The sequence below is a fragment of the Thalia democratica genome, chromosome 7 (assembly GCF_965202585.1).
Source record: "Thalia democratica chromosome 7, ktThaDemo2.hap1.1, whole genome shotgun sequence".
In the NCBI taxonomy this organism is placed as follows: domain Eukaryota; kingdom Metazoa; phylum Chordata; class Thaliacea; order Salpida; family Salpidae; genus Thalia; species Thalia democratica.
In genome coordinates, this window is record NC_139171.1 from 33,097,588 (window position 1) to 33,169,676 (window position 72,089).

General features: G+C 26.3%; 5 protein-coding genes across 5 annotated transcripts; 4 read left to right on the forward strand and 1 right to left on the reverse strand.

Moving 5' to 3' along the window:
• The first annotated feature begins 859 nt into the window (after positions 1-859).
• On the forward strand, positions 860-8,131 carry LOC145840354 (outer dynein arm-docking complex subunit 3-like). The gene is made up of 12 exons (XM_082947592.1): positions 860-973; positions 1,334-1,455; positions 1,884-1,988; positions 2,524-2,664; positions 3,370-3,474; positions 3,763-4,008; positions 4,296-4,445; positions 4,798-4,958; positions 5,709-5,865; positions 6,715-6,870; positions 7,126-7,210; positions 7,523-8,131. Exons 1-12 carry the CDS (start codon positions 871-873, stop codon positions 7,660-7,662), a joined length of 1,671 nt encoding a protein of 556 aa, XP_082803718.1. The 5' UTR covers positions 860-870; the 3' UTR covers positions 7,663-8,131.
• A 10,122-nt stretch (positions 8,132-18,253) lies between these two features.
• Positions 18,254-25,388, forward strand: LOC145841266 (somatostatin receptor type 2-like). The gene is made up of 6 exons (XM_082948632.1): positions 18,254-18,302; positions 19,252-19,446; positions 20,791-21,123; positions 22,337-22,409; positions 23,712-23,821; positions 25,228-25,388. The coding sequence occupies exons 1-6, from the start codon at positions 18,254-18,256 to the stop codon at positions 25,386-25,388; spliced, it is 921 nt and encodes a 306-aa protein (XP_082804758.1).
• A 2,350-nt stretch (positions 25,389-27,738) lies between these two features.
• Positions 27,739-42,439, reverse strand: LOC145840773 (uncharacterized). Its single transcript, XM_082948102.1, has 11 exons — positions 42,381-42,439; positions 42,221-42,318; positions 39,783-39,820; positions 39,309-39,402; positions 37,927-38,039; positions 36,089-36,179; positions 35,457-35,562; positions 34,562-34,595; positions 34,102-34,231; positions 33,753-33,890; positions 27,739-28,127 (listed from the first exon to the last, which is right to left on the reverse strand). The coding sequence occupies exons 1-11, from the start codon at positions 42,397-42,399 to the stop codon at positions 27,999-28,001; spliced, it is 990 nt and encodes a 329-aa protein (XP_082804228.1). The 5' UTR covers positions 42,400-42,439; the 3' UTR covers positions 27,739-27,998.
• Positions 42,440-53,164: 10,725 nt separating this feature from the next.
• On the forward strand, positions 53,165-53,734 carry LOC145840886 (succinate dehydrogenase assembly factor 3, mitochondrial-like). The gene has a single exon (XM_082948232.1). It carries the CDS (start codon positions 53,172-53,174, stop codon positions 53,502-53,504), a length of 333 nt encoding a protein of 110 aa, XP_082804358.1. The 5' UTR covers positions 53,165-53,171; the 3' UTR covers positions 53,505-53,734.
• Positions 53,563-65,778, forward strand: LOC145840885 (heme A synthase COX15-like). The gene is made up of 10 exons (XM_082948231.1): positions 53,563-53,907; positions 55,729-55,845; positions 57,084-57,241; positions 58,091-58,165; positions 58,514-58,625; positions 59,228-59,313; positions 59,373-59,539; positions 62,101-62,261; positions 62,594-62,714; positions 64,602-65,778. The coding sequence occupies exons 1-10, from the start codon at positions 53,830-53,832 to the stop codon at positions 64,727-64,729; spliced, it is 1,203 nt and encodes a 400-aa protein (XP_082804357.1). The 5' UTR covers positions 53,563-53,829; the 3' UTR covers positions 64,730-65,778.
• The last annotated feature ends 6,311 nt before the right edge of the window (positions 65,779-72,089 follow it).

The window sequence follows — 72,089 nt, forward strand, 5'->3', positions numbered from 1 at the left end:
AAAACATTTTTGCAGTGATTTTTGATTCTAAATCTAGATATTTGATAATTCTTTGTACTATCTTTACTATTTATTAAAAACTTAGCTATTTAGGAACTTTAAGCCGTGTTTTTTGTTGCTTTTATGTTTATTTCAGCCTTTTCTTTATAAACTTCAACACATATTTAGGTAAATGTCTTTGATCCTGTCACCTAAAAGTTAAGGAGTGTTATTTATTTATGTCTTGTGGTAAAAAAAAGACTTATGTTTGAAGTTTAAAATAACAGTTGCAAAATTATATCTTTATTAAATTTTTTTCTACTTAAATATCTGTTTCAAAGGAGAACCGCTTAGTTCTTACCCGCAATCATTTCCATCACCCAAATACGACTCCCACCAAATTTACCCCAAGAACAGTTTACTGACCAAGGGTAAGGGTTAAGGGTGACAGTGATAGTAAAAAATTAATAAGTAATAGTTAAAAGAAGACAATGAAAAAACAAAAAGGGTAGGAATAGTTATTGTACCGCTTGAAAGAGATGATAGCTAAACTTTTATAAATATAAAAACTTTTTTCGATAGGTAATAAAGTTCAGACAAAATTCTAACAGTTAGTCATAAAATAATAGTATGACAATTATTTATTATATAAAAAAAAAAAGTTCCTGTATAATTACATTAACTAAAAATTAATTTTACGCCTTAAACTTTTAAAAGATAATTTTAGTTCTCTAACTATGTAAATTTTAATTTTTGTTACTACATTTACTAACAAAGTAATGAAATATATTTTACCAAAAATGTTGATGCTGTATTTTGCATGCAACGTAACTATTTACTGTTTGTATATAACTTAAGTACCTAAAAACTTTACAGGTATTTAATATTAAAATGAAAATAAAATCAGGAAGGAGACGGGGAGACTCTTCTGATTTGTACAAGCCTCCGGTGCAGGAACAAATCAGCGAGTGGCAGAAAAAAATCCAACTGCTAGGTTTGTTTAACCAAGAGTTTTGTGTATATTTTTATTAAAAAAAAAAAGCTTGTTTTTACTTGTATGTTTGTTTTTGTATTTTAAGATTAACAATGTATCTAATGAGCTAAAAAACTAATTGAGCGATTTTGTTTTTTAGAAGATTTAATTTATACTATTTTTTCAATGATAGGGTTTTAATTATGTTGACTGAGTTTTAAAGTTTGTTTAACAGAAAAGTATATTGTTTTATTAATAAAAGGAAGTAAGATGGATTCATTAAGGTTTTATCATTATTTTTGATTACTTATATAATGCATGTACATTTTCAAGCTATTAAGTGATATAAAACAAAGTTGTATAAAGAAACAACTTAAACAGAGGGAGACAGAAAAGCGTATTATGAGTCCTCCCAATGGTCGATCAAGCGGAACAAAGATCAAATTGATAAGTTGAGAGAAGGAAATAAGGAGCTGCATAAAAATCTTGCAGTTGTTTGCGCTGTATGTTGATGTTGAAACCTAACTAACTTTTTTAATATTGATTGCCCATGCTCTTTTCATTTTGAATAAACTAAAGTGCTTGTAGTCCAAACTTGTTTAATTACTTTACTTTTGATATAGCTTTTCTAACGTTTTATTTGGTGTTTTTAAAAAGTTTATCATAAGACGCAGTAGTAGTTATTTTACCAACTTCATAAAGGTTTAATCGTTTATACTTTTGCAAGAGAATAAAATATACTAAAGATATAATTAAACAACATGTTATAAATCTCAGTAAAAACTTAAATATATAATAAAAATCAAAAGACTTATAAACATTTTAGGGTTATTAGAAAGTTTTACTGGTATAGTAAGGAAGTATAGCAAAGTAGAATATGTAAAAATCACTTGAAAATAGTGAAATAAGACTTACATACAAATGTACGTAGGGTGATGATCGCGTGTTGGACAAAGCATTTGAAGGAAGACACACGGAGAGGATCGCTCTGAAGAACAAAACAAGTGAGTTTGCCATCGACATCATGGATACCAAGGTTTGTTTGCAAGTTCGACTGGAAATATAAAACTAAAAGTTTTGAGTCATACATACAATCAATCCTAAAACAATTTCAAAACAAAACATAAACACGTTTATAAACAAACTTTAAACAACAGTGAGCATGTTTGAAAAACAAACTATAAAAAATGCAGTTCTTTGGAAAACCATTTAGTTATCTACGTTTTTATTGAGCAACACTTGTTTTAACAATACAAAAAAGCTATATACATGTTTGTAGTCTTTTGTTAAACTTTTATTGATAATATATAAAGTTTTAATACTGAATAACTTTTTGTGACAATTAAGCATAGTTTTTAAAGCATCAATCAACTATTTTAAAAAATTAGAAATTAGGAAATATTTCACTCAATAATATTTTCAACTGTTTTGGTTTATTAATGTTAACTGCATAAAAAATAAAAATAGATAAAACAATCTTTATTTATGTTTTTTTTTTGAGCAGTATTGTATTTTAACTTTTTATAAAAATAATACTCTGCTTTTTTATTTTCTAAAACTTTTATTTTTAGGTTTCCGAAAGAAAAAAGAAGCTGAATTCGGTGAAGGCTGCTTCTGAGTCGAAAAGAAAAAGGATCAGAGATCTGCAGGTTGGATTGCAGCTGTTGCAGAAGGAAGCAGCTAAAATAACCAACGTTGAAAAGGGAGACACGGTACGTTTTATCCACATAGGCTGCGTTACATAGTTTAAACTACCTTAACCATAAAAACTGTTTCACTTTTATGAGAGGCTTACATAAAGTTATTCATTTGTAAAAATATTAAAATGATATTGCTATCAATTTGTTTATAAATTTTTAGATAAGAAAACAATTATAAAGATTTATATCAAAATGTAAGGAAAAAATTAATAAGGCTAACTTTATAAAAGTACATCTAGAATATTAGTTTGAAAAACCAAATAGTAGAGAAACAAAAATTTTAAAGTTTATTACAACATTAGTTTACAAGTATGTTTTTCTTTGATTATGTAATCTTTTCTATACTTTTTGGTTATTTCATTATACTTTTGCACTATTGTTTTTCAAAAATATTAGTGGCCTGCGAAAGACTTTTATTTTTCAATGTGGTCAACGAAATTGTTATTTTTTGTATATCTAACAAATGTCTCATAAAGGGCTACGAGCCCTGTTAGATAGGTTGAAAACTGTTAAGAAAAATATTACTCGTGTTTTTTTATGTAGACTTTACTCATAAAAAAAAAGTTTTTAAATTGGTAAACAAATATTTTATAAGATAAAGTAGTACTTGTTCGTTTAATCAGACTTGGTGTAACCAAAATTTGCAAGATTTATATCTAAAATTAAATTTGTTTTCCAACTAGAAAACCAACCTTAACACACTCTGATACTTTTTAGGAACTGAGACTGCTGGAGAACAGATTGGACAAGCAGAAGCTGAAGGCGGAGGAAGCCGAGCACATCAGCAAAGTTTACACGCAAATAAAATCCCACCTTGAGTATGTTAGTTATCACCTCACTATGTACTAACAAAACCAAAGTACATTTACTGCAGTTTTGATTGATGAAAGTTAAACTAAAGAGTTTTACGTATCTGCTTGTCTTTTGAGTAGTAATTTTTAGTTTGTCTTAAGCACTGACAAGCTCTTTGAGCGAAAACCAATCTGCTAAAAAAACTTTTGAAAATAAAAGGACATTTACAATTTTGATCAAGCTGTTTCTCACACGAACTTACAACTTTTTAAACTCTTCCTATTGGCTCATTCAAACCACGTGACACCTCGCACACAGGAGCAGCAGACGTTCAACTGCCAGCTGGACGGTCTGGACGGGGAGATCGTCAAGGCCAGGGAGGAGCTGGAGGAGGTGCGGCAGATGCAGAGGGACGCGGAGAGGGCGCGGGAGGACGCGCGCGAGGAGCTGGGGAAGCATGAGGGGCGGGTGTACAAGGAGCGGAGGGAGCGGGAGCAGCAGCTGAACAAGCTGAAGAAGCTGGCCGAAGAGAAGAAGGCTCACGCCGAGAGGGTCGAGAGAAGGGTTGGTGGTAAAAAACAACTTAGTTTCAATTGTTTACAATTGATGTTGAAATCTGTCTAAACTATTTTTATACCATTTGTAGGGTAAAAGTTGCAATAGAAAAAAGACAGATTTATGTTTTTTAAACTTAAATATAAATCAAATCAAATGCTTTCAGAGTGTAATTAGAAAATAAGCTAAGAGTATAGAAGAACCAACTGCCTAAAGAAAAAATGTATAATTAGAATTAAAAAATAGTGACTAGGGAAGAAGTTTGAATCCATGTACTTATTTTCAACAAACTGCAGAACTTACGAGACCAGCAGAAGGCTCAAGAGTCGTTGCAAGACACTTCTTCAAACGCAGAGATATCAGTTGAAGATCAAGAGAAGAAGATCGATTCTTACGAAGAAGCTTTCGTCAGGATCAAGGAAGCCACCGGTGTATCCGGCATACAGGTGAAGTTATTAAAACTTTCTAATGATTTTTAGAAAGAAATCGTTTTTAGTCTTTGAAATTTATGTTAGTTACTTTTTTTTAAAGCGATTTGGTTATAAAAAATAAAAATAAATTTTCAATTTTTTTTTAAATTCAAACGATATTTTTTAGGTACTGCAAGTATAGATTTTTTGTAAAAATAAGTTCTACTCTATATAAACTATTAAAATTGTTTTAAATCAATAAACTTTCAAAATATTTATTTTAATAATTAATGTTTAAATATATAATGTATCAACAAAAAATGCATTATAAAAAATCCTATGCTAATCTTTACTTGTTATAAAAACGTGGAATTTCCAACACATACAGGAAGTAGTGGCAAGGTTCAGAAGTCAGGGAGAAACTCAAAAGCATTTGGAAAAATTGAAAAAGGACAACGTAGCTCAGATACACAAAATTCAGGAGGAAAAGTTCAAGTTGCAGCAGCAGTTTGAAGAAATGAAATACTCAGGCGAAGCAAAACTTTCAAGGTGATAATGATGACTTTATAGTGTTTTATGTAGTTCATAGTTTTGAGTTTTTTATTACATTGCTTTTTTTACAAAATTATTTAGATACTTTATAAAACTCACATAGAGGTTATCGTATTATAAGTTTGCAGAAAGTTATGCAACTTTATAAAACTAAAACTATTTTTTTATTAGTTTTTATGATTTTATATTACATTACAATATGATTTAACAGCCACTAAGTTAACCTTTTTTAAAAAAAATTTTCACTAGAGAGTATAGTGCTGAAAACTTAACTTAAAAACTACTGATTAATATTTTTATGTTGTATATAAGTTTGCTGCGTGTTTTTTGTTAACTAAAAACTAAGTGTTTTGATGTCAACAAAACAGTAATATATATAGTACAGAATGAAGTAAACTAAGTGCATATTATCATTAAAGGTACAAAAACAGTTCAGAAAAATTACAGCATCATTTTTATACAATTTTTGTTGTTGTTTTGACCGTATAAAACTATCTCTTTTTCCAAAAGTAGGAATTTATTTTAATATACTTTTCTTTTGCTTGTTGTAGAAATAGAAAAGTTTCTGCGTAAAGTCGATCCGATTCGTAGATACAAGCTTTACAAATAACCATTAAAAAGTTAGCAAGTCTGAAAGTTAACAAAAAATACTTCCTAAAAACACCAGCTGCATGAGAATTATAAGTCGAAGCTTATAAGAAACGTAACATACAAACGCTCTTAATAATAGTTTCAAACTTTATTCAGCGGTCAGAGGATCTTGGAGGAGTTCCAGGCTCACTTGGACGAGAAGAAGAAGGAAAGAGACGATTCGGAGGCGAGGCTGGAGAACGCGTCGGGCGTCCTGGTGAAGGTGAAGGCGGGAGTTGAGCACCTGGCGGATAAATTGCAGCACCTCAAGGCTGTTAGTTTGTTGTTGTGATAAAATCGAATTAAATTAGTAACATAGCGTAGTATTAGTGTATTGTAACAATTTTGTAACATTAACCATTTCAATGATATTACAACGAAATACAGTATTTCAAAGCTGTTAGTTTATAAAATTTAAAAAGCCAGTTGTTTTTTCCTAACACTGTAGAATTTTTTTAAAATATGTAATTAGTAAACATTTAAGTTTTAATGGTTAAGATTTAAATTTAGGTATTTTAAGTAAAAGTTTTAAAGAATAAATGTTTGCTTTAAAAACTAAAAATTACACATTTGTACGAATTTATTTGTCTTTGTTTCAAAACTCATTTATTGAAAGTCTTGTAGAGTATGATGTTTTCACAAAACAATTTAAAATCTCCTAATGTATAATTGAACTGGTCTAATTTTGTATTTTTTACTACATTAATTTATTTATTATATATTTTATTTAATTAACTATTTTTTAACGCCTTGATATCGTTATACTCATTTATTTTTCGACCGCAACTTATCGATTTTCTTCAGACACTTTTAAGTACAGCAATTCTCAAAAAGACAAGATAAAAAAAAAAGCTATCACTGAACCTTAAAACAGGTTTTACGAAATCTTTTACAAGTATACCTGAAATATACTTATAAAGGTCTTTGTAAACTTTTATAACATGACAAAACCTATTAACCATTTTTTTTCAGTTGGTTGAAGAAACTATTTTTATTGATTTAGATTTTAAAACATTAAATTCAAAACTATAATTTTAGATAATATTTAAAATGTTAGTGCTAAACTAAAAGCTTTATTGTACAGAAACACAGTTCTCTCTTACATATTCAAATATTCATTCAGACGAAATCATTGGTGCCGAACGCCAATCTTTCGCCCGCATCCGACGAGTTCGTGTTGAACTTGCTGGCGCAGTCCGAGGAAAAACTTCTCAAGCTGCTGGAAGAACTGGACGGAGCCGAGCTGCCCAGCGTGATCCAACAAATGGAGGACAACGAGGTCTGTGGATAGCAATGTAGAACAACATGTTTTTTAAATTGGAAAATTTAGTTTGTCTTTTATTGAAGACTGGTTTTGTACATTATGAAGTTGCTTTAGTATTAGCTTCATACTAGTTTTAGAAATATGTTCAAAATTTGTCTCTTCTTTATTTGATGAACTAAAACAAAGAATCTCCTTAACGAATACAAATTAAACGATTCCGTTGATTATAATTATTTTTTTATGTTTATGTATCTTTATTTATTATTACAGTTCCACACGTCAATTGAAAACAAGCTTCCATCTTACAACACAAGAATTGACTTACCAACTACAAAACTCGATAACGCTTTTGATGGTAAGTTTGTTGTGGTTAAATTATAATTAATCTGTTTGTAAAGCTCTTAAATTCATGATTGTTAGTTTACCAAATTTAAACTAAAAAAAGTTTGGCCTGTTGGAAATTTTTTAAATAAAACACTTAATGTGTTCCATTATTTTTGATTTACTTAAATATCCTTTAATATATAAAAAATAATAATGATTGAAAATATCATTACATGAGTTGATTTATAAATAAAATAATTTTGTTATAAGTGTTTTTTGTTAAAAAAAAAATGCTAGGATGATTTTATAAAACAATTTTCACTAACTATTACGTCACAATCAGATTCGTCAGAGGAAAGTGGCGAAGATGACACGGCGGCGTTGTCCAGGGCCGAGTTGAAGAGGAGGGCCCAGCAGCTGATAGACGCCAAAACGAAAAAAGGACGAAATCGTCCCAGGAAGAAAAAGCAGGGAAAATATTAAAAATAGTACCGTAACTGATTGTTCTGGACACCATTTATAGCGTCAGTTGTACTTTCACACAAAACTTCTGTAACAACGTATTGGGTATCCTTATCAAATGATTCAGTTTTTTTAACTAAAACTGTTTCAAGTTTTCTAAATAGTTTAATCTTTCTTTATTATCAGAACTGTGAAAACATAAATCAAAACTTTTTACTGTGAGTTTATTTCATGTGATTCGTTTTTTCGTTTTTTTTTTGAGTTCTGTAGTTTTTTATTATACTACTACTCCGAAAAAATAAATATGATTAAAGTTTTATATTTTAGATTAACACTTTACTTTTATCATGTAATTGCTATGGTATACATTCTGTGTCAAATTGCGAACAGCATTATTTTTTTCACCAAACAAATGTTTCAAAAATTAAATTAAATAGTCTTTGTTTTATTGCTTTAGTTTGATCTTGTCACATTAAACGTGATGTTTTTTATTTTTCGTATCACAATTAAACTCAAAAACATTAATAATAACAATTCTTGTTTAGTGTTTCAAAAAATAAAAATAATCACATTCTTGTTTCTTATCATAGTTAAAAACTCTCCTGAAAGTTTTAAAAAGAAACAAAAGTTAAACTAATTTTTGAATATTTGTTTATATACAAAATTCTATTTGAACAGTCATAAAAGATATTTAAACTTGGGTAGATAATCTTATCAATAGGGCTTTAATATGTTTTCTTTAATTGACTTATTAAATAAATAACATTTTTATTTCAAACAAATAGTTAAAATCACTTTTAACAGCTTTGTTTTGGTTTTTTATGTTTGTTAGGTTATGATATTTTATCACTTTGTTTGTACTTTTATCTAAAATTAAAATATCCTATAAGTTGTATATATAGTTGTAGGTTTTATAAGAGGTTTAAACTAAAACAAGTGATAAAAAGCACAAGTATTCAAGCTTAGTTTTTAATTAAGTGTTTTCGTTTCTTATAACAAATAAACTTTATAATAAACTTATTTAGCCTATAATATTCAAAAGGTTGAAGTTTATCACGTGTTTCGATTACAATTTTGTGACTTTTCATCATAATTATGTAGCTTGACACTAAAGTTAAAAAATTTGAACTTGTAAATAGACTTTACTAATAGTAAAATACCGTATACGAAACACAGAATTTTATATAGTTTTTAAACGAATACAATTAAGCTATAAGTTAACCTTATAGTATTAATCAACAAATATTTTTTAATTAAAATGTAATATAAAACTATGGTTGCAAAAGTTTAATTATTACCTCAATTTAATAAATAAAATGCAAGTTATAAAGATTTGAGTTCATGGTACTAGCAAATGTTTTTAGTTTTCTTTAAAGTAATAATTAAAAACAAAACTATTTAGATAAAATTTTTCAATATTTTGAAACATATTACCAACGATCAATTTAGTTACTTAATTTTTTAATATTTTTCTTTTGTATTTATTTAAAGAATCTTTATACATATAACTAAATAAAAAAATTATATAAACCAACTAATTGTAAAGTTTAAGTTTTTTTAAATTTATAAGCTAAATTGAACTGTCTAAGTTTTAAAAATTATAATAGTTGTTCGAAACATACGGTATATGGTAATTAAAAATTGATCAAACGAATATAAACCTATATATAGTAGGGGTAGCTGTCTAAATTGCGCGAGCGTACAAAATTGCACGAGGGGACAAAATTGCACGAAAACACAAAAATGCACGAAGATACTTTTGCACGAAGACTGATTTGCACGAGAGCACAAAATTGCACGAAGATAAAATTGCACGTAGACAAAATTGCACGAAGGTTCACTTTTGCACGAAGACACTTTTGCACGAGGGTACATTTTTGCACGAGCAGACAATGATGCACGCAGACACTTATGCACGAAGGGTCATTTTTGCACGAGTAACAATTTAGCACGGAGGGTCAATTTTGCACGAGTTTTGTTTCCTACCCAGAGACGGGTCAAAATTGCGCGCAGACATTTTTGCACGAGGGGACAAAATTGCACGAGAAAACTCTTTTGCACGAAAAAATGTATATAACATATTTAAAAAAAAATCAGAAATAAAAAAAATATATAACTAAGTTATAGAAAAATACGAAAAAAAACTATATAATATTAAAAAAATAAAAAAATAAGTAAAAAATATTAAGTAAAAATTAAAAAAAAAACAATTAAAAGTAAAATAAGTAAATAAATATTAAATAAATAAAAATGAATTAATAAAAAAAAGTTAGTAACTAGAAAAATAAAAAAATGATGTTTTTAAGTTAAAAAAGTTATTTCTCAGAAAAAAATAAATATTATATGTTAAATAGATTAAAGTAAATAATAAAGAAGTCAGAATTTAAAAAATCAAATAACTAAATAGTAAATAAATTTTGAAAAAATCAAAAAATAAATAAGATTTATAAAAATTAATAAATTTAATAATAAATACATAAAATAGAAGTCCAAAACAAAAGTTAATAAAATTATTAAAAAAAGTTAAAATAAATGAAATAAATAATTGCAAAAGTTTAAAAGAAATACTAATAATTAAAAAATTCAAAATTAACAAATTAAATAATAAACAAAAATCAATCAAAAAAAATTTATAAAAACAAAAATAAAACTAGATTATAAAATTAGATTCTAACCGTTATTAAAATATTACTACCAAAAAGAGTTTTGTTTATACTAATAATTTTTTTTTGTTAAAAATATAAATTAAGTAATTTTAGCTGTTGTATTATTTTGTTTTTCTAATTTTAGTCAAAAACTTGTATCTCCTTTTTCTTCTAAAAAAGTAAGAAGAAAATTGCTTCTGCCAGTGCTTTTGCGCAATTCTGGGTTAGATAAAGAGAAAAAACAGAGCAGGAGAAACTTAAGATATAATTAGAGCAAAACGCGTGCAAATAGTAATGCAACTAATATAAAGTTTAGACAAATAGAAAATAATGATAGATAAATTATGTTTAAAAGTTTAAAAAAAAAAAAAAAATTAAGTATAATTTATGGAAGTACACAGCCGTAACAGAATTTTCTACACAATGCACAATAAAAATTTCATCAGACGGATTTTCTCCTTTCTAAATTTATTTAATTGATCTACTGTTTTGCATGCTCGTTTTTTTCTGTGCAAAAGTATCTTCGTGCAATTTTGTCCCCTCATGCAATTTTGTACGCTCGTGCAATTTTAACACCTACCCATGTAAATATTATTTTTTTTATTTTTTAATCTTGTTTTATTTTATATTAAAGTTTATATAATTTTAATTTAAGTTTACATCAATACATGTTTATTCTTTAATAAGGGATATTTTTATTAAAACAAAACCCTATTTTTATTTTTATTAAAAACTTTTAAAATTTTTTATAAGTTTTTAAACACAATAATTTAGTTTCAATTTAAAAAAAGCTAGATAAATTAAAAAATGAATAAAACTAATATAAACCTAAATAACTTAAAATTAACTACACTAATACATGCTTATTTTATTTTTTTTATAAAATATAAAGGTTTTTATATATTTTTTATTTAGTTATTTTAAGTTATTACTATTTGTGCAAAATTGACCCTCGGTGCAAAACTGTCTGTCGTGCAAAATTGACCTTTCGTGCAAAATTGTAACTCGTGCAAAATTGAGCTTCCGTGCAAATTAGTCTTCGTGCAATTTTGTCCCCTCGTGCAATTTTGTGCCTGCGTGCAAACTAGTCTTCGTGCAAAAGTATCTTCGTGCAATTTTGTACACTCGTGCAATTTTGTTCTCGTGCAATTTAGTCCCCACGTGCAATTTAGTAACCTCGTGCAATTTTGTCTTCGCGCAATTTAGACCCGTTCCCACTTTTCTTATTGAAACTTTGGCAAATAGTGCTATAAAAGATAGTATTCTTTTTTAAATAGTTAAAGTGATGTAGTACTGTAATAAATCAGAGATAGAAAGAATAGTTGTTTTATGTCGATCATATTTTTTTAATAAATGGTATAGTTTCATATAGATACTCTTATTCTAAGAAACATATGTTTTAAAGTTGAATGTTTTATATGTGTTTTATCTTTTTTAGTAGTAAGTAAATATTACTATCTTCCATAATTTTGACGTCATTACTGACTTAACTCATTTATTATTTTAACTAAGAGTTTAGACCAGGGTTTCCCAAAGTGGGCGATATCGCCCCCCTGGGGGCGATTTTAGTAAGTCGGGGGGCGATAATTAGTAAGGGGGCGAAAGGGTGGGCGATGACTAGTACGGGGGCGAAAAGGGGGCGATTTAAAAATTTTTGGCTGTCAGAAAATTTTTACTTTTTGTCTTGCTATGTTACTAATTTTAGCTTGCTATAAATGTTTGACCCTGAGATAAAACTTAAATAAAAAATTTTTTTTATGTAAAATATAGAGAAAAAAATCAAGTACTTATGACTCCTACTTTCAAGTAAATTACATATTTTCATTTATATGTTTTTTTATTTGACAATTACATAGATCATAGACGATCAGAATCCCTCTCACCACTTTATAACCTGACATATATGTTATTTTGGATCATAAATGGTTTGTAAAAATCTATGTTATCTATTATCAACTATCACCTCATGACATTTTCAATTGTTTTTTGAAAAGTCACTAAGTTAGACTAAGAAATAAAACCATACAGGGTTACCAATTTACCGAGAAACCCGGAAAACCTGGAATTTGACAATTTAGGCAAAAAAAAACCCTAATAAATCTGGAATTTTTAACAATTTCAACATATTATATAGTAAAATTTTGATTTGACACAAAAAAGCTATCAACAAAAAACATCGGCGAAAGTCTGCAGAACAGAAGTCCGGACTTTCGTTTGCCGTGAGACAAACTCAAATTTAACAAAAGGGTTGATCATGCCAATTCGATCATCAGACCACAAGTTTCGGTAGACTGAGACCGGTTTCGTCCTTATTAAGACTCATCAGTCAGTCACAACCGAAAAACTTGTACAATGGTCTCAGTCTACCGAAACTTGTGGTCTGATGATCGAATTGGCATGATCAACCCTTTTGTTAAAAAAGCTATCATATAGATAAAACTATGGATCTTCTCGAGGCAGATCTTTTTGAAGTAAACGACTTACAGGAAACCTTCTCAGACTTACAAACTAACCTTGAACTTAAAGTAAATTTTTCCAAAGAACGATATGAAAGCTTTTGGACTCAACAAAAAAAAGGCAAAAGTATCCAATTATTTGAGAGGAATTTAGATTGTTGTTTATAGTTTTTCCTTCTAGCTATGTTGTTGAAAAAACTTTTAGTTCATTATCAACATCTTGAGCAAAAGATCTAATCTAGATATTTGTAAAGGAGGCTTTATTTTACTGTTTAAGAATCAGATTAAAAAAAAAATTGCAAGCAGTCATGAACCTCATCCTTAACATTATATTAGACTTCAGTAGCAGACATTATTTTATTGAAGTTTTTTTTTTTTATTTAATCTTTTAAAATATTTCTTATTTAACCTGGTTTGTAATGTATTTAAAGAGTCTTTTTTTTTTAATTATTAAGTTATTTATTCTACAAAACAGGTTTGAATAATGCCTAATTAAAATTAATTTCGGTAGACTTCCTCTTGATTTCGCACTTTTTACCCAAAAAAACTGCAAATTTATATTTTCTAAAATTTAACTTAAATAAAGTCTATTACTAACTAAGTATTAATAAAACAAAAAATACATAATATTTAATATCTTATATAGATTTTTTTTAATGAATGTTCGTTTTATGTTTTAGTTAATTTTATGTTTATTCATAACGTTATTGCATATAACATATTTAAATTTATCATTTAGTAAAAAAAAAGGTAATAATTTTTGAGTTTGCACTTTTTTATTTTGTTCAAAGTGCGATTTCAAGCGGAAGTCTACTGTATTTATTAAATGGTTTATGTTTTAAATCTATCTATAGTTTTATTTTGACCTGGTTAATTTTGTAGTTTATATTTGTCGTTTTATATTACACTAAAAGTTTTTATAGCGTAGTAATAAAAGTATTTGTTTAAAAGAAATTTATTTGACATACTTTTGTTATTACTTGTTTAACTGTATAAATAAAAAAATCTTGACTACCATTAAAGTTTTTATTTAACTATTTTTTTGGTTTTAAAAGAGTATAAAATTGAAGTCTCTTTTTAAATGACTTCAAACTTTTCATTTGAAAGATTCTTAAACTCAATATTATTTTCTAACTTGATTAATTATTGTTATAAAATCTGTATACTAAGGAATTTTAAACTATTAATACAACTGTTTTTTGTTTTATCTTAATTTTTAATATATTAACAATTATAATGTGTCGTTTATTTTATTAGTTCAACACTAGCTTTTAGTTTTTCACTACTTCTAGTAAATTATTATAGGCTAATAACTAACAGCTTAATTAAGTTATTTAGTATTAACTTCTAAATGTCCGAAATTCGTTATATGAGACATTATTAAAATGTCAGGTTTCAGTTAAGATTTCAGATCGGTAACGTACGGTTAAGATACAGTCAAATTTCGACCCGCTAAATAACTTGAAAACTACTTGTGCAAAATAAAAAAAAATAGTTTTTTGTTACTTAATATTTTAAAATACACTTTCAATTTGGTTTTCAGTTCACAATAGTATTTCCTAGATCACAATAATACTAAATTATTTTATTACAATTTTGATCGAGTTGTTTGATTTTATTAAATGTTGTTTTATTAAATTATGCAGCCCGCAACTACAGTTTTTTAACGATTTGAAACTAGAAAAGATTTTTTTAGTAAATATTAATTGCTGGTTACAAAAGTTGTCCACCACTACCCTAAAAGTTTCATTAGTTTCAAAACAATTCATATTTAAACAGGATTGATTACAGATTACACAAGGCTTTTTAATAATCAAGTATTTTAATACACTTTACTGGCGTATAAGAAAACAACTGTAACTTATTTTCTCAAGCCCTGTAAACTACTTTGAAAACAGCCACAAAAACTCTTGCATAAGAAATACCAGACTAAATTACATTTCAAACACAACTTTTTTGGCTCAAAAGTTTGTACTCAAGAGAAAAACTACTTTGTAAAATTGTGGGGGGCGATTATTTTTCAAATTTCTGAAAAGGGGGCGATTTAGTAAATGAGTTTGGGAAACCCTGGTTTAGACGAACAATATATCTTTTCTAAAACTCGTTTGAACATCATTTCAAGCACTTGTTCTTTCTGTCTGTTTTAAACTTAACATTAATCGAGTAGGTCAAAACTTTTGTTTACAATTGTTTTAATTATGAAATTTTCTACAACAATGTTTAAAAATTTATTTAATTTCAATACCTTTTGATTTACCATCGCGCTTTAGCAGACTTTCCATGTCTTTAGTTTTGTAATTTCAAGTTTTAAATGGACTAAAAAGGTTTAAGAATGATTGCAAAATAACTGTAGGAGGAAGTATAATTTTAATCAAATAATGTTTTTATGCCGTTCATTAAGTCTTTTTATGAGAAACTTTTGAACTCTCCGAGTTTTTACTTTTAAATTTCAAAATACATATTTAATTAATTATAAAAAGGAACTATTTCAAAAAAGTTCAACATTTTTAAAAAGTGCTTACCTGCTATGCCCTAAATTTCTAAAGAAGCGATTTCCAACAACTAACACTCCTTAATATTACTTTATAACTTAATATTATTTAATAACTAGAATTTTTTTAAGTTTGACTTGCTTTACTAGAACAAGCATAAAAATAAAATTGTCTCATTTACAAGTATTAGGGACATTGGGCTTTGGTTTTACAATGTTTAGAATAGTATTTTTGCAAATCTGAATGTCTGAAAAATTATGAATTTGAAGCTTAGTTAAATTTGTTGCCAAAAATAAGTTAAATATCTTTTAATGTCATGTTGTGTTGTTAATGATCAAGAGATAAACAAAAACTTCCAAGTGCAAATACGTGCTGACAGTTTTATTACGGATACCTTCCGCGTAACTTCGCATGTTGAACCAAGTGCAAAAGTGCGGAGATGTACAAGGAAGTTATAATTTATGCTTTTTACTGAACCTCAAAAGACCTAGTATTTATTTCTTGCTTGTAATTTAGGGAGCTCATAAAAAAGGCGAATTTTAAGTTTTTAGCTATAAAACGGTTTACATTTTTTAAATACAACAAATTTACTCTGTGCAAAATTTTTATAATTAAATACAATTTTTGTAAAGGCAAAAATTTTGTTAAGTTAAGCCGTTAACGTTGTATTTGTTTAATAGGTATTAAGGTTTTTATTTAAAAACATACTCAAAACTTTTTTTGTTTCAAAAACTAAAATTTGTTAGAAATACTAATTTAGCAAAAACTTTAAACAAAATTAAAATACAGCTCTAATGCTTTAGTTAAACAATCTTACACTTTGTTAAAGATTATAGTTTTGTTTTTTCTCCTAACAGTATAAAAATATGCAATAAAAACATTTTTATGAAATACAAAACATGAGTATAGTAGTATTTGATAGGCAAACAACAGATGACATCGTAATATTATTATTTTATAATAATAAAAGCAATACATCTTTTTCGATAAAAACAACCAAGTGAATGTTTTTACGTAAAATTGTATTAAATTTTTCGCTTGAAGACTCAAAGTCAAACTTTAATACAAGTGCATATGACACACTTTTGAAAATACAAATAAAATTAGAAAGTTTACGTTTTTTTTTTCATCAAACAAATTTGTATTTTTTATAGCAACGAGAAAACACAGACAATTGTTTGTAAAGTTTCAATTAAAAGTAATAAATTTAAAAAGTACTGCTTGTGTGATCTAGTTTATGACTTTTGTTTAAGCTTTAGTGTATAATCAATTTTCTTTTACATCTAATTTGAAAAATTTCATTTTTAGAAAAATATTCTATCAACATAATCTTTAAACGCTAGGTGGACCATTAACTTTTTGTGAGAATTTTATGCACGAAATACAAAAAAATCGGTATTTTTAAAGCATCTTACAAACTATTAAGGATAAAGTGGAAAACAATAAATAAGCCATATAAATCAGTCTTAGCTTCTTTTTTGTTTTAAGCAGCATTATCTATCAAAATATTTGTTGTTGTTTTTTAATAGGAAAAGTGCATTGAATTTACGATGTATAAGATATTTTGTATATATTTTCAACTTACGTTATATAGATTTAAAAACATTATTATTTTTGTTTGAAGGATGTTTTGTATTTATTTATTAAAAAAAAGTTTTAAACTAGTTTGTATTTAATAAATTAGTTGCTTCTAATAGTTAACAAAAATACCTAGTTCACTTAATATAATCAACTTTATATACAATATATTTACTTTGACCTTTTACTTACATTATGTTTTAAATTGTTAAATAAGTTTTTAAATTAATTATTAATTTTTTTTTAAACCTACTGCGTCACAGATATTCTAAAAATTTCCATTAAGCTGTCAAATCAATCATATATATTTTTTTATTAGATTGCTTTATAACAGTTTTATAACAGTTGTTTAACTATTTATGATCAATTTCTAATTATATTTAATGCTTGTTAACAAAAAAACTAAATTTTATAAACCAATAATAAATTGTGTGACATTCTATTTACGTAGTTTGTAAACAACGACTTTTAATTTTTTTTAGCACCTACGTTAAAAGTGAAATACTTCATTTAGATTATGTTGATATTCAAACGAAGCTGACAGATTTTAATTGTGCTGGACGTAATCTGTGTTACCAAAATGTAGGTCATAACTTTTAGAATATCAAAAAGTAAAACAGATCGATAAAGCTGTTTTTAATTAACTACAAAAGGTATTATTTCAAGTGGCGAGTTCATAGTAGTACTTTCAATATGTTACTATCTGTAAAAATCTCAACATTTATGAGTTTGCTTTTAGGGGAACTTTTCTTATTTTATTAAACAAAAATTGTGTTGAGAAAGTAACTTTTATTTTTTTTTTTAAGATTTTTATGAGAAAAAAGCACCTTCACTTGTTTTTTTGCTCAATAAATGCTTGGTATATGAAACTTAGATGTAAAGATAAACTTATTCCAGTTTAGTTATTAACAACAATTTCAATATCATTAGATAAGTTTTTACTTAGGTAGAAAACATTAAAACCTAACCGTTAATTTCAATTGGCTTATTTTCCGAACGTAAACTAAAATATTTCGTACATATCACTAAAATTTCACATTAATATACAATTTATATAAACTTGATTTAAATATTTATTAAGAAGATTAGTTTATTTAGCAGTTTTTATAAATAAGCACAATAACCTTTCATCTTGATTACAATGTTTTTACAAAAAAAAAAGAAAGAACTGATTTTGCCAATTCGATCATCAGACCTACGAATTGGCATGATCAACCCTTTGTTAAACTTGAGCTTGTCTCACGCAAGCAAAAGTCCAGGCTTCTGCTCTGCTGACTTTCGCCGTTGTTTTTGTTTATAAAAAAAGAAAAAAACAAAACTAAATTTTTGTTTAATAAATCAGGAATTTATAATTTCAGTTGCTTTTTAATCGAGTTTTTTTTTTGTAGTATTTTTACCTAAAATCATAAAAAACACACTTAAGTTTTGATATTCAATATAAATGAGTTCGATTGAAAATTTTGTTGATCTACTATACTGCATTTTAACAGGTAAGTTTAACCCACGTTCTAGTATTAATTGCGCGATTCAAACAGAAATATGAATAAATAAAAACTACTGTATGTTTATTCAAGTTAGTAAACATTTAAAACCAGTAATTTGCTTGTAATGATAAATAATTTTTTTTAACATTTGTGAATATAAAAAATAGTTTATGAAGTATAATTTTTTTGATAGTACTGTTTTTAAAGTTGTTTAATTTTAAAATTATCATTGGCTGTTCATTACTATAAATATATGAAGAATATTGAGTAGTTTAGCTTTTTATTTTTACAACAACATGTTGATCAACATTTAAAAATAAAACAAAAAAGGCTGAAATACTTTACATTTTAGCCAATATTTGTTTTTACTAACCTTCTTTTTAGTTCTGTATCTACTAAATACTCAGCAAATTTTATTTAAAAGATTTTCATTAAGGCACTCGTTTTTAGCCTGATTATTTTTAACAAATTTTTTAATAACTGATAACTATTAACTGTAATCATAAAACAAATTTTAAGACAATATAACAGAAGTGTTAAATTAAATTACATACAAAAATAATATTTAATATACATATATAATTTTTTTGTATATCGTTCGCATTACTGTTGTAAACTCCCATAAAACTATAAAACAAAAAAGTTGAGCTCATGTTTGTATAAGTAAAAATAAGAGTTTTTCTTTTGTTTTATATTAGCTAACGTTAACTTTTGATTAGTGGTACTAAATTTTAAAAATTTGTTACATGTGTCTTTCTTTAACACAAATAAATCGGAGAACGTGTTAAACTTTATGTCTAGAAAAAACTTTAAAATTACAATGTAAACAAAAATAATTATTAATGAAATTTGTTTTGTTAAACCCTAATTTATACAACTTTCGGAATATCTTTTTTTTAAGTTTTTAAACATTTATTTTATTTATTTTTCAAACATATTTTATACTTTCAAACAGTTGTTGGAATACCTTCCAACTTGCTGGTGATATTTGTCACCGTTGTGTGGGAGAAATGTCGCCCCAACAGGAAGGTGTCACAACTCCTGGTGGTGAACCTCGCCGTCGCTGACGTCACACTGCTGATGACGTTGCCGCTTTACGTCACAAAAGGAGGTTGGATGTTCGGTGACGTCATGTGTAAGTTGGTGCAAGGTTGGTTTTATTTAATAAAGTGTTTTAATTTTTTTTTACAATTCGGGGAATTCGGCATGATGAATTACAATGATAAATATAATACGATTGCGTAAATTTTAAAAGTTCCTGCAAAACGAATTATTTAATAAATCACTTTCGTTACATGTAATAAATTGATTTTAAGTTCTACCAAGAACTTTCGTATACTTGTATAAAATTGTTTAATGCGGTCAAAGATATTTGTGAGTAACGAATATTTATAGTACAGATTTATTTTATTTTGTATAAAAATTTAAACTTTCTATTTTGTTATCAAAGATTTATAATAAAAAAACTCATTATAAACAGAACAATTTGTACACGAATATATTTATATAATATCTTTCCTAAAAAATGTGTTTGAATCGTGTATCAATAAAGTGAACTATTTTTCAGGTCATTAGAGTATACAGCTTTTACTTAAATTAACTATTTTGTACTAATTTTTCTAGTTATAAGTTATTACACCAATATTAATTTACCACAAAAGGTAAATATTTCAATTTCATGCTCCCTTTTAAAATAGTTTTTACAAGTTTATCTACCTTTACTCAATGAAACTGTAAATAATCTAAATTAGTTATAGTATAATCGCACTAATGATATTCAATACGCTATTATTTTAATTGATTAGCCAAACTCGTTGGCTTAATTTCCGAACCAATAAAACTAAATTGTTTAATAATTTTTTTCAAAAATTGTATAAAAATACAGCAGTTCCTTAAACATATTTCCAGACACAACACAAATAATGTATTATAAGTTAGAAATGTTTTGTGTTGAAAATTTTATTTACTTTAATGTTAAAAAAACAATCTACAATCTAAACATTTATAACTAAGCTTTTTAATTTCTTTTAATAACAAGTCACGTTAAGCTACTTTGTGTTCATACAACTTTTCAATTCTTTTTACTTTATTATTTTATTTACCAATTCAGTAAGAAACACATTCTACGTTTAAAATTTATTCGCATGACGACGTTTCGACTTTCAATAAGTCATTATCAACAAATTACTGTGCAAAAATCAATAAAATTAGTGATAAACAACTAAGTATACAAAAAAAAAATTTTTCTAAGTGATACATTATATAAAAAATTTATAAATTAAGATTATAAACTCTAATAAAATAACATTTTACATAAGTACTAACAAATTGTTAAACTAATATATATCAAACTAATCAAAAATTCTTAATGTATGGGTAATACCCGGTTTAATTAATTGTTTATTTAAAATTGGATTATAGCGTTTAATTAGTAGAGCTTCACTTATCAGGGTCTCAAATTCTTTTATTTATTTGATTTTAATTTTACTTACAGTAATCGACCACCTCAACTACCACGCGTCCATTCTCTTCCTAACAACCATGAGCGTCGATCGTTGCCTGGCAACCACCTACCTGATGGAAACCAGGGTGTACAGGACCCGCAACAACGCCAGCAGGTGCTCGTGGACCATCTGGTTGGTTGCCATGGTAACAAGCGTCCCGTTAATGTTGTACACGAAAGTGCGGGACGGGAAGTGTCAGGTCCAGTTTCCCTCAAGCGCGAGGGATTTTGAAAGCGAGAGTGAATTGGACGGTTTCATTCAGAGTCTCTACAACAGAACAGATTTCGAGTATGAGAGTTCCGGAGGAAACGTGAATGAGAGCGGTGAGTGGTGTATTGGAATAAATTCGTGAAAGTTAATATTATTTCTTAATTTAAGATTTTTGAACTTTTTTATGTTTGTAACAATAAGAATTGAAATTGCAATTTCATTAAAACTAATCTTCAATTAAATATATCCCCCCCCCCTCCCTTAAAACGTCATAATGTCTCGCAGTTGTTGGCTAATCGGATGATCTTAAACGCTTAAAATGTCACAAAATTTAAATTTTTGTTACTAATATTTTTATTATAAACCACTTAACAAGCACTCAAGATGTGTCATTAAAGTTTAGTTCAGATCTGTTAAAAATTGCTACTACTTTGTTATTTAAAAGTTGGTTAGCTGTTTTTCAACACGTTTAATAGCTTAGATTGATTTTAAAAATTAATATCATTACTTTATTTATTGTAAAAATTTATCCCAATTTTTCAATAGCGACCATTGCTTAAAAACTTAAAATTCTATTTTATCCATTTATGTTGGTACATTCTTTGCAGTTTTAACATTTAAAGTTTCAACAAACAGTTGTATTGAAAGTTTAATTTAAAACAAAGCTATTAAAAAACATATAAACTATGAAACAACTTTTAAGCAATTCGATTTTTTTATCATTACTCAAATCATTACTATTATTATTCATTATCTTTATTAACTAAAATTAACCTAGATATTATAATCAAAGAAAGTTATAACTTATCTAAATTTATATAACTGTTTTAAACAAAGTAAATATTTAAAACTTCTTCAAATTAAGATAGCATAAAATTTTTACTGAATTATACTGGTGCTTGTTAAAAATCGACAAGACTATTACAGATGAAAATAAAGTATTTTGAATACTTTTTTAGTTTAAATTGTGTTTAAAAAAAAAAGTTGTTTAACAAAGTTGTCAAGCTTTACATGATAAAATTTTACAAATAAGGATTATTTTTGAAATTTTAATTTAACTGACAGTTTACACTTTAATAATTAATCAAAATTAACCAAAATAAATATTTAAAATATAGAGTTTAATAGTATAAATTAATTAATGTCTACTTTAATTTAGCTACCATTCAAGATGACACAACTAGAAAAAAAAAGTTTATTATATGTAGGCAAATTAAAATCACAAACACCAAACTATTACTTCAAAATGATTTTATTTACAATAACCGACAACCAATATTTTTATCAATGTGCTGAGCTAGTACGTTTACAATGTTTTTGTTACAGATTTCAGTTTGGAAACCAATCAAGAAACTTTCAAACCAGCTTGTGGGGAATACCAACATTTAGGATCGAAGTTGTACATTGTTTACGAAGTTTCAAACTTTGTTTTGTTTTATTTAATTCCAGTTGCTGCGATCGTGCTTTCTTACGCTTCAATTCTACACACCATTGTTAAAAAAAGAAAAACTTTTGATAATAAAAACAGTGAGTTGTTTAAAGTTTTGGTTTTACATTAATATTTTGATGGTTCATATTTTTTTCTTTGAAAATACCTTTTTATAAAGCTATACACTGTAAAAAATATTTATTCTTATTATATAACATAGACTATTTATAATATAACCATATAAACTACAAAAGTTATACTTTATCAAAAGTTACTTTATATAATACCACAAATTATACAACATTCACTTGTCAATAATTTTTTATCTACAAATAATGCCGTTTTAAAAGTTTGTGTTTTAGATTTACTTTTTTGTGATGTTTATAACTTTAAGGCTTTTGTTTAGAATAAAACAGAAAAATGCTTTATTTTTACTTTTAAAACCATTTAAAAATTAAAATTTTTGCCAAGTTCACAATAGAATTTAATGAGTCGTACAGGTGCTTAATAGAATAAACGCTACCAGTTTAATTTTGTTTTAATATGAGTCCACATAGTTAGAAATATTGATTTTTGTGATAAGAAAATTTACTATACTTTCTTAAAATGATCTCAATTTTTTTTCAAAGCTGTAGCTTGATATTAAATTTATAATTTAAATAGCTTGATAAATAAATAGAAATTGCAAATAGAAGTATTTAAAAACATAATTTGTTAATAATAATAGTTAAAATTACCGTTTGTTAACAATAAAAAGCACCACAGAAGATTGAGATGAAAACTCGGTCAAATATTACATTTGTAAGACTGGTTTAGAAAATAGTAATTAGTCATTTGAGTTTACAAAAAAATTAAATTGTTGCTAAATATTTAAGTTTAAAATTTATAAATAACTATTTTTTTAGTTAATGTCGGTTTAATAAACATTAACAAATAATCTAAGTACAAAAACCTTTTAACACAAATCTAAAATAAAGAAAACAATTTGAACAATCGGCTAATGTAAAAAAAGGCCATAAATTTTTATAGATATAAATTATTTATAGTATAAACAAGTATGGAGAGATTGAAAAACAATTTCTTACGAGTTATTTTCTATCACTTTTATGGAAAACCTACATAAAAATGAATGTCAAAATTTTATTAAAACAAAGGCAATGTTGTTTAAAGTTCACTAATCTGAGGTAAAACGACACTCGAACTAAAAGTTAACTTTTTCAAATGCCATTTGAGTACATAATAAAATTATAATTATGTTTAAATATTTAACAGCTTCACCAAACCAAGCAACTTTTGTGATTGGCTTGTTAGTTGGGACTTTTATTGGGTGCTGGTCCCCTTACCTTATATGGAGGTTGTTGTCCCTACTTCCAAGTGTAAAAGTGAGTTTAAGTTTATAATAAGAACTTTAAGTTTAAAATAATATAGAGAACAACACTTTTGTTATCTTTATAGTTTACAACACATAAAAAAATATAGTTTAGTGATTAAAATAAGCTTTTGGAGGTAAAAACTAAAACGGTCAGCTGCTCAAACAACAGTTGAGTAATTTTATTGATTAAGATTGATTGAAATGAAAGTTTTTACAGTGTTACAAATGATGCACACAAGTATCAGTAAACTACAATGTTATATGAATACAAAACATGCGCTAGTAATGTAGTGACCTCAAGTTTTAGTAACAAGTACAATTATTGATTAAACAAGTGTTTAAACTTTCGTTTTTAAACAGATAACACAATTACTCTATATAGCGTCGAAAACCATTTATTCTATTTTAGTTGATATTTGTTATTTGTTTTGTTTTAGCTGTGATTAAATATTTTACAATAGTTATTCTTAAAAGAGTATTTGAATCTAACTTTTTCATAGTTCATAAAAGCAAGCTTGATATTACAATAATTTCTTTTTATTTATTAGAAAACATGATTTTAAATTTTTTTTGAAATGGTATTCTACGATCTTTTATTTACGTAACTTAAGAAAAAAATTTGTCGAAGTCAACAGAGAATATTCGCAAAACCATAACAAATTGAATTTAGTCACGAAATAATTTTTGTTCAATAAAAATATATTCAATACTAGGTTAAAAGCTAATTTAAACTAAAATATCGACATTTTTTAGATATCGAATGTTCATCACTTAAAATATTTCAAAATTTGTTACAAACTACTCAATTATTAATTTGTTGATGCTTTTAACGTACTTGAATACTTATACAAACATATTGCTATTTAGAAAATATTTGGGTAGTCTTATTATTAATTTAAACAGTATCAGTGTATTAAATAACTTCTTTTAATCAAGCTTTAATGGCCAGGAAGTAAAACTAAAAACAGATGTATCATATTTTTTATCTATTTTGAATGCAATAGTTTTTACAGAAGTTATAGCTGGCTTAAAAATAAAACTAAACTTTTTCAAAATAAGTTTTGCTAGCTATAGCTTTAAAATAGGGATTTAAAAGAAGTTTGAATAGTAAAGTTAAAAAAATATCTTACTAAAGGCTTTCAAATAACAATTAGTTTATTGATAAAATAAATTTATTTCGACGATAATTTAGCTCAGATATTTTGATTAAAAAAATTTTTGTCTTTGTTTATAAATATTTTATACGCAAGCAAGGATCACAAATATTTTTTATAATAAAGAATTAAACAAAAACTTTAGTAGCAATTAAAACAAATATATTTAAATTAAACTACATCAAAACATTCTTACTATTAAAAACATTTTTCTATATCAACTCTACTGTTTATTTTAGTATATTTTAGGTAAACAATATAGAAACATGCGAAAATTTACACGAAATATTTCTATTCCTCGCTTATTCGAACAGTGCGGTTAATCCAATTCTGTACTCAGTATCCAGCAAATTATTCAGAAAAAAAATTATAATTTGCTTTGAATTCATTACAAAAGGAAGAAATAAAAAGTTTGTTTCATAATAATATTTATTTATAATCTTCAACTAATTTTTTTCTGTACTTACACAACTTGGCTTCGATGTAAGATTTGGTAGTATTTTATCGTGAACATAAATGCAGAATAATCTATAAACTATACAGAAATAAACAACTTCAAACTATAAGTATAGGACTTTAATTAAACTCTTTAGCTAAACTTATTATAATCCTAATTGCTTGTATTTGTTTGAATACAAACATAAATGCACTAAAACAGTTTTGAATAGTACTTTATTACTAGCTTTAATAATAAAACAAATTTCATTATTGAATTCTAATCAAGTATATTTTTTTTATTGTTATAAGATAATATACTTTTGGTAAAAAGAAACATTTTTTTAATTTAATCTTGTTAGATAAATTTTATTTAATTAAAGGCAATTTTTGTTGAAGAATGCATGAAAAATAATTTTATTCTGTTAAAAGTACAATACTGCTAAAATGTTAGCTCATTATTTTTTCCTAAACAAAAAAATTGTTACATTTGTTTGAGTTAAAATAGCGTTTATGCCAAAATGATAACTCAGTTTCCGTAGGAAAAACTAGTCATTAGTTTTTTAGTATCTTTTTTATTATAATTTTTTTATATTTATGTTATATTTTTAAACCACATAAAAATAAACTGTTTTATTTTTGATAGGATACTAACGTTACAAAGTTTGGATAGAAAACAAAAATCAAGTTTAAAGAAAACCCAAATAAATATTACACCGAATATTAAAAGATTAGATCGTTATAAAAATAACAACGGTAAAACTAAAAAGCATATAATAGTTTAAAAATAAATAATTAACTCATAACTTTAAAGCTTGGTATCCGAAACTCATATTGATATTCGCTAACTTACCAGAAGTTTGTAAATAATTTCCCCGCGTCCACTTTATTAAATATCGTTTCCTTTACTAGTTATTTACCCATTCACTTTTTTGCCCCCTTAATTGCTTTCACCCCTTATAAAAAAAGCCGCCCTAAAGGAAACCTTGCTTTAAAGTTTATACTTCTTTATCATTTTAGTTTAAACAGCTTTAATTATAGATATCTAAGAAAAAATTTGCTGCAAACTTTTTAATTTTTAATTCAAGTATAACAGTGTATACAAATGTTATTATAAACACCAATTAATTTTTAAACCACTTTAAATTTTTAAACTCTATAAAAATAACTAAAATTTTGTAAAATATTAATTACCATCAAAAAAGTCTACATTGTTTTTTTTAATGTATTATCAAATTTTTTAGTTTAATAAAGGAAATTTTCTATAAAAAAGATTTAGTAAAAACCAAGTATTCTTAATAAAATTTAAAGCCATAACATTTTTTAATTTTTTTTTTAGTTATTTCTGAAAAAGTTTTTCAAGCAAATGGTTTAATAAAAACTTACATTAAAACATTCACTTGATTATTTTTATCACAAAATTTGTATTGTTTTTATTTTTTTCAATAATACGAAGTCTTTTCTTGCTTGTTTATTAAATACTACTTTATTCATATTTTGTATTTCATAAAAAATGTTTTCAACGGTGTTTGTCAAATGTTAGGAAAATAAAAGTAAAACTATAATGTTTGAAAAATTTAGACTGTTAAACTATTTATTTTGCATAAAAAAAGTACAACTTAATTGTTAATGTTGCTTGCATGGGTATCAAAATATTGAAACTAAGTTCTTGTGTATGTAGCTTGATTTTTTTCAGCAAGACATTCGTTTTTTTTTTTTTTTCGCTTTTAACACAAATATTCTTAAATAAATATGTATTTATTAACACCTCAAAGTATAGTTCAAACTTGATTTACTAAATAATTTATAATAACTACTCATTATTTATTACTTGTATTGCATTTACATTACCAGCAGCTTAAATCTTTAGAGTTCCAATTATTAAAATATTCAGATTCGGCCGAATTCAAATTTCAAAATGAGATTCAGATTCGGCAGATTACTATTTGCTTTATTAAAGACATTGGGAAAAAAATATATTACTAGTTTCAAATAATTTGATACTGACATGTTTGCGGATAAAATATGCAAAAACTAGCTATCTGCCACGACCGGTTATAACTTTTTAATTTAAATCCGGATTTTTTTTTTAACTTAGGATCCGGATCTAATCTTTAAAAAAAGTCCGGATAATAGATCCGGTGGACTACTAGTCGTAATCTTTTTTTAAACTAGTTAAATTAGAGATGCGATCTTTAACTTTAACGTTTTGTTCTTTTATCCATCTATTTTGTTTTATGTAGGAAATATACGTTCCTTACTTTTAAATAAGGATATTATGATGCAACATACCACTATTTAAGAGTTTTATTGGAATAACTGTGAAAAATTAAACCTTTTAAAATTAATAAGAACAGTTAAAAATTTCAGTTTGCTTAACTCGTGTTTTTAAAGAGTTTATAAGTAACATAATTAACTTTTAATCAACACATTTGAAAAACTCAATTCACTAAACTTTATCTAAGAAATAAGTAATTTTTCACTTGTTTTTACAACAAACATTTTAAGAGTCTATCGAAATACTATGTTCGAAAAAAAAAACCAACAATTTCACGTCTACTTAAATACATTTGCCTACTAATTTTCTACGTTATCGTATCAGTACTGGGTCAGCACATCGGGTTGATCCAAGTTGAGTTTTATGTTGAGAGTTTTGTCGAAGCTGCCCAGATGGGCGACTGAACCAACGCTTCCGCTGTTCTCAGCTTCTACCACGGAAACTGCTTCCTTTTAAGTAAATTGTATGTCAAGTTATGTTGGGAAATGCTACACACTATAAGTAAAAATGAAAATGACATATCCTTACAAAGAAACAACTATTAAAAGCAAGTGTACAAATATTAGTATAAGTATTTATTAATAATAATTCATAGTGTAATGCATTTGTAATGCATCCCTGATATTAAGTATTACTTTTAGGTGAGTATCAAAATGAAGCTTTACAGCCAATCACAATCAGCACATTGCTAATTGGCAAATCACTTATTTTTATGCATAAAACTTGTGATGCAATAATACCACATTGTTTGTCACTGTCTTGCAGCCACTCCTGTGTTGTTTGGACACAGTTTTATATTTGGATTTGAGTGTTCGTATCAGTCCACTTACAGCTTATTTGATTTGTTACTTGTTTGGACAAAAACTCCATGTTTGATTTTGAACAGTTGAAATTTAACTCAGCACAGTTACCTACCAGTTCAAAATAAAATAACATTTTCAACTGCCTATCTTTACAATTTTATTAGGGGCTTATACTATCAAATTGCTAGGTTTTTATATTTTACTTACTTGCTAATTTATACAATCTTGTTAGAACTGATACTTATTTAAATTGTTTTTTTATAATTGACTAATTTGCCAATTTTGTAGATTTGTGTTTGTTTATTGAATTTAAAGCTTAATAAATTCTTTAACTTGCATTGAATCTATTTATCAAATTAATTTATCTTAGTCTCAATTTCACCAAACATTGACCCTTACTATAGACCCCTTCTAGTCAGGATGTAGCAAAGCTATCAAATAGAAAACTTTCCACACGATTTAGCATGGACACTAATGCGTCCACCATCCGGGGCATTCCTCCCGTAAGTCACAATAGATTATAAATGTTTTAAATTATATATTTAAATGTTTGATAGAATACCGGCATTTTAAATTAAGCAAGTATAAATGAACACTTTTATACTACGTATACAATCTTATATTATTATTTTTTATCTTCCTAAAACTAAAACTAATGCAAAAAAAAATAAGAATATTAGGATTCAGGTATAATTTATTAATACAAGTTACTTTCAATTTTCCAGGAGTATCTAGTGTAAATTTCAAAAAACTGCTGTAATATCTAGTGAAAATTCAAAAACTTCTACTCAATTGCCTTTTTTTTTCTGCTCTTCATCTCAAATTAAAAAGTAACTAACATAAATTTTAAAGTTTTGCAGCAGTATCTCATAAGTCTCCGCGAAAATGCCTAAGATCTTTTTTATTGCTTTTCATCATAAACTCCAGAATATATAGTAGGTGCCTATAAAAACGGCAACCTTTGAGTTTTCAGCTCAAAAAGTCTTTGCATCTTACAACACCACAAAGGCATCCTGCGCAAAAATATAGGTGATTTTAAAAAATGCTTGCTAATTTCCATTTACTGAAAACCACCCCAATGCAGATTGTTCGGGATCCTTAAAATGCGATCTTAGAGTTGTTAGCCTGATTTTTTGTACATGTGTCAGTTATCATTGTATACAATTTAAGACTATTAAAAAGTTTCATTAAGGTACTTCTTGATTTCAAAAAAATTGAACAAAACTTTATGCGTTCACGCCTGCTCAAATACAATTTTCAAACTTCTAAGTTAACTTCTAATGAGAAGCCTGGTAGGGGTGGGTGTCAGAATGACACAGCGACAAAATGACACGGTGCGTCACTTTGGCACGGTGCGTCACTTCGACACGGAGGGTCACTTTGGCACGGCGACAAAATGACACGGTGCGTCACTTTGGCACAGCGACAAAATGACACGGTGCGTCACTCTGGCACGGTGCGTCACTTTGGCACAGCGACAAAATGACACGGTGCGTCACCTTGGCACGGTGTGTCACTTTGGCACGGAGGGTCACTTTGGCACGGCGACTAAATAACATGGTGCGTCACTTTGGCACAGCGACAAAATGACATGGTGCGTCACTTTGGCACAGAGGGTCACTTTGGCACAGCGACAAAGCGACACGGTGCGTCACTTTGGCACGGAGGGTCACTTTGGCACAGCGACAAAATGACATGGTGCGTCACTTAGGCACGGTGCGTCATTTTGGCACAGCGACAAAATGACACGGTGCGTCACTTTGGCACAGAGGGTCACTTTGACACAGCGACAAAACGACACGGTGCGTCACTTTGGCACGGAGGGTCACTTTGGCACAGCGAAAAAATGATACGGTGCGTCACTTTGGCACAGCGTCAAAATGACACGATACGTCACTTTGACACAGCGACTAAATGACACGGTGCGTCACGATAGCATGGATTAACAAACTTATATGCAAAACTAAACTTCTTCAGTAATATAACTTTTAATTGTAAAATTTTGATAGTAATTAGTTAAACAAATTATACTTTTTCCAAACTATAGTAGCTTGATACATTTGAAACTATATATGTTACATTGCTTTAAAATTTAAGTCATAGTATAAAAACATAAATTTCTTAAGTTTGTTTTCTACGTCTCACGACTTCTCATACTTATGTAATGAAAAAAATTTAGTATTTTTTGTTGTTAAGTTTAATTAATTATTATGAGGAATTGTTTAAAAAAATAACTAAGATTTAAATTAATACAGAGTTATTTCGTAGTAAGAATAAGTCATGCGTGTTTTAACTGTAGTTTTTAAAAATACAGAGTTAAGCTGCTTTTGTAGTAACTAGCCATTTATATTAAATATGTATATATATTTATATTTAACAAAAGTTACTAAGTTAGGATGTTAACTTAAAACTCTGTATTGAAAATATATAATAAACTTGTCTGAAAGCAAATAATTAAAATAAACGGACCTGGAGCCTAAATTTATGAAAAAGTTAAAAATAGTATTATGAACAGTTGAGAGAAAATTAAGAGTCTGATGCAACCATTCATGCGTATTTATATATTTATCACTTTAAAAAAAAATCACTAGAAGAGGTTATACATACAACATTGCTGCTGCAGCCTTCTAATTAAAGCTGCAGCCATTCTATTAAAGTTAATACTTTAAGTCTTTTTTATTTTTACAAAACTTTTTAGTCTAAAATATAAACTTAGAGTATGACAGATATTATAGTATTTTATTGCATATAAGGATTTAATTGCATTTATATTTAATACAAAATCAGTAAATAAATTTCATAATGATACAGTAAAAGCAGATTTTAATTTGCGTGTAAAAATTTCGTCTACTTTACATTCTTGAGTTTTATTACAAAGTTTTAAAAAACTCGGTTTTGTCTTAACTCTGTTATGAAAATAATATTTAATTTTCTATTTTTAATCTTGCAACCTATTAAGTCGCCAAAATAGCGCAAGTATTAATTTTTTTAAGCATAAAAACGTAAAATAAGAACCGCATTAGAATTTAGAATTACAACAGCAGAAAGTTGCTTTCGATAACGTCTGAGTTTTAGTTTATAAAACAAATTTTCCTCTGTATTTACATCTACTAGTTTATTGTTTTGATGTACTGAATGATTGATCTAAAATGAAGATTGTATTTTTTAAATCAGAATGTTGCTGAAGTTTAAAAAATATGTTTACATGAGTTTTTATCTTTTTAGTCGTAAAATGGCAAGTCATTTTCTAATTTTTATTACTCGTTTCAAGTTCTAGTACTAAACTGTGTTTAAGATTTTCCATTCGAAAGTAATCAAAAATAAATTTTCGTTAATTTTGGTAGTCGTATTTTGTTAAAAAAATTGCTGCTTTTGCATCTTTGTGAACGTTGTTTGGTATAAACAACTAGTTGTTGTTTATTAAGCACAGCTTTTAAGCACACCTAACACCTTGCTATTGCTTAAAAACGAGCATGTTTTTTATAAGTACGACGATGAGAATAGAAGGTATAAACATTACGTGTTTCACTTTATTTTATGAAGTCACGATCAAAAATTCCTGCGGTCTTTGTTTTTAAAGTTAATCAATGTGACTGTTGCTGATTCTACAAAACCGGTTAGAAGACAGGAAACCGAAAAGTTTCCTAGAAAAATAAGATTGTTGTCCATACCAATAAAGATTGAAGTTTCACAACAAATCGTTCCCTCCCTTATTAACCACCGTGTCATTTTGTCGCTGTGCTAAAGTGACCCTCCGTGTCATTTTGTCGCTGCGCCAAAGTGACGCACCGTGTCATTTTGTCACTGTGCCAAAGTGACGCACCATGTCATTTTGTCGCTGTGCCAAAGTGACCCTCCGTGCCAAAGTGACGCACCGTGTCGTTTTGTCGCTGTGCCAAAGTGACCCTCCGTGCCAAAGTGACGCACCGTGTCGTTTTGTCGCTGTGCCAAAGTGACCCTCTGTGCCAAAGTGACGCACCGTGTCATTTTGTCGCCGTGCCAAAGTGACCCTCTGTGCCAAAGTGACGCACCGTGTCATTTTGTCGCCGTGCCAAAGTGGCCCTCTGTGCCAAAGTGACGCACCGTGCCAAGGTGACGCACCGTGTCATTTTGTCGCTGTGCCAAAGTGACGCACCGTGTCATCTTGTCGCCGTGCCAAAGTGACCCTCTGTGCCAAAGTGACGCACCGTATCATTTTGTCGCCGTTCCAAAGTGACCCTCCGTGCCAAACTGACGCACTGTGCCAAGGTGACGCACCGTGTCATTTTGTCGCTGTGCCAAAGTGACGCACCGTGTCTATTTGACGACCGTGTCATTTTGTCGCTGTGTCATTCTGACCCGCTCCCCTGGTAGCTACCAACCTGATGAGTCTATAACTTTTTAAACTTTACAAGTAAATCCTAATAAGAAATGTATTGAATAGACTGCCAATTAGAAATCTGATAGTAAGGTCACGGTTGCCACTGGTTTTTGACAAACTTCTTCCAAGTTTTCTGATTTTCTTGAAGTTTTTACAAGTACGCGTTTTTGGGTCTATTTTTAATTTAAAGTCAAGTTTAAGTTTAAAAACTGTATTAAGTAGTATAATAACATTGAAAAGATACTGTAAAGCAACTTAATATGTGTTTTTTGGTAAAAATAAAATTGTGAGGACGAAATATTTTTACATATATGACAGAATTTTCGTGTCAAATCAAAATTTTACTACTTAGCATTCAGAAATTGTTTAAAATTCCAGGTTTTCCAGGATTTTTTTTTTCAAAGTTTCTCAAACTCCACGTTTTTTCAAGATTCCAGGTTTCACATTTTAAATTTTTTGGATATTTATAAACTCATTAAAAATCTTTCCTTTCTTCATTTTTAAGGCTAAAGTTCTCAAACTTTCAAGAAAAATTTGTATATAATTTAAAGACTTAAATGTTGAATTTAAAAAATAATACTAATTGTAATGTTCCAGGTTTTATGGCAACCCTGTAAGGTTCTGCATAAAACTATTATGTCTATAACTTTTTTTTTTGAGATACAAACTCGCAATTTTTTATTCATTACAACTGTACCTGATAGCATGGCTCGTGCAAACCGGTGGTGATGTTGAATACTTTACATGTAGAAACTATTTAAAATTCCAGGTTTTTCCATGTTTTTTTTCAGAGTTTCTCAAACTCCAGTTTTTGTGGCAACCCTGTAAGGTTCTGCACACAACTATTATGTTGTAAACAAGTCAACAGTCTACAACTTAGTTTTATTTTAGATAGCAATTTAGAATTGTACCTGATAGCAGGGTTCGTGCAGACCGGTGGTGATGTTGAACTCGACGCCTCCCATCACCAGCTTGCAACTTCCGTCCCTCATCACCCGTATCTTTCCCACGTACCCTTCTCCCATCCTCTCCAACTTCTCATCGAGTTCCTGTGAAAATAGTAAAAAAAATTGAACTGTCTTGGCCTTACAATTTTATATTTTTGTTTTTTAAAGTCAAGCAAAGTTAAAAACAGTAAATTTTGTAAAGTCAACACCAGAGGTTTTTTTTAACATGGTTTTGTTTTTTAAACATTTTATAATATTTTTCTTTAAAACAGCGCTGCCTTTTAAAAAACCGGTGCGGAACAACTCAACTGACCAGTTGCTCTTTAGATTTGTTGGCGCCGTCTGTTTTGCTCGCCGGTTCTCTGAGCGACATTCCGTACGGCTTCACGGGCAGCTTGTCCGGCATCTGAATGTACAGCAGCTTGTTGGAGTCTTTGTGTTCACTGAAACGTAAACAGCTTGTAAAAGCACTTTGGCTATTTTATAAATGCTTACAAAAACGTGTTTTGACCAGTTGGCTATGTTTTAGTGATTTTTTTAAAATCAGATTTTGATGCCTGAAAACGAGTCACAAAAAACAAATCTAATAAATTAATTAGTTTATTAGTATAACCCGTGGAGATAGAAAGTTAGAGAAGTATAAAATTTTTAATGTTTGTTGAGCTTTAAAAATGCAGAATATAAAAAGGAACTGTTTAAATTGTGTAAAACAAAATAAATCAAAGTCAATTTCTGTTTAGTAATGCTTTAATTTAAAAAAAATATATACTAACCGTAGAATTTCCCCAACATTTTTTCCAACGGTATCTAAAAAATGAAAACAGGTAAATTAACAAAAAAAAAGCAACTTTGTCTCAATTTGAACTTAAAAGACGTAAGGAGGACGGGGGTTAAACATTTTATTTTACAAAAATTAACACTGTCTCTTATATGAAAGCTTACAGTATAAACTTCTAGCCAGTTTAAAAAACAAAAATATTTTATTTTTGAGATATTGTAATTTTTGTAAAAATTTACCGATACAAACGTATGGACCGCAAATATTTGATAGTCAATTTTTTTGGATATTTTTTAAAAATCTATCCTTTCTTTATTTAAAGGCTAGAGATCTCAAACTTTTAAGATACATTTCTTATATAGTTTAAAGACTTAAATGTTGAATTTAAAACATAAAATAATAATTCTAATGTTCAAGTAAAAAAAAAAACAGGTAATTGATTTTTTTTTATGAAAATTTCTCCATTAAAAATATTTAAATATTAGTAATAGACTTTCAGTAAAAAAATTAAAAAGATTGATTTTAATCAAATAGTTTTTTTTTTTGCCTTTAAAGTTTTCTCCTTCTATAAGGAACCTACTAAGTTTACCAACTTTGACCGCTTATATCTCATAAGTTATTTTGATTTTGTTAAGCGGTTGCAAATGTCTGAAAGCTCAGTTAAAACTCACGCTAAACGCAATCAGAAGATTTTTTTTAACTTTTAGGAATAAGATCAATTTGTGAAAACAAAGGTAGACCCCCTATGACCTTAAAGAAAAGAAGCTAAACGCAATTAGAAGAATTTTTTTAATTTTTAGGAATAAGCAAGTTTAAAAAAAAAATATTTTACAGTAAATATTTAAACCCTATTTATCCAGACAAACAAAAGTATTCATGTTTATTCAAACCGGTTTTTTCAATGAGAACTTCTCCTTTCACGTCCATGAGGCCCTCGGCGTAATCGATGGGAGCCAGGTCCGCTTCGGCCTCCGTTTCCTCCTCCGACACCACTTGCTGGTGAAAAATAACAAAAATTAATCATGTCCTATTTATGTTTCTGCAAGATATCCGATTGATTTTTTGCATGAACATTTTAAAAACAAATAAAGATTTTTACAAAGATTAGTCAAATATGCCACATTAGCAAAATTTTTGTTTCTGCAAAATATCCGATTGATTTTTTACATGAATATTTTAAAAACAAATTAAGATTTTTACGAATATTAATCGAATATGCCACATTCGCAAAATTTCTGTTTCTGCAAAATATCCGATGAATTTTTGCATGAACATTTTAAAAACAAATAAAGATTTTTACAAAGATTAGTCAAATATGCCACATTTGCAATTTTTATGTTTCTATAGAACTACCGATTGAATTTTTACATGGATGTTTGGGTACTAATGGTAATAAATTTAATTTTTGTTTATTTAAAAGTTTTTAAAATTGTACATTAAAGCTTTAGTTTTAAAAACAAAGGATTGATTTTTAAATGTGTCTACAGTTTTACATTTGTATTTTACATGGATATTTCGGTACCTGTTCCTCGATTCTTTTGATGAGATCGTTCACGTTCACCTCGTCTTCCCCGCACACTCTCGACTCGACCTCGCACTCCGTTTTGATGTCCCTGCAAAAGTTGAAGAAAGTTGCGCAAATGTACAGTGGTCAGTGTGAAAGTTGGTTAGTCTAATGTTTATGAGCTTGGTGTCATGAAAAAACTGAAAAAATAATTCAACAAATTTTCAAGTCTGGACTTCCACGTGTCGAAAGGTTTCAATGATTAAACTGACTGTTTATTGAAAATTAATTTTTTATGTAGTAATATATATTCAAAATATATATAAAAAAATAACTTAAAAATGTATTCTTTTATCAAATTGATAAAATAGTACGGTTATATTAGACATTAAGTCCATAGATGGGTTAAACACTTTTTTTACAAAAATTAATTTTAGCATCTATATGAAATCTTTGAGTACAAACTACAAGCCAGTTTTTATCGAATTCAAAAATATCATTTAATTTTTGAGATATTTTACTTTTTGTAAAAAGTTTCCGATACAAATGTATGGACCGCAAATTTTTTAGGGTCAATTTTCTCATAAATTTTAAATTTCACTAAAAATCTATCTGCTCCTTCATTTTTCAAGAAATCTTCTTCAAATTTTTAGGAAATGTTCCTTATTTTAAAAGAAAAAAAACGTTACTTAGGAATTTTAATAATTTGAAAAAATAAAAATCTTATCACAAAAAAAGATTTTTTTTTCAAAAAAAATTATTATTTACAAAAAATAGTTTAAAGTCTAAATTAATTTTTTTTTATTATTGTAAAAAGATTAGACTGTTAAAGTTTGAAGAAGATTGCTTGAAAAACGTAGGAGAAGATAGATTTTGAATAAAATAGTCTTTTGTCACTGTTTTAGTTTTCCCTTCCCATAGGGAACCTATTATGCGGCCCGTCTTTGACTGGTCATATCTCAAAAAATTATTTGAGTTTTTTAAAACGATAAAAAGCATATTGAAACTTAGAAAAAACTCTATAAAATAAGATCAATTTGTAAAAAACATGGCCTTAATAGTAGCAATATTTTTGTTGAGACTGTACAACAACAAGTACATTGACCTTCTAAAATAATTGTAAATTGCGGAATTCTATTTAACAACTCAAAATACAAATTTAAGTGTTTACTAACAAAAGATCCTAGTGAAACAAGTTCACTGGAATATAAATAAAAACAAATTATACAGTAATCTTCCTTTATTGTACCAACATATGTTTCTGTGTGTTAACGAATCAACACACTTCAACTGGGTTCTGTAAAAAAAATAAATACTGCAATGAAAGAATAGAAGCTAAAGTAGGTACATACATGTGTTCATTAAAATTAAAATAAGCTAATTTCTACAGATTTTTAGAGGTTAACAGTTACTAATAGGTAAAATACATGTGATCAATATTTGTAGAAACTTCATTAAAAAACTTGTACTAAAATCAAACAAATCTTAGAACTTTTTTTCTTATAAAATCAGTTATCATCAATATGTAGTTACAATTTTAGGTAGAAAATAACTGATACAAAACTTATATTTCTAACATAACAGATAATTAAAACTGTATAAGTCAGAAATGTTTTGATTAAACTTTATTTTATTTAGAATAAAGATTTTTTTAAACTTTTTTTAAAAACAAAAGTACAAGAGTTGTTTGTTAGAAATATAAAACAAATAAGTATTTGTCTTTAAGTACTGTTTAAAGTTTTTTATTTTAACATATCCATTGAATTTTGTTATAGGAATTAATACAATTTTTCATAGTAAATTTGAGCAAACAAAGCAGAAATCAATTTTTAAAGTCTCATTAAACTTATATTTACCTGGAAAAACTGGAAGCAGTTCTCGCGCCGGAGCTTCCGAGACCGCCGCGGGAGCGTTTGGGGGCGCGGTTGTTCGTGGCTTCGAAAACTGACGTTTGCGGCAAAATTTGACTCTGTTGATAAAACAAGCTTGATTTTGAACAAACTTTATTGAAACATTCAGAGTACGAGTTTTTGATGGCAGAGGTTTAATGGTGAAAAGAATAATTTTGGGAACGGGTGAGAATCGCGCAGAGTGACACTTTAGCATTGTTTTATTTCCATGATACTTTTTTAAAATTTTATAAAATTTTCACAACAATGTTCTAAAATATAAAAAGAACTATATAAAAATTTAAGTTAAAATTAAACGAGCTTGAATGTGTTAAAAGTTTAAGTAATTAAACAGTTCGTGTTTAAATTTTACTATGAGTTGTTCTAAAACAAACTTTAATTTTATACCAATAAAATATAAATTTACAAATTTTATCAAAAATAAATAAGCAAGGTCTTTAATTAAACACAAAAATATTTTAACAAACTTTATATCAGTGTGGTACAATTGTAACAAAATAAAGAAAAATTTTAGCTTATAAAAATTTATAATTGCTTCGTAAATTATTTAATCAAGCAAACCACAAAACAGAAAAGTAATTAAAATTGTCAATAAACATAATTAAATATATCATGAGAGTACTTATAAGCTAAACAAGGATAATGAATAATCAAAACATTTCTGCTTAAATAACTTCGGTTTATTTGAATGAATGTGTATAGCTTCAATTTTGACCAGGTCAAAAGTATAGTTAGAACTTCTTAACACTTAAAAAATAAATGTCGTGCTGCTAAACCTAGAGTTATTTTTACATCAAGTTATGTTTTGATTCTTAAAGGCAAAGACCTCATACCTAACAAACATAAAAGTTGCGTGGTTTACAAGTTCGAACAGCTACATCGGTCACACCTCTAGGCACTTTGAAACGAGAATTAAAGAGCACATTACAAAGTGTGTAGAATAACATATTCACAAATCAGGCAAAGATAATTAGTATAGCAACTTCAAATGCATAGAAGAGATCTTCAATATCAGAACATTTAGTTAAAAATCCAATTTGTGGAAAAGTTGTAATGAAACGAAATTTTAAATTTTAATAAAATAATACATTATTTTTGACATGATGTTCAAAATCAAAGCTATATACATTTATTCAAATAAACCAAAGTTATGTAGGCAGAAATGTTTTGATTACTCATTACCCCTCTTTAGTTTACAAGTGCTCTCATGTTATATTTAACTACGTTTGTTGACAATTTTAATTACTTTTCTGTTTTATGTTTTGCTTAATTAAAAATTAAAATTAAATTTTTAAGTAAATATTTTAGAAAAAAAAAAGTTTACCCACAGGTCTGTGACTCTTTTTCTTTCCAGATATTATCAGACGCTTAGGTTTATTTTGATGTTTAATAAACGCGGGTTGCTCTACTTCTTTTTTAATCCTGTACAAATACAAAACCTTTTTAATTTTGGTAAGTTTTAAGTACTTAGCACTTTTAAAATAACTTATTTTTTTTTATAAGTTTTCCATTTAACCTTGTATGTACAATAACTTTATTTTTAGTCATTTTATCAATGTTGAAAGCAGACAAAAAATTATAAACTATTTTTATTAAACTACACTATGTTGCAAATGTTTATTTATTAATAAACTATTATTTTTATAATTCATAAACATTATCATTAAAAAAAATAAAAAATTTAGTAAAATATTAACATTTTTCATGTTAACTAAAAAACAATAATAAAATAATAAAACCATTTTACAAAATTTTTGTTTAACAAAAAAGAGTAAACTAATAGGAGTATGAGTCTCACAAACTTTTGCTTCTTTTGGGCTGTTCCTGTTTTGGGTTTGAACTGTAAAAAAATTATTAAAATTAACATTTATTTCTTACAACAGTGAATTAAAGTGTATGAACACTTGAAACATTGAAAAAAAAAATTATACACAGCAGATATCAAACTAAGTATATATACATATACACAGGGTTGCCACTCGTTTTTTCAAAGATTTTTCCAGGCTTTCTAAATTTCTTCCAGGTTTTTAAAAGTACACATTTTTGGGTCCATTTTTAGTTTTAAGTTGAGTTTAATGTAAGAAACTGTGTTAAATAGTATAAAAACATTGAAAATATACTGAAAGTTACTTTAAATGTGTTTTTTAATAGAAAATTTTTTTGATGATGACAAAAAAATCTTATTAATATGATAGATTTTTTATACCAAACTGAAATTTTACAACTGAAATTGTTAAAATTGTTTAAAATTCCAGGTTTTTCCAGGTTTTTGTTCAAAGTTCCAGGTTTTTCCAGGTTTCCAGGTAAAGTGGCAACCCTGTATACAGTGTTATCACTTTCTTTATATACTTAATTGTTTTAATTACTTTAATTTTTGAACAAAACATTTTCAAAAACTTTTACAGACAATTTAAGTTTGTTAGAGAGTTAAAATACTTCAATAACTTTAAAAGATACTTTTTTTGTGACATGCTTTTGTCTAACTACTCTTTCTTTCATTTAAATAATTTTACATGTAACAAAAACAATGCCACCAAAGCATTTTAATACATAGGCATGCAAGAAAATGTCTTTACATTATTCTTATTCTGACAAGATCAATTATACATAAAAATCTAAGTAATGCTCAAGCTAAAATAAAATGTTTTTAAAAAAATAATATATTATTAACCAATTACAAACATTGAGATAAAATAAAAACATAACTTTCTTTAAGTGGTAAAGTGAATAAAATAACTAATTTTCAAACAAAGTTAAGCTTTAAACAATTCTCTGAACAAAAATTACATAATTCAGGGTTGAGTCAAAAGATCCTTAGTGATCAACAACTGTTCAGAGTGATTTTAAACTGTCCTGAATCATACTTAAATTTTAAAATCCTTATTTTTACTTTTCAAAACCAAGTTCTTCAACAAAACTTGGTATAAAAAAACAAAATATTGAAACTAAATCAACTAAATCTAATTCAAACTCTAGTAAAAAGCTCTAAGATTTTATAAAATATTAAAATTATCCTGGGTCAAAAAACCTAAACTAGTGTGAGTCATCAGTTTAAAAAAAATCAATTTTGTCTGAGCTATCCCGAGTCACCCTGATATTTTTAAAAATTCTAAACAATTTAAGTATAATGTGAGCATGAAAACCCTGTAACTTGTAAGAAACATACTCTTTAATTTTTTTTTTAATTAACAAACAATAAAATGACTTTTTTTTTATTTTTTTTTTAATCTGCTTTCTATAAGTTTTTTTTGTAATATTAAAAGGAATTTTTGTTAAAAAATTTAAATAAACTGCTTTAAAATAAACAAGGAGATATATTTTTAATGAATATACAAAAATTTAGAGAAAAATGTCCTTGAAATTTTTTATTACATAAGTTTTCATCTCAAAAGTTAATTAATTACTTCACGTTTAAAAAATTACCTAACAAGCATACACCCAATCAGGGTTACCAAAGGTTTTAAAAAAAAAATTCTAGGATAAATATTTTTTAAAGGTTAAGCTTTTTTGTCAATTTTTAGTAACATTAAAATTAAAATAAAAAACAGTCTTGTAAACAATATAATATAATTTCAAATTAAAATATTGAAAAGATACTGTAATGCTACTTCAAATGAGTTAAACAATTAATAAAAACGCTATTGTCCTAGAAAAAATATTTTTATATGACAGATTTCTCAAATCAGAACAAAAACTTAGCATTTTACATTTAAAATTCTAGGTTTTATGCTAGTTTTTGTTAAAAATTTCAGGTTTTTCCAATTGTTTTTTTTTTAATTATCAAACTCCAGGTTTTTTTGCCTTAACTTTCAATTTCTAGATCTTTCCAGAATTCCAAGCTTTTTGGCAACCCTGCTCTATGTTTTCAAATTAAAAACTTTTTGTAAAATGATTTTTTTAAATAAAAAAATGTTGAAACCCCTATGCCTTTCATAGTGTAATTATATTTTTAGTTAAATTTAACAACAATCTATATTTATTGTTTAAAGCAAACTAATTCTATTTCAAATAGTTCTTAGATATATAATTCTTAGGGATATAAAAATTTTGTATTGAGAAAAAAACTTACAATTATTCAATAAAATATTAATTCAATTGTTATATTGTAAAAACTACTTTCAAGTTATAGCAGTATTTCTAACGTAAGATACTACAAATAGTTTTTTATTTATTTATTAAAATAGAAATACATAGGAAACAACTAAAAATCATATGATTTTATAAACAACATTAAACTAACCGTCTTTTTTTCTTTTTTCACATTAATAGAGGAAAGCCTTCTCAAACTATCTGGTGCGGAGCTGCTCGCAGGCCTGTTGTACATGGGTGCTTCCTGATCTGAAATAAAAGTAATTATCATCATTGTACTGGCAACAAAATTATTAAAAAACAAAACTTACTTGTGTTTTTGTCAGACATGTTACTACTGTAATCATAAACTGTTTTCTATTTTAAGCCTGCAATAATGTGGTTGATACTTTGTATAAACTGATTTTTGATTCTTTAGAAACTGCTTAACTTTCAGACTTGAAATCTTTTATACAATTTTTTTTTTTAATGTTCAAACAAGGAGTTATATTAACGCAATAAATTAAAAACTTGTGCAAACCAATTATTTATAATTTAATAGCTAAAAGGTAGCATATATTTTATTTTACCAATACAACGGAAATTTTAAATTATTTAAAAATATTAAAATTTAGTAAAAAATATATTTTATTCAGTTAGTAAAAAACAAAATATAGCAATGCTTAAATAGAATAAAAACAAGATCATACAAAACTAGAAAAACATAAACATTTTTTGAAACTTTACTCAAGTTTAAAACTTTTATAAAAATTATTTTTCGTCAAAAGCATGACTGTAACTCTTGTATTTACTTTTTTGCTATAAAATCTTAGATATATAAACAAAACTAAAAAAAAAAAATAACTATAAAAAAAAAAACTGGTAAAAGCTTTACAAACAAATAAAGAACTTCTACTAAATTATAATCATATTTTGAATAAATTGCATGTTTTTGAAAAGTTACTTTTAAATTTTCAACATCTGATTCTAAAGTTATAGATTTAGGTGATCAGCTTTGGCTTATAGCAGTTTGGCGCAACTTTAATCAGTCATGCCAAAGACATTGAATACCTAAATAAATAAAAGACAAAACTAACTATGAAGTATTAGAGTACTAAAGTGATCTAAGTCTAATAAAATAAAGTAATTGTAAAGAATTCATCTAATAAAAATAATTAAAACTATACACCCTCTTAAATTTTAGCTTAAAACAAAATTCTGAAGTCTAAACAAAAAAAAACATGTGTATTTTTTTAAAAACTTGTCAAATAAAAGACTGTATTAACTAGAAAATATTATATATATGTAACCATCTCATTATTTTTCGTTTATACATTTTGATACTTTTTATTAGTAAAATTACCCTTACAAAAAATACTTTTTAAGAAGATAGTATATTTAACAACCTGTAGTGCACAAGACTTTTCCTTTATTTATTGTCTTATAATAGAATTTAATGAGTTACAGAATTACTGACTTTAGCTACTTTAGGTGTCAATTTTCTTCTTGAAATAGCAGTTTCTTAATTAAAATTATTGTACTTGTTATATCTTTAATTTTAAGTTTATTTCAGAGTTGCCAATTTTTTAGTCAAAAAACTGTACTTAGTGGCCAAAAACTTTGTTGAGATACCTTAAACTGTCATGAGGTTTTAAAATCCTTAAAAATCCTTTTTTAAGTTTTCAAAATTTGTTACAGAAACAAAATCAAGATCTTCAAGAAAATTGGTAATAAAAAAATATTGAAATTAAATTAACTAAGTCTATATCAAATACATGTTTTAAGTTTTTTTTTTAAACCTTAAATTATCCTGAGCTTCTAAAAAAATTTAAAATTATCTACAGTAAGCTTGAATTTTTTTTCAATCAAAATACCCCGAGTTATCCTGAACTGTCATGAGGTTAAAAAAAAATTAAATAAGCATTTTAAAATCAACAAAAATTATGTTCTTGAATAAAATTAGTTAAACAAAATAACAAAATAGTGAAACTGGATCAACTAAATCTCAATCTACATCTAAATAAAACATGTTCTGAACTTTTAAAAAATCTTAAAACTATCCTGAGACTTTAAAAAAAATCATAACTGTCATGAGTCATCTTGAATTTTAAAAAAATCAAATTTTCCTGAGTACCCTCAGTGTATGGCAACCCTGTATATTCTTAAAGAGATGAAAACTTGATCAAAGTAGAATTTCATCAATTGAATTTGCTCTAGCTGGCATAACTTGTGTTTAAAATGTTTTTTTTTTTGTAAAATGTAAAAGAAGCTTTTTAGCCATAAACTTTCAACAAAATCCTAAAAAACAAAATCTCTACTTCAGTCCACTAATATCTCATAAATTCTTTTATAAATAAGAAGTATAAATTACTAGCTGAAAAACTATGTGTAAACTTTCAGGGTTGCCAAAGATTTTTTGAAAGTTTTTTCCATATTTAATAAATTTCTTCAAGGTATTAAAGAACGTTTTTTGTTCCTTTTTTAGTATAAAATTAATTAGAAGTAAAAAACTGTCTCAAGTAGTATCACAACATTAAAACAATACTGTAAAGCTACTATAAGTATGTTTTTCAATTAAAAGACATAAATTTATTTTCTATATGATAGATTATTTTTTACCTAATCAAATTTTAGTTTCTTTACATGTAAAGAAACTACAATTTATTTCTATGTTATAGATAATATTAAAAAAACTATGTTCAAGTTTTTCCAGCTTTTTTATCTAAATTGTCAAGTTAAAGGATTCTAAGTTTTTTGGTAATTCTGAATTATAAAGGGTTGCCACTTTTTATGCAAGAAAGCATCCAAAGTCCTAAAGTCAGGGTTGCCGTTCTTTAAATAAAAAAACTGTCCAAGTGACCTCACACTGTCCTGCGTCATCTTGAATTTTTTTAAGTTCTATAACAGTTAAAAAAATTCAAAAACTTTTAACATATTTTCAAAACACCTTATAAACCATAATGAATAAAGAATAAAACTAAACTAATTAATACTGATATTAAATAAAACTTAGAACTACTTATAAATACTAGGCATGAATATATTGTATTGAAAAAAAATTGCAAACACTAACAAATATAAAGAACCATGAAAAAGATTTTAAAAATTTATGCTTTAACAATAACTTTGAATGTTATCAAAACCTGAAAAATACTTAATTCTGAGAGAAATATTTATAAAAATATATAAAACAACATTACAATTAGAAATACTTATTAGATTCCAAATCAAATAACTACTTGAAAAATTATATAAACTCGACAATAAACAACAAATAATACAAATGTCTAATTGAACTACAATTTAGTAGCAGCAAGGTGGTCTGGAATGATTTCACTGCCTAAACTCAGTATAAACATATACAGCTGAACATAGCTTACAGAGAACTTAATTACATTCATTTTTTCCTAGCTGTAATTTTCTTCTATATAATTCTAGGTTCAACTAAATAAAAACAACCAGTAAAACTGTTTTTTCATTACAAACTTAAGGTTTTTTTTTACCTGTCCTGATTTATTTTGATTATACTGAGTATCTCGAGTGTATGACAACCCTGCCTTTAGTGGGATAAAACTAGCCTGAGTTATCTTGAGATCCTGAATGTGTGGCAACCCTGATTTTACTACAAATGCTTAAATTTTCATCATAAGCAACTATATGTATAGCATTAAAAGTTACTGATTCATCTGCTTAGAAAAAATTTAAGTCCTGGTTTGTTTTTTAGTTGTATAAAAATTTCCAAAAATTTAGTCTAATCTTATTTTGCTCATTTTCAAACTTTAATAGTTTTCTTATAAACTATGAGTATAAAAATGTTGGTTTTTTAAAACTTCAACTTAAAACTTATGTTATAAAGTTTTGAAGTGAAGCTTTAAAATTAATTACACAGTTTTACTTGTAATAATACTGGTTTTGGATACCCCTAATATTTGATGATACATTGATGTTCGATTATAAGATGAATTTTTAAATATTAGTAAGAAAATGTTAACAATTTTAGACTTGATAAAAATTTTAAAATTATCTTTAAAAAGACTAAAAAACATAAGACTTAATCAAAATTAAAATTTTAAAAAAGAAATTTTATTGTACTTCAGTCATGTTAAAGAAATGTTATTAGTTGAACACCAGAAATTCTAGTTAACATGTAAGAATAATAACTTGATAAATAATTAAACATAAAACCAATAACTATACTTTTAGTTGAAATCAACACTATAAATGAAAAAATAAACAGTAGGACATGTCTTTTGAATAATTGAAATGGATCAACTCAATTTCACTTAAATTATAAAAAGAAAAAAAACCAAACATGATTTTTTTTAATTATTTATTAGCCCAAGTTTATCAAAAATAAATCAAACTTTTAAGAGTAAACCTGAAACCTTCAAAAATGATCAAACTAGCTAAGCAGGGTTGCCAAAGGTTTTTTGATAGTTCTTCCAAGTTTCTTAATTTATTTAGATTTTGAAAAAGCATTTTTTAGTTAACTTTTTTAATGAAATTATACTTAAAGAAAATAATTGATTAAAAAAAAAAAAAATGTTAAAAAGGTATTCTGGCTTGCCTCTCTTATAGTAAAAACAAATATCCTAAGGTTTTAAAAATCTTTAGAAACTGTTTTCTTTTAACAAAAAACAATATGTTTAGCAGAGATAGCAGCAAAGCTTGAAAAAATTTAAATAGTCATTTACAAATCAAAAATAAACAAAGTTTTTGAAAAATTTTGGTAGTTACCTAGCATGATGTTGCACCAATTTCAAGCTGAAGTGTATAGCTAGCCTTAAACTTATATTTTATATTTTTTACCCAAAACTTTAGGTAAAAATAATATTGCATAGAAATTTTCTTTCTAATCATAAACAAATAAAACTTATATATCTTACAATATAAAGCAGTTATATGCTTAAAGTTTTATGTAATAAGCTTTTACATTATGTATGGTTGCACAAATATTAGACTGAAACTATATAGTTAGCCTTATATATATATATATACATTTATTTTCTTTATTAACCATAACTTGGGTTAAAAATCGTCTAAAAAGATACTTTGTCTTGAAAAAGGACCTGTTTTAAACTTTAAGTATCTTTGGAAAATTATAATGAATATAACAAAATTGCAAAAAGAATGCATAACACACTTTATGGCCTTTAACAGTTAATTAGTATACAAATTAATTTAAAATTATATATTTATAATTATACAAAATCATAATTTTTAACTCAATGTTTAATTGTAGTAAGAAAAAGCTTTAAAACATACACCTAAAAGCAATATCATCAATACCTTATATTGTAAAATATGACTAATTATACTTTAAAACCTTTTTGGCCTAAGATTATTGTTAAAATAGTTGAAACTGAAAATAAGAATCTAACTATATAAATTCAAATCAGTATTGGTGCCACATCATGCTAGATAATTACCACAACTCTAAATTGTTTATATAAAAAACATGACTATCCTTAGTTGGCATAAATTTTAAAAATTATAATATCCTTTGTTACCCTGAATCTTCCTGGGATTTTGAAAAATTTAAATATATTTTGAGTTGTTTCTGGATAGTGTAATGCTAAATTAAATGTTTTTCATAATACGAAACCAATAAAAAGTACAAAAAATAATTTATCTTACATAAATATCTGCTGTATAAGATTTTATCTATATTTTATCAATGTTTCATAATTTTTCATTTAAATTGTTTAATTTTCCAAGTTCTCTAAATGGGAAATTCCCAGAGTAAACTTTCTAGTAAAAACATTTAGTAGAAACTATTTTTTACACCAGGGTATTTTACATTTAAAACGGTAACATTAAAACAACTATAAAAAAGGATTAAAATTCTCAGTACAGTTTTAAGATTTTCATTTATTGTTTTCAGTATAGAAAGTAATATTAAATTACAAATAACAAATTAAGTCTTCATTTTTTGGTCATTAACTTGTATGAAAAGTACCAAACAAAACCAAAAATGTTATTTTTATTTTATTATCTTAAAAACATATTTCTTTTTGAGTTTTTCGACCGAGTAAGTAAGTTTTTTGAACAAAAAAAACCAATATGCTCGAAAACTTTTTAGTTTAAGTGACGTGGGTGTTGGCTGCAGTTGTAAGTTTTTAGAAATGTTTTCAGCTATAACATTATGTAAATTTATGCAAATGAGGCTAATATATTAATATACAGATATTAGGAAAGTTTATATACCCTTATCAGTATCACTAACCCAACATTCCTATTTTTTTTAATCTACACCTTTATACCTAACTCACTTTACCCAAATATATAAATATAAACCTAAAAAGAGTAGTTGTATTGCTTAAAACTTGAAATAAAAATAAGTTAAATCAAAAGCGACCTTCGAAATGCAACCGACGCGGACGTGGGACAAAAAGTGCAGTGAACCTCACTAAAATTGAAATTGTTATTAGCTGAAAAAAAAAAACTAACAATCAAAGTTATACTATGAAAATAGAAAAACTCACGACAGAGTTGTTAAAATAACACAAGAAAATAAACTAATTACTACAGACAATTTATCAATAATTTATTCACAATATTTTTAACTAAAAAATAATTGAAAATAGAAACCATGTCATGGTAGTTTATATTAGTTTATATAAAAGTAAAAAAAAAAAAGATAGCAACAGTTAAAAAAAATAAATATTTAAGAATATTAAACTAAATTTTTAATAATTTCTTCTTAGCTGTAAAATTTGCTACTCTTAAATGATTTCTTTAATTAAAAATTTATTTTTTGCGATAAAAAGTATTGGTAATTTGGTCTACTAACAAATAATTCTTTTCTTTTTAAATTTATTTAAACTAATGATAACCACAATATATTAAAATATATTAAATTTAAGTTTTTCTAAGCAATTACAGTTGTTCGATTAATTCATTATTTTTTATTCACATGACTTAAAAAACATTTAATTAGTAAACAAAACTTATATAAAAAAATGTTTTGTATAAATTTGTTTTAACATTCAAATATAGATAAAAATAATTTTCATGGTCTTGAATTAAAACAAATAAAAAGTTTTATCTACCTCAAGTTACCAAACTTTAAAATTCTAAACCATTTTCTAAACGAAAAATATCTTTAAAAGAAACTTTTTATTGACTTTTATTAAAATAAACATGTATATCTAAGAATAAATACACATGAATTATATTTTAAACTTTTAATTACAATTTAAAAACAATGCAGTTATAATTAAGAAAAAAAACATGTTTTCAATAACTTAAGCAAATGATTAAATATTTTTTACTTTATACAAGTAAAAATTATAAGTAGAACTATAAAAAAAATATGATTTAAAGATTTGAATTATACTGTAATTTTGTTTAAATTTCTAAAAAAATTAATTTAAGTTGTAATGCAACATTTAAAAACTACGCTTTTAAAAAATGTTTTGTTTAAAGTTATGTCTTTATACAAATATAAATTAATATTATAATTTGTGAATTTATCTATAAGATAATTAGGCTTAACTGCAAACAGTTTAAAGCTACGAATAAAATAAGTTTTTAACCTACAATCAGTTATTCTAATCCAAAAATTGTGGTCAAAAAAAACTTTTCAGTAGAACTAAATTTATAAAAAAGTTTAAATACAAAAGGTTTAAATGACAACATTAATAATGTTTAAAATAGCATCAATAGGAATAGTTAAAAAGACGTATTAATGTTATTAAAAAATACAATTTTTCAACTACATAAGTTTTATGCCCTGATAGTGTTAAAAAGGATGAAAAACTGAAAAACTACACGAAAATAAAAATGAAAAGGCATGAACAACTTATTGCACCATTATCTTAAATAACTCTCTTTGATATTTTGATAATCATAGAACAAGTTTATATAATAATAAAATAACACTAATAAAGTTTGCTCTTTTAATAATATAATATAGGGTGGTCACATTAAGAGTATATGAGGGTTCTCCTGAAGTTTTTAGAAGTTTAGATGACCATATTTTAATTTGTTTTATAAGTGTCAACCCTCAAGTTTCAATTCTTAAATATTCAACTTGAGAGTATTAAAAGTTGTCATAAAGGCACTAACCATGGTTTAAAAAAAATGCTATGTTTAAGTTATTCTATGTTTGTATAACTTACTATTAAATATTTGTATAGTTATAGAGTTTTCTCAATCTTTAATAACATGTCATTGGTAATCTCTGAGTAAGGTTACCAGATTTCCAGAAATAAAGAGTTCTGAATAGTAAATAAATGTTTGTTTTCACTTTTAAGATAAATAGTATTACGTGTGACTTTTGAGGACTGTCCAATACAAAACTATTTATAGGTTAAGGACAGTTTAAGGTCACTCAGGATAGTTTTTGTTGTTTGAAAGAGTAGGAACCCTGAAGTCAAAATGGGAATGCTGTCATGGTAATTGAGCACTCAAGTATAACAAACTTTTTATTTCTTTTAAATAAAATATTTAATCTCAAGTAATTAGAGCAAGTTTTTAACAAGTATGATTGCCACACACTCAGGATATGGTAATTACCTAGCATGATGTTGCACCAATATCAAACTGAAATACACTATATTCCATGTTTATTTTAACCTTAACTTTATGGTAAAAATCTATTTTTAAAGCCTAATATATTTAGTCTATAAAGTTACTTTGTTTTAAACAAGCTTAATAATTACACAAACAAAATAATTTTTTTTTAATATCAACTAATAAAACTTAAACATTTAATCGCTTTAATTTTACAGTACTGTAGTTGATATAAAATATTGTATTGATATAATCAATTTAAATTGTAAAATAAAAGCAATTAAAATCAAGTTTTTTTTATGATTAATAAGTTTTATTTTATTATTTACATATTTATAACATGTTATTTTTAGCCTAAAATTATTGTTGAAATAGATCTTGAATAAAGTAAAATTTCAGTTTGATATTAGTGCAACTTCATGCTAGGTAATTACCCAGGATTTTTTGCATAGCTCAGTTTAGTTTGTCTAAACCAGGATTTCCCAAACTTTTTTTTCACAAGTGCCCCTTTAAGAAATCAAAAAAGCTACTGCTCCCTCCAACAAGATTTCTCAGAAAACTACTATTAAAGATACCTTGGACTTTTTTTTTCTCTTCATCATCAATCCCAGAATATCTACTGTGGTCTTTTCATCCTCAAAAATCCATCCTCAAAAATTAAAAATTAAAATCTTAAATTTGTGTGTTTTTAAAAATCTTTTACACTTACAATTTTCAATGTTTTTAAACAAAAATCATGTTAAATGGTTTCAATGGCTTTGTAGATTATGAATAACAACTTTATTTCAAATAAGAAATTCAGGAAAGGTATTTTTTAACTTTTAAACTTGACTTTTCTTTTCAATAAACTTCTGCTATTGAGCATAAGCTCTTTTCAAAATCCTTTTACGCTTACCATTTTTGATGTTTTTGAACAAAAAACATGTTAAACGCTTTTGACCGTTTGTAGATTATGAATTTTGTTTCAAATAAAAAAGTCAAAAAAACTAGTTTTTTCATTTTAAAACTAGACTACTTTTTTACTAGCACAAAATTTTTGTGATATCCAATATTTGAATATTTAGATATCCTATAAAACCTAATACAAAACATTCAACTTTAAATAAAAAAATCGATACTTATACTTTTCTGACAACATTGAAACTTTATATTAAAGTTCTTAAAGGTCTTATTTTAATTGTCCATTCCTTAATTTTTGCTATTTGGCCGTTTTTTTATGAGCAGTGACATTTCTAATACAGTGATTTTTCATACGGTGAAAGTTTAAAATTAGTCTTGTGGCTCCCCCTTTTATATCATTTGGCCCTCTAAATCTCCTTAATGTTTTCCAAAACTACCATTTAAAATGCCTAAAGCCTTTTTCTCTCTTGCTCTTACTCATTAATTCCAGAATATAGTGTTAATTTCAAATTTTGACCTTGGCCATCCTGTGGCCCTTTACTGCTCATAGCCCCCTTTGCTGCTTGTGCTTAATTTCTGTAATGGTCACTTAATAAAACCCTGATCTAAAAGGTTTTTTTTGGTTGACAGTTAGAGAGCACTTCTAAATACGTAATTACTTTTATAATTAATTATAAGAAATACATTTAACAAAGTTATTGCACATGTAAATTCAAAATTTTGTATGTCTATAAGTGAAGACAAGGTTCCCACTTCCTTTGATTTCCATATATATTTGTAATTTTCAAAAAAAATACTAAATTTTTTTTAGATAAAGTTAAGAATATGTTAAAAATTTCCATGATTTTCCTAGAGTTTACTTTTTTTTGCTTAAAGCTGGAAATTTTTGTCATAGTATATCATATAATTGATTTATAAATTTTAATGAATTCTGGCTGACTTAAGCTAGATTTGATATTTTTTCTTAGTATCATACTAGTTTTTATAACTTTAAATTTCTTTTATCTTAGCTTAAAAAAGTATATTGTTACCAAGTTTTTAATTGTTAATTTTTGTTTTATGTATTTAAGCTTGATTGATAGTAACTTAACTTAAAAAAAAAACATGTTTTATGCGTTTATTTCAGTTTTGTTATTAAATCAGGCCAACTCAGATTGTTTTTACTCACTAGGGCTGGCTTTTGTGCCTCTGAGAGTGACTATTCCGTTTTTAGTATAAATGTTTTTCTATGTTATAAATTATGAAACTATACAAAACGTCTGACAATTGCAGAAAATATATTAAAATGACAACATATTTCATAACAACTCATTACTTGAATATTTTTTAGCAGTTAAGACAATATATTTAGCTTTTATACTATATTAAAATGAGTAACTTTGTTGCTACTGTAAGTTTTTTGAATCCCTGCTTGTGTTTAAGCAGTTAGTTTTATAAACAACAATTTATTGTGTGCCTTGGTTAATATAATTGACAGTACAGTATTCTGCCAACTAGGTACCCACTTCTTAGATACATACAAACTGGCAGTATAGTGTGCACTTTTTTGCCACTTGATTTTTTTTTGCATATAATTTTTTTGCTTGTAATTTCATTGTCCATGAATATTTTTTTTCCCATTAATTTAAAGAAATTGTTACACAAATAGCTTAAATATGCTTTTAAAACCAGTTAAATATTAATCAACATTTACAGATTTTTAAAAAATGCCAAGATCTGCACAGGCTATACAGGTATTGAATTTATATAAGACAATACTGCGCTTGCATCAGTACTTACCTAAAGATTTAAAAAGTGTTGGTGACAAATATGTCAAAAGCGAGTTCAGACTGCACAAGCAAGCAGATGAGCAGTTTGTGAAAAGTTTCATGGCTCAATGGGATGACTATAGAAAATCGTTAGAACATCAAGTAAAAAATTCCCCTGGAAACATGTTTATAGGATCAAATTTGACCAAAGAAAACCTAGATAAATTATCTGAAGATCAGTTGCTGCAACTTTATGAGCTGAAAAATCACATGGAAAAGCAGCGAAAATGAACAATGATGCTTTTGTTTTAATCAAACTGTTTCAAAATTTTGTATTTAATTTTCTTATTTAGTTTAAAATCTTATTGTAATGATGATTAGGGTATAATTTTAAAACGTAAAAAAATTAAAAATCAATATGCTCTGTGTAAAAGTAACTGTTAAAAATGACTTTGTAACACAAATGAAATAAGCATTTTGAAAAAATGTCTGGTATATTAAATAGCAACTACTTATTTTAGTATTATCTGTAAAACAAAGTCTTTTGTTTAAAACTACATCTAGTATCACTATTTTTTGTCAGAATTACACTGAAACGAAAATAAAAAAAATTACAATGTTTACCCATGCATCAAAAAAGTTTTTACACAATTTTGCTAACAAAGTATCAAAATCCACAGCACCAGGTATAAAAGTATGTGAAACATAAAAGTAACAGTTCAGACTTTAACTAAACTAAGTATAAGTATTTAGACTTTTATTTATTATTACATACTTTATTTCTGTGTATTGATAAGTATTTTTTTGTTGTTGTTTTATAAAATATTGGTAATACTATATTTAAAAGCTTATTATTTGTGTTTATGGTAAATGCTGAATAATAAATCTTATATATATATACACTTTCTATATCAAGATCATAGTAGGTAAAACTATTTTTCTCAAACTTAACATTGGATTTTGCATGAAATTTTTTTATAAATCATAATTCTGTTTTCAAAGAAAAAAAAATGTTACATATAGTCAATAGTCATTTTAATAAAAAATCTTTTGTACGACTAAAACAAAGACAAATTTTTAAATTTCATTAACTTATTGTTTTTGGAAATGAAAAACTTCATGAAAATCTTCAACTTTTTTTAATATTTTTGAGCTAGAGACTTCAATTTCTTAAAAGTTTCTATAATTAGTGATAAAATTTTAATCATTTTACAACTAAAATTTTTGTTAGAAAACTTGACAAATAAATATAAAGGTTGCTTTTAACCAAAAGATGAACTTTTTTTTTCGGAATTAATTAAATGCTTTTGGTTAAATAATGGAGTATTAGTAACAAAATACAAGTTTAAAGAAGATAAGTTGAAAATCAAGCAGAAATTTAGTTTTTAATTGGATAGCCTTTTTTTTGACAGTTGGTTTGTGCCTTTTATAAGTAATCTCTGAACTCATAAATTTTAATTGCTTATATCTCAAAAGTTATGTTACATATCCATAAGTAGTAAAAAGCGTTTGATAGCTAACATAAAGCTCTATTAAATAAGACCAACTTGTAAAAATAAGGTTGACTTCTCTTTGGCTTGTTCTATGGCTTGTATCTTAAACTTGTTCTTTATATCTTCTACTACCTAAATTACGTATATATTCTCAGAAATCTTTTGAAATATGAGTTTTAGTTTAAATTAGACAAACATCAGTTATTATAAAAAAATCAAACCCTCTGTAAGCATTAATATAAATGTTGAAGTTATAAAAAACAAAATTTCTGCAAGATATATTTATTTGAACAATAATGACTATTGTATAGTTATCTTTAACAACTTATTGTATTCAAACGTAAGTGACTGAATTAAACTTATTATGTTTAAATATATAAAAAATTTATCTTCTTACGAATATTTAAAGAGTATATCCAAATATAATTTACTTGTTACATTTTTAACAGAATTTGTATCTCCTTATTGTTTTAGTTTTTTTAAATATTTAGCTCTTAAACGAAAACTTTATTTAAAAACTGACAATGATAAAACTATTTTAACTAAATTCATAGTTTTTTTTTTAACTGTTAGGGTTTAACTGTCAGTTTAATCTTAAGTTCATATCAAGTTATCTTTTTACTAATAGTATTAAAAACTTTTTATGTCGTATAAATCTGTTAATTAATTTGTGACATATCTTGTCAAAAATATTTTATTAGTACTAGTTTTTAGTGATCAAAAAATATTCATTTAAGTATATCGAAATTAAATTGTGCTCAATTTAAATGACAACCAAGTCTTTCAAACATTATTTAGAGCCAAAACTTTACGCTTTCTGTTAATATATTTTAATTTTAAAATTATTCAAATAATAATAATTATTTCTGTAAAGCAAACTGATGCCTTCTAGTTTTAAACTATCAGAACTTGGCTTAAGATTATTCAATTTTCCCACCTGTGTTTAAGAAATAAAGATAAGCTACAACCTTTCACTTTTTTACAATTAACTTCTTAATTTTAAACCTAAACAAACTTTTCAGTTCAGTCAAAATTTGGTGGTGAGAAAAACAACCACAGCAACGTTCACTTCGGCTGAAGCAAAAGTGGTGAAGGGTCAGAAAGTTGTCGGTTACTGGCTGGCAGGATGCGCCAGTTTGGTTGGTTTTTTATTAAAACTTAAGTAATAGAAAGTTAAGTTTTTGCAATTTTGTTAAGTGATAATAAGTTAATGTAACAAGGTGTTTGGTTTAAGTTTACATGCAGTTTTAATGTATTTAGAGGTCTTAGAATATGGTAGGGTTGCCAAAAAAACCTTGAAACCTGGAAAAACCTGGAAATTGACAATTTAGGTTAAAAAAACTGGAATTTGAGAAAAAAAAATATGGAAAAACCTGGAATTTTGAACAAAATCTTAAAAAAAACCTGAAGATTTAAACAATTTTAACATATTAAGTAGTGAAAGTTTTTTTTTGAGTTCGATTTGACTCAAAAAATCTATCATATAGATAAAAAAAAATTTTCAACATTAAAAATGTTTTAATTAAAAACACATTTAAAGTAGCTTTAAAGTAACTTTTCAATGTTTTTATAGTTTTTAACACAGTTTCTTACCTTAAACTTAACTTTTAATTAAAAATAGACCCAAAAATGGGTAAAAACGTAAAGAAAATTTTTAAAACCTGGAAAAAATTAAGCAACATAATAAATATAGTAAGCAACATAGAAGCCTGCAATGTGTTTTTTAGCTTAAAACATACTTTTTAAACAACAGAATAAAATTTTCATTTTAACTAACAATGAGGATCTTAGTGTGAAAGCTAAAAATTTCTAAAGCTTAATTGTTGTGTATTTCATCACAATTTTTGTTTAGTCTTTTGTTGATTTAAACATTTTTTAAAGTCAGAAGAGTTTTTGCTATACAAGGTGACCTGTGAGCAAAATTTTAAAGATAAATTGGCCATTTACCTATGAAAGGCTGCTTACATCTGCCTTAGAATATTTTGAGTCTATTGTTTTATAACATATTTGTAAACATATTTGTATAAAAATGAGTTAGTTTTTATACTAAAGCTAAGCTTATAGAATTTTTTGTTTATAGAACTTAACAACCAAATTTGCTTAACAAATAACATAAAATTTTGATTTTAAAGAGTTGTACTGAATTTAACTTCTATGTCAATTCATTAAACTAGTAAACTTAATGAAATTTCATAAAATAAAAATTTAAAACGTTTAATGCTACAGCTTTTCATAAGTAATGCATCCCTGCTACAGATTTAGTAAGAATTAAATAGTTAACATTAAAGTATAACTTTCAATTAAAGTTAGATAACACCAATAAGCTTGGTACAACCTTACAAATGATGTTTTTTGATAATGTCTTAAAACTTTGCAGACAGTTGGTGCGGTCGTGTTGGGAGGAGTGACCAGGTTGACCGAATCCGGCTTGTCCATGGTGGACTGGCACCTCATCAAGGGCATGAAGCCTCCCACGACGGAAGAAGAGTGGATGAACGAGTTTAAAAAGTACCAAGAGTTTCCAGAGTTTAAAATGTTAGTGTTTGTTTGTAAGTTGAAATTTCTATAAAATTATTTTGATATTTCTTCTTAAAAATTTAGCTAATATTGTAGAATAAGCTAAAAATATACAGTTATATTTTTCTATATATGAAAAATTACAATATAATATTTAGATTAATATATAATTGAAACGATTTTTAATTTAAAGTTTATATAAAAAGTTATATAATATATTTAATGAACAGTATTTACTTTAGTTTAAAATACATAATGAAATTGTAAAGGTTTTTATATGAAACAAACTTACAATCTCCTTTGGCTTTCAAATTTATCTGACAAACTATAACTTTGCATTAATTAAAATTTTAACAACTTATACTGGTATATTTTGAAAATTTGTTAAAAAACCATTAAACAACTGTCTCAATTATTTAAACAAAAACACTTTGCAAGAGATCTTTCGTTTATTAAAAAACATCACGACATTAAACAAGTGCAAGTTCAAAAATAATGATACGAATTTTTTGTCTTAATTTTTTTTCGTCTCTTTTTATGCGTCTTTCAATTCAATAAAATTTATACAAAATAAACTTGCAATACTAAAATACTAAAATATAAAAATACTATGTAGTTTTTAAATTTAGTATATGTAGATTGAATTAGTCTTTTATTTAAACTTAATATTCCGCTTATTTAATTTTTAGCAGAATGCAAAGAATAAACATTGAATACATTGAATGAGTTCAAGTTCATAAAATAAATTTTAAATTAAAAAATAATACAAGTTTTTTGTGTTAACTTATTTCATTACTTTCTTATGTGTCTTTCAGTTTAATAAAATTCATACAAATAAACTTGCAACAAACATTTCATTCTAAACAGAATGAACCACAGCATGACATTGAACGAGTTCAAGTTCATATGGCACATGGAGTGGGGCCACCGCATGTGGGGCAGGTTAGTATTTATACTTATATATAATGTATACCTTTGAATTTTATAACTATAATGAAATTTTTCAACTTTTATATAAGGAGAATAATATCATCTTTAAGTTTTATAAATAAATAAAAACAAATTATACAGTAATCTTCCTTTATTGCACCAACATATGTTTCTGTGTGTCAACGAATCAACACACTTCAACTGGGTTCTGTAAAAAAATAATCACTGCTTATTATCAAAGCAATGTTTAACTCTTTAGAAAAATTTTAACGAGATCTTCAGTTGTCAATAAAATCTTGTTTAAATTGAATTGACATATGTATAACAATCAGTCCATAAACACCAATTATTATTGATCAGGTTCATCGGTCTCGCCTACTTCCTGCCCTTCTCCTACTTCCTCACCAAAGGATACCTCAACAAGGCTCTCAAGATGAGATGCGGCGTGCTCGGCGCTCTGCTGTGCTTTCAAGTAAGATCACTTTCATTGTGAGCTCATACTTTTGCATTGTAGTTTTTAGTAAAGAATTGAACTGATTATTAAAATGCAAGTTGAACGTTACTTTTATTGTGAACGCACCGAGCTTATACTTGTGCAATCAAAGTCTTGGTAAAGTATTAAACTACTTATTAAACTTCCAGTTGGAAATGTTTTATTTATTTACTGCTTGGTGCTTTCAAGTAAGATTTTTTTTCTCGTAAACAACCTGTGGAGCTTGTGTTTAAAAAATGTTACTAGAATATTAAATTTTATTTTAATTTAAAATTTGAGAATGTTTTACTTTGTTTTATTAAAAAATTAAACTGATTATTAAAATGAAAATTGAAAGTTACTTTTATTGTGAACCACCGAGTTTATACTTGCGCAATTAAAGTCTCAGTAAAGTGTTAAACTTCAAGCTTCAAAGTGTTTTTTCCGCTACTCGGCGCTCTGCTGTGCTTTCAAGTTCGATTTTTTATCAGAAACACGCAAAGCTTGTGTGTAAAAAATGTTAGTAAAACATTAGTTATCTTATAAAATTAAAAATTGCCAATTTATTCTTTTCTTTTGTTTTATCAATTCTTTAAACCCAGGGCGGTCTCGGGTGGTTTATGGTGAAAAGCGGTTTGGACGAAAAGATAATTGAAAACAACGCCGTTCCCAGAGTCAGCCAGTACAGGTGCGTGTTTCATTCACTTTTTATTAAGTAAAATTGTTTGAAGCATTCTTGTGTTTTAGATTGGCCGCTCATTTGGGATCTGCGTTTTTGTTTTACTCCGGACTGTTCTGGACGACCTTGGGCCAGCTCTTACCCAAGTTGGAGGTGCCAAACACGAAAGAAGTGACGAAGCTTCGTCGGTTCGCCATGGGCACGAAAGGCCTGGTGTTCTTGACAGCCGTATCAGGTTCGCGTTAAATACTTTTTTTTTTGGTGTAGTAATGTTTATTCCGAATTTACTTTTTGATTGCGTACTGGCTTTTGTATGTGGGAGTAAAACTCATTATACGTCTTACGACAGTATCGTTTTTGTTTTTAAGTATGCTTTAAATAAGTTTAAGGTTTGATTTATAAATGTTGGACCCATTATGTTTGACATCAAGGTTCTTACACTCATGGCAATTGAGACTTCTTAAAAATATTTGAAAATCAGAACAGCTAAAGCTGTCTTAATCCTTTTTAAAAGTTACTCGAAAGGCTTAAGTTAGTTTAGATTTATCCTAAATTTCAGGTAAGTTTTTATGATTTTAAATACAAATAGTTATTTAAAAAAGTTTTTTTTACTGAAAATCATGGGCCCATGATGAATGTTTTGTTATTATTTTGATTCTTTAAGAAAATTTAATTCAATTAACCATATTTGTTCAGTCAAACTTTATATATTTAATTTACTCTCATTTATGTTTAACTGAAATTGGATTAGTTAAAATATATTCTTCATGTTGAACATCTTTCATTTTCAACTGTAAAACAATAAGCATTTAAGTGTATGCGTTGTTTAATAAAAAAAAAGTTAATGTTTCAATATTTTTTTTCTGTAATAATATTGCTAAAACAGTATAAATCTTTTGTAAATAACATGTTTGTAAAATTTTATGGTTTTAAACAGGGTGGTCACCAAACATGGAATTCTGGAATAACCTGGAATTTACCAGTTTAGACTAAAAAAACCTGGAAAAAACTAAAAAAAAAAAAACAATATACCTGGAATTTTAAACAATTTTTACATGTTAAGTAGTAAAATTTTGATTTGACCCATAAAATTTATCATAAAGATAATTTTTTTTTTTGTCATTGTCAAATTTTTTTTAAAACACATTTAAACTAGCTTTACAGTATCTCTTCTATGTTCTTGTAATACTTTGCACATTTTTTAACCTTTAACAGCTTGAAACAAAAAATAGAGCGAAAAACGTGTACTTTCAGAAATCTGTAAGGAATTTAGAAAACTGGAAGAAATTTCTCAAAAACCAGTGACCACCCTGTTTTATAGTAGATCTTAACTATATTATTTAGTTTTAGATTCATAGTCATTAACTTATTCTTTACTTTTATTATACTGTTAATTATTTTTACCTTTTGAATGAATTTTAGTATTTGTGATTCTCAAATAAAGTTTAAAAAAATACTATAAATTTCTTGCTTAAACTAAGTAGACAATTCTTGATATTTTAATTGTTAAGTTTCAGTTTAATTTAAAATAGTTGAAGTATAACAAAAAAAAAGCTTAGAGTTTCGTTAATAAATCAAGTATTTTCAAAACATATAAATATAATTTTAAATCAGCTTAACAGTTTTTCTTACGTTTGTTTTATTCTTACATAAAGCTATCTGTAGCCATCTTAAAAAACATATTTCCTATTTGTAATATTTTATACATTGCTTTGTGAAAAATAGTATAATAATTCTGTTTGTCTCTTTTTAACCTAAAATGATTTTAAAGAGCTGCTCAAAAACTGTATAACAATATATATTTATAAAAAAATCTATGACTTCTCTATTTTAAAAGTCAAACTACAAGTTTTAAATTTCAATTTTAGAAATACTTTGAAAAAATGATATAGTGAGTCAGTTCTTAAAACACTACAAACTTTTTAAAAATAAGGCATAGTCTTTTTAATATTTAATTTCCTTTTTAGAAACTATTAATGTTTTGACCTTCCTATTAAACTATATCATAATTTAAGTTGATTGAATTAGAATGTTGTTTACATTATTAGTAAAGGTTTGTTTTGTCGTATAAAAACTTTTCTTATTTTTGTTTTGTGTGTGTTACATTTATTTGTATGCTCTTAAATATGTGTTATAGCTTAGCAGGCTACTAAAATGATAAATCACTTTCTTCAATACAAAAATCTAGTAAAATAGTTGGTTTAAAATATTTTGTATCATAGCAAAAAGGTACATGATCAACATTTAGATTTCACAGAAATATTTCCAGGCACTTTTATTTCACAAGACTTTTATTTCTGTTAAATCTTGGTATGTAGAGCTATTGCTATTAAAGCGCCTTTATTATCTTAAGCTTTATTTAAGACATAAGAAAAACAACTATTTTAAAAGTACTGAAAGTAGTCCGTGCTTACATTTAGTTAACATTGATATGTGTTTGTATCGTTTACGTTCATATTGAATTTTTTCAACGTTGTACATAAAACTTCGTAAATTCGCACTTTTCGTTTTATATTTTAACTGTAACTCTATGCAAAATGTTCACAGGAGAGTATATACAAAAAAAAAAAAAAACGAAAAATATCGACCGAGGGTAAGGGTTAAGGGTAGTAGTAAAAGTAAAAAAAAACAATTAAAACGAAAAATAGAAATAAAAGTTTTCAAACCGTGCAAAAAAGTCCTCGTTTAAAAACGGTTTTGTGCATATTAGACTCCTACCCATCTTGCACAGGCATATGGTATAAAAAACTTATTTACAAAATTTATGTTTAATAATAATAATATTTATGTTCGCAGGAGCGTTCGTGGCGGGGTTGGACGCGGGACTGACTTACAACACTTACCCGAAGATGGCGGACAAGTGGGTTCCGGACGACCTGGTATCAGATTACATCGAACCCAAGTACAAGAACATATTTGAAAATCCCACCACAGTGCAGTTCGATCACCGGTTGTTGGTTGGTAGTTTCACTAAAATTTTAAACAGTTTAATAAAAAGAAACTTTTTTACTGTTTTGATTTTGCGCTTGCCTTCATTATGATGTATTTTTAGTTAATTTAACTATTTTTAAACGTTTACCTTTTATTTAATTTTTAAGAAAGCAGTCAATAATTTTTTTCTTTCTTAAGTTCGAACAAAATTATGATAGTTTTTAATTGTTTATATATTGCTTAAAAAACATAACTAAGTAAAAAAAAAAATTCAAATTTAAAAATATCAATCCATAGTTTCTATATGTAAGAATTATTTTTATCATTGCTTGTAACTAACAATGCATACAAATTACAGGGCCACTCAACATTAGCAGCAGTGATGTACGTGTGTTACAAAGCTCACAAAACCGCTGGGCTGCCCGCAAGAACCTTACTCGCTTCGAGATTCATGGCTGGCATGGCGGTATTGCAGGCTAGTTTGTTTTATATGTATATATGTATATTAAGTTTCATTTGTTATGTATTTCTAAGTGTAATGTTAAAGGTTTTGTACACAAATTTTAGTTGTGGATAGCATAAGATGAGCAGAGGTTACGAAATATTTGATCTAAAACCGATTTTGGTAAAAATATTAGTAAATAACAGTTTTATCAGTACTGGCTAGTATTATATTTTTTACCTAAAATGAATGAGAGATTGCTCCTTGGTATTTTTTTTTAAGTTTTAAGCCAGTAAAAGTCATTTTTCAAATTTTTTTAAGTAAATTTTAAGAGGACTAGTTAATGGTCCTTGATACATAGCTATTGTTGTTTAATTATCATTTAGCTTTGAATGTTAGTTAGTTAATTAATGACTGTAAGACACAATTTATCAATGCAACAGACTTTCATAGTTTACGTTATACCATTACCAATGTTTATATATTATTTTGTACTTGCTTTAAACTAATTTACTTAATTTTTATCAAAGTAGATTTATATAATAGTTTTTTTAAGATCACTAGCTATAACTTAAAACAACTGGCATTCACGAATTAGTATTCGGATAAGTTACTTTATTAATATAATTTGTGGTTAATTATATTCTAATTACTTTTTTGCTTTTCTTTCATTATATCCTAATTCAGTGATGTTTTTTGTGACTCTTTTAATAATTTAAGGTTACCTTATATCAGATAATTATTGTTTATATATTTAGTGCGTTTCCAACTTTCTTGGTATTTACACATACTATATTGTAATTAAAAAAAACATTGAATTAAATAAGAAGTGGTTTTGTAGGCTACGTAAGCAAATATGTTCAAACTGTGTCTTGGCCGACATAAATGACGGACAAATTCTAGATAAATTAGAAAAGTGGCTTAGAAAAGTAATTAAAGACTTATTGTTGTGGTATAGGGCATGGGTCGGCAGCCTTATTCATAAAAAAAGGGTCAATTCTACTAGAAAAAGTCTTTCATGGGCGACAATTTTTTTAGATAAAAGAGTCCTCTTTTGCGGAACATTGAAATTTGAAATTTGTACAAAAACTCTTAATACATAAAATTGTATTGCAGTTATGTTTAAATGGGGACCATATTAGACAACTGCCCGTTTAAATGAGCCTACTCTTTACTCGCCATTTAATTTAAAGCTTGTAAGTTTTAAATACAAGATATCTTAAATTAGGGAAAAAAAGCAGTGCAAAAAAGTATTTTTGTGTCATGAAAAGGAGGACTCAAAGTATCAGTGTGATTAATCAACATTATTTTTTCAAGTAAGAAAAACATATGCTAATAAATTGCAATTAAAAAACTCTCTTTGATATATCATTTAACAATTTTGTAACTTTTATAGCAACGATAAAATATTATAAATGTTTGTAAACCTTTAGAATAGCGTTCAATTACTATTTTTAAAATTATCAAATACTATTGATTTATTTATGCTTGATAGTTTGCTTACAGTTAAGTTTTATGCACTGGTCATCTATCTATAAATTTAGTGTTATTATTTACAACATTATAGACATTTTGTTTCTAAAAAAATCTTCACATGCTCTTCCGGACAATTCTGTTTTTAAAATCAATATCTTGTCGGACCCAAAATCCTTTTTATTATTAGAATTAACACGAATACACGGTGATCGATGAAAGGCGTTTTTTATTAGATCAGAACTACACGTTGATTTTTTAAATTAAACCCTATTGGTTTATTTTGAAAAGCTGCTGAATCATGTATTAATTCATGTTATCAATAATAACAGCAAAGGTTTTTAAAATATAAACTATTAAATGTAAACACACTTTTAATGATGAATAATAGTAACAGCACAGTTAATTTAAATTACAAACAATTAAATGGTAAATTAAATTTCACAGGTAGCACTGGGAGTAACAACGTTGCTCACATACGTTCCAACCCCCACAGCCGCCATGCATCAGAGCGGCAGTCTGGCGCTGTTATCATTCGCGCTCTGGTTCTCACACGAACTGCGCAGGTTTCCCAAGTAGGGATTCCCCCGAGTTGAAACTTTCTAATTATAATTTTGAAGTAGTAATAAGAAGTTTGTTATACAAATTTAATTGTTTCTAATTTTGTTTATTAACGTTGAACGCTATGATAATTGTTGTTTTAGGAGAAGCCTTTTACTATTTTCTACGCTTAATTTTACTGCGTTTTTATTAACAGCTGAGAAAAGTTATTACTAATTGAATAAGTTAATTTTTAGAATTTGAGTATATTTCAAAACTTAATTTTAATTCTCTCAAAATATTATTCGCTGTAAACAAGGTTATACAATTAAGGGAGAATACACTACACATTGATAGGTAAGCAATTAGATATGATATTTTTAATAATATGACATTAGTACAGGGGTCGGCACCCTTTTATATGTCGCGGGCCGCACTATGAGAAAGAAAAGTCTTCTGCTGGCCGCGGTTATTTTAATACAGTTGTAATATCAACATAAAAATGCTGTTTTAAACCAAAGTTTTGATAAATTAAATACCTAATAGACTACCAATATTCAGTAGTTGTTAAATATAGAGCCTAATTGTAAGTTTTTGCTACATTAAAAAAAAAGTGTACATATTTAGCTAAAATTAACTCGCGGGCCGCAGATAACCGATCCCTGTACTAAAATGTTATTCTTTTCTTTGTTTTGTATTTCTTGAAACTATTCACCATCTCTATTTCGACAATAAAAAGATATTGTATTGTTTTATGTATTCGTTTTATATTTTTTATGTGTTATTAAATAGCGTACTAGAAAATATTTAAAATGAGCTAACTAAAAAAATACTTTAAATTTTTCTGTTTTGTTTATACATTGTTTACTTACATTGAATTTAACTTAACAATTTATTTTTGAGTCAAAGTCTTTAACTTTTTCCAGAACCGATGTTCTTGAATAAGTCGTCTTGAACAAACGTTCTTGAACCATTGTTCCTGAACTGAATTGTATATATGTCCTACAACTTCGTTTACTGCTGATTATCCAAAACCAATAAACGTTACAACAATAAACAATGTACTTAAGTGATTACAATAACCCCAATAATAATTTATACGTTGTAATATTGACTTAAGCTTGTAGGCATTCTAATTAAACGCAAACAGTTATGTTATAACGATATTTTTAATGTTTATAGTTTAAGCTTTAGCCTGTTTTACTTAAACTTCGTTTTGATTAAGTTTTAACGTTCAATTACATTTTGAGAGTGTGCCCCAGTATATTTTAACTTTAAAATTGATATAAAATATTTCAAAGATGTTTTAATTTAAGTCGTTGTGATTTAATTAGTGTATAAATACTGCGCTTATATTGTTAGAAATAAGTTAGAACATAGAAGTAAATGCTGTTTAAAATTTTTATCAGATTTTAGTTCGTATCTCACAAGTGTAAGTCGGTCTTGCAACTTTATATTTATGTTAAACGTTTTTTTCTACAAGGACACAGGAATGGTAAAAACTTTTTTTTACAAAATTTAACATTGGTTTTTATATTAGAGCTTAAATTATAAAAGTAAAATCAGTTTTCTTATAGAATCTAAAACTTACAGTTTACTTATGAGATATCAAAGTTTTTTTTTTAATTATCCGATACAAACGTATTGATCGAACTTTTTTCATTGTCAGTTTTCTCGAAAAATAAAAAAATGAATAAAATATATCTTCTTCTTTTTTTTGAACTAGAAAACTCACATTTTTAGGAAACACTCCTTATATAATTTAAAAACTTAAAATGTTAGAATTTAAATAATGTTGAAGAAATAAACTTATATAAAAAAGTAAGAAAAAAAAAAGTATTTTTTAAAATAAAATTTCAAAATTTAGATAGTACTGGCTTTTCAAAGATTAAAAAAATAGTAATGGATTTACTATGAAAAATGAAGAAGATAAATTTTCAGTGAAACAGTTTTTTTCGCGTTTTTGATTTGCGACTTTTATAGGAACCTATTTAGCTCATCGACTTGGATTGATTTTACCTCATAAGCAAGTTAGAATTTTTTTTCAATTGGTGAAAAATATGTGGTAGACTTTACAACATAAGATCAACTTATAATCAAGGTGGACCCCCTTATAACCTTAACATAATTTTTGTCAGAATAAGTTCTATACTTTCTTTCTATCCCTTTTTTACAACTAGCCGTTTGCCATTATTCTAATATTTACATAATTAAAACAAACCTAGTGGATATTCAATAACACATATGAAAATTAATTATATATATAGTTAATTAACTTTTCAATTAAGGTTTCAAAAAGTTAAAATGTTTTAAAATTATTATATAAGATGTTCGCATTTGTAAATCTATATCAATTAAAAAGAAATGTTACAACAATAAAATTGACCCAAAAGTTGAAATGTCGCCGTGATACTTTTACTTGTAAAGTAAACACTACGTAAACATTTGCACCTGGTACTCAATAATAAACACAAAAAAGTGAAAAGACTAGGGTGCACGACTCTACAACCGAAATGTTGTTTCGTGCACCAGGTCCTTGGACTAAAAATTTTGAGCGCTTTTTTTAATCGTTCGATAAACAATATATATAAGACGTTTATAAAAAACAATAGAACCATGAATCGACTCAATTGTTTAATTTTAGCTAAAGCTTCTCTGATCAAGAAATTTTCAGAGTAAAGTTTTTGGTTTTAAAGCTGCAAAACTTATTTTAAACATTCTGCAATAGTATATTGATCATAAAATTTTGATGCTTATAAATATGACTTGGTATAAAAAAATCGGTCATCGATTTGTTCTTTAATAACCATTCTTTGAATATAATTAACTGTGAATTCATTAAACAGCTAAAGCAAAATGTTTAAATTTAAAGTAATCGTATAAATAGATAAATTGTTAGTATACTTATAAAGCAAAACTTTAAATGTCTTTTTGAGTTAAACAATTAACTAAATATGTATTTTTAGACCTGTTTTTCATCAATCCTTATTTTTAATAAATAAACAGATTTCAAAAACTCAAAGTAAAATCATTGTTTTAAAAACATTCATAAAAAAACACTAAACATTGTTCTTTTTAAAACATCAATTTTTTAAAGCAGTACAAATGTTTAAAAAGTACATTCCATAATTTTTGTACTGCTTGAGGAAATATTATCACACAAGTAAGTTTTACCATAAATAATACTACAAACTACATAATAGAATACAAGATAAACAATGAAAACATAATTAAACGTAGTTAAAAAATTCTTTACAGTGTGTTATCTGACTTATAATGTTTGAGTTACTTTGCTTATCGTGTGTGAATTGTTGAAAAATTAAACTACTTTCAATAATATTTTAGGTTTCAAAACAAAAAATAATAAAAGAGGATACTTCATATCAAAAGTTTAAAACAATAAAAATTTTGTTTAAAATTGTGGAAATATTCATGTTTTTTTTTAAACTTACTTGTTCATGTTTAATTATATTGATATATTCCATTTATTTGGAATTTTTAAAAGTTAATTCTAAACATTTTTATATTCAAATATTCCTTTTTTACACACAATTGATAACATGAAGCAGCTAACTATGGGAAATTCGAAATTAAAAAAAAATATTAAACATAATTAAAGGTCCATTTTCGTTGGTTAAATTCGTTACTACTTTAAAAATTGATGTTTTAATGAGAACAGTATTTTATCTATACATGTTAGTAGTATAATATGACTTGATAAAAATATATTTTCGTTTTGATTTATAGTTGTTATTGTTCAATAGTGAATATTTTTATTTCCCTTTCTTCTTTTCTGTAAAATTTTTATTTTTAAAACACTAACATATCAAGAAAAAAGATAAATAAATAAAAAATATAAATTAGATAACCTATTTATGTACAAATATATGGATTTTTATAGTTTTATGATATTGTTAAAAGTTGCTTTATGTATAAACTATTCTTTTAAACAAAATTAGGTTTGTATAAATTTATGGTGGTTAAGAAATATTGCTTAAATTCTAATGAATTTTCGTTAAAAAGCTTAAAATAAATAACTACTTAGTTATTTTAAGTAGAATTTTTTTAAGATCTTTTATCAAAAATATAAATGTTTCAGTTTTTATTAACAACCAACGTTTCACAAGAACTTTTCATCGGTTTTTTGTATTTGTAAAAATATTCGGCCTCCTCAATAGTTTCAATGAATTCAATATCACGAGTTTCCGGAAGTAAAAGTGACACAACTGCTGCAGCGAGTCCTGCAAAGTTATAGAATCTCAAAGCTAAACAAATGCGCTTTTAATTAATAATTCATAATTCAATTAAATATTATAAAAGCTTAAAACTAAGCTAAAAAAGTGCAAAATACTCTTTAAAAAAGTTCAAATACTTAGTTTAAATGAATCAGATATTGCTTTATTTCTTCAATTTTTTTGTTTTTATCAGTATAAGCACAAGACTGGAAGTAATGACTGTCAACAGCAGTTTCCGAGACAGTCTACAACCGAATTCGTTCTTGTTACAACTGTTCAGGTAGACATTGTCGCTAAAACCGCTGTTTCAATCTAATCAAACGGAATTGAAGGTCGCAAATTTGTAATTACAGTAAAAAAATTGTATGGTATGGATACGGTACAATCGTAAAAACTATGACGATAAAAATAAACTTTTTTCTTTTAAACAAAACTATTTTAATGCTTTCTGCTGAAACAAAAGTTTGTAGAAACTAGAAAGTAACAACATAACTCAGCTACTAGTGTGCATAAAACACATGTTACCTTGCGCAGAAAGTCTGATGATTAGTAAACAATTTCGAAAAAAACTTCATCAAAGTAATATAAATTTAGTAGATATAAACTTATTTTAAAAGCTAATTATTAGTAGCTCCTTGTAAAAAATTTATAAAAATTTTACCAAAATAATATCAATTAGAGTAAGATTGATTTTAAGATAATAAAATTATGTGCTGAAGTTGCTAGCGTGTACAATTTTTTTTCTTAGTTTACTGTGCAAATGATTTATATACTTTTACAATCATTGATTTACCCAGCTGAAGTTTTATTTACCCTTTATCTTCGGTTTGTTAGTAATTTGCATTTTTCTTAAGAACTAACCAACAATAGTAAATATTGCGCTCGGAAGCCAACTTATTGTTTTTTGAATTGAAATAATGAAAGGTGCAGAAATGCTTCCGATTCTTGCAGCAAAACTCCCATACCAATACCTTTGCTTCTAAAAGTATCAAACTTGTTTTCAATTAGTTGTAATAGAAAACAGGTAAAGTGCTTTTACTTAAGTAAATTTTAAAGAACTACCACTTGTTTTTATAGAACATTTCTTTTCAGTTTTAGAAATAAGATCTATGACGAAATGAGTTCTATTGAAAAATATAAAAACTTTGCACTTTAATATATAAAGCGTTAATTTTTTTTTAAATAGATTATCATTTAAGAAATCTTTTAAAGTTTGCTCATATATATGTATTTACTATTAAAAAATAACATGTTAAAATTAATATTATTTAGATAAACAAAAAGAAACCTTGCGATATTTTTTTTTTTGTTTTTTCTCATTTATGTATAATAAATACCAATTTAAGTATATATTCATATACATCAACTTAAGTATATACAACATGTAGTGTAAATAAAACAAGAAATAATTGAATTTTTTAATAGAATCTATTTTTAAAGTATAGTATAGATTATAGTACAGGTTAGATAAAAAAATTATAACTTACTACTGAAAAAAATAAAATACAAAAATATTAAAACATCATTTTAGAACTCGATTAGTTTATTTTTAAATTAAGGTGTATTTAATAGTCGTTAAAAAAACCTATATATTCTTGTCATCAAATAAACTACTTATTGTATTTTTGTTCTTGATTTAAGAGTTGTTACATAATTTCACTTAAAACTCAGATTTGCTGCACTAATTCAGCTTTTTTTTTTCTTATTATATTTGAAAAACATAAACTTTGCTATAGTTGTTAAAAAGTTTAAAATATATTTCTTTATACTTTTTAGCTGATAAACTATTGTTTTAAAGTTCTTAAGAATTAATAGCTAGACTAAAAATTGTACAAGAAATGTTATGGTAAATTCTAATTTAAACCTTATAACAGTAGGAAATATTTCTGAGCTTAGTGAATAGACAATAGAAAATAGGGCCAAAATTCCAAATTTCGCAACAAAAGCAGATGCAATTCCAACTTTTTGAAAGTCTGTTAAAAATTTAAATTGATAAGAAAATTAATTAGTAGTAAAAAAAATTTATAAAGCCTTTAAATTTTTATTTTGAAATAAAAACTTTTTTTTAATGTTTATAAGATAAGCCTTTTAATTCTTTTTAATAAAGGTTAATATTAGTTTTGTTTCAATTATACTTAACTTATGAGTGATAAAGGAATTACCATATTTTATGTTTTTGTACAATTAAGTACTTTCGAGGCTGTGTTTAATTTTAAGCTTAAAAACCAATCTATAGTAACTTATAAAAATTACCCGAATCTTGTGCCACTAGTTTTTTGATTAGAACGGAAACAAACAGTCCTACACTTGTCAGAAGAAAGCTGCCAGACATGACAATTCTGCGGCCCATTTTATTTATTAATAATGCACCCAACAGATAAGATGCTATGACCAAAACTCCGTCTTAAAGTATTTACTTGCTTAAGTAATTACTAATTTTTAGTTTATTGATTGTAAACTTATACTTATTTACTTACTGATATACTTCTTTAAGTAAAGTTTGAGTTTAGTATAATATAATTTGACGAAGTGGAAGGTAAGTTTATCTAGAGAAAAAAGCATTGTAAATAGACTTTAACTTGTTGATAAAGTATAATAATAAATAAAGTATTTAAATAGTAAGCTAAGATAACTGTTCCTAGCAAACTTAAGTTGATTTTTTTTGTTGTTTTGACGAAATTAAAATAAAAATTCTTCTTTTTTATTTGCAATTTTTGCTTGCTTTCTATTATTACAGCTTTAGACTAGGACAAGTATTCAAAAGAAAAGAAAATAAAAATAAAATTTTAAAAATAGAAGAAAATTAGTTGTTCTTATTATCATTATTGTAAAATTATTAAAGTATTTTCTTTTTATTTATTATTAAAAGCATAAATTTTACAGTATTTATCTTCATATTTTATAAAAGTTAAGTTCAGTTATTGTAAAAATCACTTCTTTAAAATTCTTAAAAAAAAAAATACAATAGTTTATTTAACTATTCAAATGTAAAATTGTTTTTACCATTCAAGTTAAATTATTAAGTAAAATAAAAATTACCTCTTTAACAAAAATACTTATGAAAATTTTTTTTTGTAAAAAATTTCAACGTAATACATTTTACTTTCTTTAAAGAAGTTGTAAACTATAATTCAAGCATTCACACGTTTTTTATTAGTGTTGTT

Excerpts from the sequence above, each read along its gene's own strand:
- LOC145841266 (XM_082948632.1), top strand. The coding sequence starts at position 18,254 with ATGAGTTCGATTGAAAATTTTGTTGATCTACTATACTGCATTTTAACA. Across the intron at positions 18,303-19,251 it reads ACTATACTGCATTTTAACAG|TTGTTGGAATACCTTCCAAC; the intron begins GTAAGTTTAACC and ends ACTTTCAAACAG. Across the intron at positions 19,447-20,790 it reads CATGTGTAAGTTGGTGCAAG|TAATCGACCACCTCAACTAC; the intron begins GTTGGTTTTATT and ends TTTTACTTACAG.
- LOC145840773 (XM_082948102.1), bottom strand. Across the intron at positions 39,821-42,220 it reads TGAAAAAAGAAAAAAAGACG|TTCAAACCCAAAACAGGAAC; the intron begins GTTAGTTTAATG and ends ATTTTTTTACAG. Across the intron at positions 34,596-35,456 it reads AGTTCTCATTGAAAAAACCG|ATACCGTTGGAAAAAATGTT; the intron begins GTTTGAATAAAC and ends TTCATTTTTTAG.
- LOC145840885 (XM_082948231.1), top strand. The coding sequence starts at position 53,830 with ATGTTTACCCATGCATCAAAAAAGTTTTTACACAATTTTGCTAACAAA. Across the intron at positions 55,846-57,083 it reads TGGCAGGATGCGCCAGTTTG|ACAGTTGGTGCGGTCGTGTT; the intron begins GTTGGTTTTTTA and ends AAAACTTTGCAG. Across the intron at positions 62,715-64,601 it reads CATGGCGGTATTGCAGGCTA|CACTGGGAGTAACAACGTTG; the intron begins GTTTGTTTTATA and ends TTTCACAGGTAG.
- LOC145840354 (XM_082947592.1), top strand. The coding sequence starts at position 871 with ATGAAAATAAAATCAGGAAGGAGACGGGGAGACTCTTCTGATTTGTAC. Across the intron at positions 4,446-4,797 it reads CCGGTGTATCCGGCATACAG|GAAGTAGTGGCAAGGTTCAG; the intron begins GTGAAGTTATTA and ends CAACACATACAG. Across the intron at positions 4,959-5,708 it reads GGCGAAGCAAAACTTTCAAG|CGGTCAGAGGATCTTGGAGG; the intron begins GTGATAATGATG and ends AACTTTATTCAG.
- LOC145840886 (XM_082948232.1), top strand. The coding sequence starts at position 53,172 with ATGCCAAGATCTGCACAGGCTATACAGGTATTGAATTTATATAAGACA.